The sequence below is a fragment of the Acanthochromis polyacanthus genome, chromosome 11 (assembly GCF_021347895.1).
Source record: "Acanthochromis polyacanthus isolate Apoly-LR-REF ecotype Palm Island chromosome 11, KAUST_Apoly_ChrSc, whole genome shotgun sequence".
Classification (NCBI taxonomy): domain Eukaryota; kingdom Metazoa; phylum Chordata; class Actinopteri; family Pomacentridae; genus Acanthochromis; species Acanthochromis polyacanthus.
In genome coordinates, this window is record NC_067123.1 from 24,420,368 (window position 1) to 24,471,338 (window position 50,971).

The window sequence follows — 50,971 nt, forward strand, 5'->3', positions numbered from 1 at the left end:
GTAAATCAGCGTTCGACCTCGCATCTATAGTGTGTCTGCATGAGAACATAGAGCAGCCTGGGCCAGATTACACACACACACACACACACACACACACACCCATCAGCACTGATTGACAAGCAGTTGTTACTCAGCTGCTCCTTTTCTTTCTTCTGTGACTTTTATTGCATTCTTGGTAGAAATCAATTCTGGAGGAACAGGCTGTCAGCACAGACTGTACCCTGGAGAGGCACACAGAAAGAGAGAGAGAGAGAGGTATAGAGAGAGGGAGTGAGTGTGAAAGGAAGAGGGGTATATGTGTGTGTCAGAAAGCGAGGGAATAACAAGTGTCTGCAGGAGGAGAAGGAGAGAAGAAGAGGAGGAAGAGGAGAAGGGAATGCAGGAGAAAGATGCTGTGCAAAATAATGAAATTGAGGAAGGAGGGAGGGATGTTGACACAAGGGATGGGTGGAAGAGTATTATCCATCAAGGGAGTAAGAGTTGGGGGGAGGAGGGGGGAGGGGGGAACAGGGTGAGGGGAGAGAAAATGGAGATTTAGGGAGGTGAGGAGATATCAGTTCACAGGAACAGACTTGAAGAAAATGATGCAATTACATAACTGATATTTGGCAGGGCAGTGTTTCTGAGCATTCTTGAAGCATTGCTCACGGTGACACACACACACACACACACACACACACACACACACACACACACACACACACACACACACACACACTGGCAGATACATAACTCTCACACTCAGTCAACACATATAATCCCACATATATGCATACAAAACGGAGTAAACAAACAGAAGTGAATGGTAGTCCCCCCGTATCTCTCCTGATAAATCGCCTCCTGTTTTTCACGTTTATGTTACATAACTGTTGTCTGGGAAATGATGGAAGCATGTGTGAGTGTCTCTTTGGGTTATCATCAGGCCAGCTGATTGTTTTGAACGTGTCCGTCATTCTATCACTGTTGTGTCCGTCCACCTCGTTACAACTTCATATTACGCTCAGCTGGAAGGGAAAGTGTTTCCCATAGATCATTACAACTCCCGGCTTCTTGTAACTGCAGCAGTTATTCGTGATGCTGTAATCGAGATAAAAAGCTGGAACATGTGGGCTGCAACTGGTGTCGATCAATGTAAACAGATGTGATCATGCACTTGAGATGAAACGTAAAGGTTTATAGCATGCCTACTTACCCGAACCAGGAGCTGAAGTCTCATCCTTAGGTTCAATTCGGTTCAAACATTTTATGAGCCCAGATGTGAAACTTGGCTTGCAGTCATGGAGGCAAAAGACAAAAAAAAAAAAACACATCACAAATACAATAGCAAACATAAAATAACTGAAAAGACTAAACGTTTTTACTCCAAAACAATCTCTAAAACGTTAAAATGAAGCAGGGTTCATGCAGATACTGAGCAACATTCATTAGGAGTTGTGTTTGTGTTTACCTGATAAAGGAAAGTCCAATATTTGCTCACATTTAGCAGTGTATTTTGGTCTCCAATCAGCTCCTGGGGGAAATATCTGGCTCTTTAGCCGCTAAATGCTCAAAGCTGCAATTTAAAATAACGCAATTAGCAAAGTGAAGAGGGTAGAATTTAGTGAGGTGTGACTAATATTAGGATTTTATTTTATTTTGTTTGAGGAGATTGAAACGTTCAAGGGTTATGTTGCCCATTAACAAGTGCATTAAATGCGGTTCTGTCTCATTATCTAATAGTCACACTTCATAGATTTTGTAGCAAATCTGTCATGTCATTTCATTCCTGCTTTTTATTTGGCAGCATCTAAAATGGTAAAACTCAGTCACATGTCTTAAATCTATTCTACAGTGAACATTAGACTGAATTTCAAAAATTATTGAAAGAATCTAATGGTAATTGCAATATCTGTCTGGAAATTAGCAATTGCGTATTTTCTCCTAATCTAACTTTGTCTGTTCAGCATTTATACACAGCATACAATGGGTTTATGTGAGGTTTTTATTTTTTATTTTAATTATTTATGTGGTTGGAAACAGCTGCTTGTTGCTCAATTAAAAAGCATGAAAGATTATGAGAATGAACCGAAACACGGGTTGGAATAAAACACAGAGAGTTTTAAAACTTTATTTATTGAGCTGATGGCAATTATATAGTCAGATGATAATTACTTGTGGGCGCATTTAACAAGCACTGACGTAGTACTAGGGGTATTTTAGACCACAGTTTGTTTAAAAATATTGATTTGAGCAGCTTTAAGTAGAAGTAATAAATTTGAAGATGGGTAAAGTAAGTTTATGTTAAAATGCATCAAACTAAATACAGCATCTTTGTGTCTTTGGTTCAGTTTTTGGTTTCATTGCATGAATCCCTCCCTGTCCTCTCTGCAGCACTTTCACAGCACTCTGCTCAGTAGTGAGACATCTAGTGGTGAGAACAAACACTCTGACTACCTGACTGGTGCACTGGCCTTGAAGCTGAAAATGCAGAGAGACAGCTGTTCTGTTTTGTCTGCACGTTTTTCCTCTTTCTCCATGCATTCCTGTGCACCATTTAGTCAGATTGTGTTGCTCCGCGTTGCGTACGCGACATACAGAATGAGAATAGCACTAATCACGGGAGGGCAAATGTTTTAAGGCAGCAACACATAAAGTGAATTTTTTCTCTGTATGCGTTGCAGCAAGATTGGCATACTCATTCATCCAAGAATTTGCAGACAAAGAGGTATGCATATGTGTGTTACCAGCAGCCCTGAATCCCTTTTGACAAGAATGTGGACCTCACTTGACTTTTAAACACAATGAATATGTGGCCTTGACAAGCTGATAGGAACAGAGTTTGGAGCTCCACAGGGACATCTTGGCACTTTGATGTAGAGCAGATGTCAAAACAACAGACTGGACAAAAATAATAATAAACATGATAAAAATGCAATACTTAAATGTCTGTTGTTTTTTCTTTTTAATTCCCTTTCATAGTGTGCGAACCAAATGTCACTCAGATAACGGCCGAATAAGATGCTTTGAATTTTACCAGTTTTACAAGTTAGAGAAACTCATTCAAGTCCAAGGATGTCCTTCAAAGTCTTATCAGCTTCAAGATCTTTTTTTTTTTTAATCTTTCATCATTAGCAGCATCAGGTCCATTCAGTCCATCAACTATAGGCGCTGTTCCAATGTACAGTCCACCGGACCTGCACAGGTTTTTGAGTGTTTCAGTTTGTGAGGATGTCGTGGTTTCTCTCTGATGTCCGTGATGTGCAGGTGAAGGAGAAATGTCCGTGACACTGACTTGCTTAATAATAAGTTTATTATAAGGAAGAACAGCATCGATCAGACAGAGAGACTGTCTGGGAGGATCCGGCCAAATGAATCTCCCCGAACAGCAAACGGAGGTCACTTTTATATATTTTAAACAAGTGGAACCATTGTCACAACATGTGATTTGTATCAGAAGACCAAAAAACAAGAGCCTCATTGATAAACCCTGTGGCGAAATCCATAGGATAATTCCCTAGACACAGGAACTACTAATACAACACTGAGTTCTTTCAACATGTCTAACAGCACATCTGGTCAGATACCACAAGGACTCAAAATAGCATAAAAGAGGAAGGGGACATACTGTTGTGACAGCATGTGCTGCTTGGAAACAATGTATTGCTATTTTAAAAAAGGAGAATTTGGGCTCGTAGTAAATTTGGACTTGTAGTTTGATCAGCTGCTCTGTTGATTCCTTACTGTTTGGGACGTTGCAGTGTTTACACATTCAACTCAGGAAAGCCGTGAACATCTGTAAATCCTGTGCAAATGTTTCCTTGCAGATTTCCTCCCTGCACCACTCACGCTTAGTTTGTGTACATTTTGTGGGAGGACATCCTCATTCGCGTCCTCATGCACTTGATGTTTGACAGTGGGACAACCTAAAGCACTCATGGACTTGGCGGGAACGTGCTCCAAAGTCTGTGAGTCTGTATGCTGGGAATGGACTCTGTGCTCATTTCATTCTTTGTTGTTTTGGGAGGAAGTTGGCAGTGGGCGAGACGCCGGTATACCCTGGACAAGTCACCATGCATGCTCACACAGCTTTGGCCAAATTGGATACACCAGCTACCCTACCGTGCATGCATTTTGACTGTGGAAGGAAGCCAGAGCACCTGAACACAACCCTCACAAACAGAACAAGAAAAACATTCAGAGAGCGCAGTACTCCACCAAGGCTGTTCATTCCCCTATTGTCAGAAATGCAGCATATTTTTGTAGAAATACAGCATTTTTTAGTTATTGATGATCAGAAATGATGGCAACATAGAATGTGGCCATTTAATACAGAAGTATCCACCAACAAAATGACCTTACTGTGATGTACGGAAACGGGCGACTGGAATTGATGGGACTCAGAAACACCCCCATAATTTAATCAATTGTTCCTTGTATCATTTCCGACGGATACGTCCCAATGAGTCTGCAGCGGTCGATTTGCACAAGAATTGCAATGATGTGATGGTCAGCAGGCAGTTGACGTGGCGTTCAATCGTCCTAGTTACAGTGACGCCGTGGCATCTCGCAATGATACGAAAATTTTAACAAATCCCAGACTAGAAGCCGTATCACTGCAAAATATTATCACTTGGTTCTTTTTTCCGTTTTTGTGTAATGTTGTGCACAGACAGACAAAGGTACACCAATTGTCACATAACTCTGATGCGTTCCTTGGTGGAGTAACGAGCAGGTTTAAGCGATAAAGCTTCTTGTTGTGAGGCGACTACTAAAAACTGCACCGCCACGGTCAACGTCTCGCTGTTGCTCATCTTTTTACGTTTGGACAACTCTGCCTCTCCACTGACCTGCAAAATCCATTCACATCCTTCTTGCTGTGTAGTGACAAGTGATATATAAAATGGGACAAAATGCTGACATGAAGTGTGAACGGAGACTCCTTGAAACAAACCAACAGAGTCAAAACCCTGCCTCTACAGATTTTGGGCTCATAGCTTGTGGTTTGTGTCACTGATTTTTGCATTTTTATGGCCGAAGCAAGCATCTTTAATTATTTAGCAAAAAAAATCTCATCTCTAATAAACCTGTTGTTCACATACTTTGTCAGAACCAGCTGGTGAGCATTTAGCAGCTGAAAAGCCAGAAACTTCCCTCAAGAGTTGGTGCAGTCGTCACCATATCCAGAAGAGTAGAAATGGGGGCTTTCGTTTGTCATGCAGCCATAAACACCACATCAAATGGATACAAACTTTGCTCTGTAGCAGCAGGATGTGTAACCAGGCAACTGCTAACACACACACACACACACTCCATACCACCTGTACATGGTAATAATATATCAGTGTTTACAGCGTTTAGCAGAGCTTCGTGGAATGGAAATGGATTTTTGGCTCCTCCAGATAGTGGGAGATGTTCAGGGTTCCACGGACAGCTAAATAATTAAACTTCTTAGTCAATACTAGTAGGATTCGACAAAGCAGCTGGGGGATGCAGATGGTAAGCAGACATGGCCTTTGTTGGTGAGGCAAGATACAGAATTTTAGCATGTGTACATAATTAACAACAATAAAAAACAATGTAGTCATACTTGAGCCAAAAAGGGCCATTCTGAGACACCTCATTCTCAATCTTTGGATCTAAGGTAATAAATATTGGTTTATTTTTTCTTTAAAAACAAAAGTTTACCTCCTGCATCCGTATACAAAGGGAGTGTTAAATGTTCCAGAGTCCTGAATACTGGACATGAGCTGGTCTTACACACTCACACGCACACACACACACACACAGATCAGAACACAAAGTGTGACTCTGGCTTGACGACAGTAAAGACTGACAGACAGAGGCATCTGTGTTGTGAATGGAAGAAGTTGAGTGCAGGAAGATCTGTGTATTGTCTTTTGAAATCATTGTCACTATATGCAAAAATCTGGGTTTGTGAGGAAAATTTGGAAGGACGGGCGAACGTCAGCACATTTGTGTTGCTTCTTGTGTCGGCACAACTTTGAGACATGCTTCTCAGAGGAACGAACCGTGCTGTTGTAATATTAATACCAAACTGTATTTGTACACTTTCCTAAACAAAGTTACAAATTGCTTTACAGTGAGATGAAAACTGAAAACCTCTTCCTGTGTTTTTCTTCTGCTCGCAAATGTACAAACGGAGTTGTTTCCACATCACATCAGAGCAAGACAAGTGAACCAGGAGAAACAACCTGGCTTCATAATTATCCCTAATTAAGATAAATTGCCATTTGGAGAGCTGGGGTAGTTCCTATTGGCCCTGTGGGTGTAATTTCCCGCACAAGGATGACTCAAAGCAAAACAGCACCGTCCACACTGATCTCGTCTGTAGTTAGCATAGTCTCATAGGACAGTGCCTGATTTATTTCAGTGTAGCGATACATTAATCTCAGCATTACTTAAGACCCTTTCATCAGCTCCCCCCTGTTGGAGGCATGTTTGCAGAGTGATGGCACAGCTCATTTATTTAAAGCTGTACTAATCAATATTCTGAAATGATCAATGAATCACATGACTACGAGTTTGTCAAAGGCTTTGCTCAGCAATTCTCCTGAGCTGTTCAGAGTTTCAATTAACTGAAAACCTACATTATCAAATTAAAGATTCACCCGTCAAACAGCTGTAATGAAAAAGAGCTCAAAACCTTTTTTCTGTACCAGCCTGTAAGCAAATTTCTGCTGTAAAGTTGGACATTTTAACACAGAGGTCAGTAAGGGTTCACTCTTTTGGAGGGATCTTCAAGTGGCCACTTGAGGAACTGCAGTTTTTGAGCCCTGGAGGTTGCTGCTTGGAAGAGATCAAAAACGGAGCTAATGTTGGACAACGTCATGCTTATGTTGACCAGGTAGAGAGAAACATGCTTCCAAATGGATGCTACCTCAACCCTGTGTCAGCTGGATGTGTACAGTTCTGCTTCTTAAATTTGCCATGTTTAAAGCTGCAGTAGTCAGTAATCACTTGTGGCTTCTTCTGTTCAGAAGCTGCTCTCCTGAGTGAAAGTCCTCCGTTTAAAGCTTTGATTATGCTCCAGTGCAGATGCGCACACGAACATCTGTAGACACCCGCGGATGCGTGGTTGGTGTTATTATAGTACTTTTCTCGTCAACGGGAGTCCACTTGCAAGACTCGTATGTATATATTCTGTGCATGCACATGACTGCTGAACATGTGTACTACTGCTCCTGAAGAAAAGTTGGTGCTGCCAGAGATTTTGTCACGTCTGTGAACAGGTCTGTATTAACTTTTGTAGACTTGTTAAGTCAAGTCCAGTCAAGTCAAGTCAAAGTTCTTTACTTGTCTTCTCCCATGGGAGAAATCTGGCTCGGGCTGAGAGAGGTTACTGCTGTACAAACAATAAAAACATTCAGGGCATAAGAACAACAAGACAAGCACAGAATAAAAGTATGCAGACAATACAAACTAACCAAGACAGTAAAAATAGAGTAGAACACATTAATTGTAAAAAAAGTCAATGGGCAAAGAAAATATTAGCTTATAAAATGTCATGAAGTGCGAAACAGCGATTGCCATCAGTCTTTCATGTTTGTTCATTGATGAGCTTGACAGACAGAGGTACAAATGAGGGTTTGTATCCATTATATTTACAGAGAGGGACCCGATATTTCCTCCCTGAGTTCAATGGTGTGTGTTCTGTATATAGAATATGGGAGGTGTCTGTTAAAATGGCTTTCACCTGTGAAATGACGGCCTGGTTGAAAGGTTCCAGGGGGTTTAGAGGAATGTGACCCATAATCTTACCTGCTGTTTTTTATTAAATTGTGTATCTGAGTTTTAGATTTGACAGTAAGATTGTCAAAGCAGCTGGTGATGTCAAACCGAATAATGGATTCAAGTGTTGCTCTGTAGAAGATTACCATTATGTTATTGTAAACCCCCAAAAAACAGAGTCTTCACAGGAAGTGAACTCCAAGGTATCTAATGAAGTGAAAGTCAAATAGTTAGAGTTCTGCAGACGATTGAATTAATGTCATGTTCACCCTAGTGGACTATTGCGTTCTTGTACATGTGTTAAGTAGAACATTGGCCAAACTTGTTGTGCTACCACATCATATTCTAGTTATGGACTTTGTTGCCATTTAAACTGTCTCACCTGCTTGTACATTTTCTAAAGCCTGAAAACAGACCTAGACCTAAGTGCAAACATGTAGTTTCCTCTCATACCGCTTAAATTACAATATGCTGAGAAGTACGTAGGGGATTTTTGCTGACTGTTGCCAAAGAAAAAAATACAGCCTACCCCAGCTTTAAGTATATGATTACATGACTCAGGTTTAACCCTGCAGACAGCGTCATCATCAGGGTTGTTTTCTCAGTGTGAAAGCTTCTTCCAGAGCATATGACACTGTGAAACCCTTTTCACAGATGGAGTTATCTTCTCTGTGTAAACTACGTGTTGGTAAACTCTGTAAAAAAAGTCCTGGATGTTCCGACAGTGGTTGTCATAATGTGCCTTCACTGGTGCCAGAGAGATGGCTTACAACTGATGACTAACTTGCCTGGTGTTCTTTTCTCAAACATGAAACAATCCGGAGAAGAAGTCAGAATGGATACCACACTCTCACTCTCTGTTATTAAGTATGATCATGCTCCCTGGAAATGATGACTCTTGTACCGACATGTTTCAAGTATGCGAGTGAAGCATCCCTGCAGTGAAGATGGTGTTCAGGTTTTTCATGCTGAGGACGACAGAACACCTCAAATCAAAAATCCAATCTCTTGCACGGAGGAACCAGAGAAAAATCCAATTTTCTTTTTGTGTAATGGCAGGTGATCAGCGAGAGGAGAACACTTTTCGCTCTTTCTCCCAGACAAAATAACAGTGATGTGAGTCTGATGATACCACACCAGTTAGTCAGAGAAGACGTGCAGACGGAGAGAACATTGTGATGTGGAAATAGTTGCATATATATGATGCTTTTACCAAAAATGTGGCTGCAATGCCCCTGCTAAAATCACTGAACTTCCAGGGATGGCACAGAGGAATTGTGGGAGTTTCTCTTTTATAGTCCTCCGTTAGACTTAAGATGTCTTCCAAATGTCGCCCTGAATGTTCAGCACCCACACACAATCTGCTGTTTATATTAATTGGGGCTGTTAGTTTGGGTCCTCACCTCGCTACAAAGCGTTACTGCTCTCCCTTCACCCCTGACAAACTCCTTAACTCCCCCCTCCGCAACCGCAGAAATACCCGGCAATTGTCTCTGGCCATCTCCTGCTGAGGAAGACACAATGGTTGATGTTAACAATACCTCGTCCAGCTCCTGTGTGTCGGTGTGAATGTGGTTGTATCTTTTTCTTGTTGTGTGTGTGGAGCATATGGCCTCCTGACACCACAGGCACAGGGTCAGTGACTAAAGGAATTCAAGTCATTTTGGGAATCTCCCTTTCTCCGTTTCTCTTTAACAAATTTACTCACAAAGCTCTCATGTGTTACAAGTGCAGACACATATGGCCACACATGCACACACACACACACACACACACATTTGCCCGAATGCTCTATACGCACATAATATATTGACCACATATTGTTTGTCATGTCATTCTTTTTGATATCGGACCTGTTTTGTTTGATACACTTTGTTCTGCCACCAGATCAGCTCATGCATTTTGCATTATCAATAACAGAATGCAGCTAAATACGTTTTCTATCTCAATACTGAACTTAAACCGGCATTACCTGACTTCTTGGCCAGTTAGAAGTAGATGAAATAAGCGGTTTAAACTGAAACATGTTTAACACACAGTTGTCTGTTAAAGTGTCTCCAAAAGCACTGATTAAACCCCCACAACTGATCTCTGTATATTAAAGTTAAATATTTAAGGTTGTTTTCTTTCAAATAATTCCATCCTTCTGTAAAATGGCTTAGCTCTCTATATAGCTCTATAAACTCCCAGCTTCTCTCTTTGCCCACCCTCTCCGTTCTCTGCAGCTTGACCACACCAGCTAGTACTTTGATCAAACACTGTAAAACTACTCTACACTACTCAGCTGGTAATACTGAAGTAATTCTGCCATACAACCTCAAACCCTAAGCCTGATACAGAAAGCTCCACTATGCAGGTTGACAGAATTGGTTCTTTATGTTTGTTACATATCGACACCCTCTGAATTTTTTTTTTTAAATGTTTTTCAGGAAACACAAAAAACTGAACCCTACCACACTGAGCCTTGACCTAGGCCATTGTACTACCAGGGCAGAACTGCATGATCTGTTCAAATGAGGATGTAGGCCATTTTACTAGAGGCGGCCATTCATTATGAGGGCTTGATTTAGGCAAAAAAAAAGGCAAAAAATTACTTGGGCCATTATTTTAGGAATGTGAATATATGAAACTCTGTATATCTGAATCCAGGTTTTTGAGACTGCAGTAAAAGCATGGAAATGCTCGGCCGTTTCTCTTTATTTCACTCATGATGTATCTCCCAGCATTTAAACACACCGTATAGCCCCGGTATGAAGGTGAACAACTTCATTTTTACTCAAGAGGATCTTTAACACAGCCTTTGAAGCAACTTCAGCATTCATCTAGCGTTGTTGCTCTGCTACATTATTCATCTCCTTGTAGCTCTGTTTTGTTCTCCACTACATTCAAAACAAATGTCCACTGCTGTTTTTGTCAGTCTGCCTTTTGGTGTTTTGGGCACAAAATGCAACCTGGGCTTTTAGAGCATTTTCACAAGAAAGAACTACCTGATTCATGTAGCTGATGGGACATAAATCTTTAAATCTTCTGATACTTTGCTTGGTTAGATTACATAAGTACTGTACATTGTTCTATATTAAATCAGTTACATTATAACACAGCTTAAAAGATTAAATAATCCACTAATATACTATAAACACTCTACACTTTAAGAAAATGATGAACACAGTGATTATATACTAACATGAAATGTACACTTACTTTTTTTTTACTAAAAGGAGACCAAAACTTTTCCATTTCCTGTTCATAGAACAGAAACAAAGGATTTTAGATTTTCTTTTGAGAAGTATTATGATTTCCTAGTCAGGGATAATATGAAAACATCCAGTTGTACATATGTGTGTGTATATACATGTATGTTCATAACATACACTGTCACAGCAGGATTCCTAACTGTTTTTACTGAAGTGTGTATTTTTGCATCCTTAACACAGACAATGCAGAAAAGAAAACTGGCCAGATGTTATCAATGGGGAGCATCTTGTTTCATCTTAAATGGGGAGGGTGGGATTTACTGAATACACAGTACCACTACTGTAATACGCCTATCTTTGGGGGAAGGGACGAGAGGTAAAACGGGGGTGGAATGAAGATAAAGAAATGCAAATGTTTCTTTAATCTTGGCCTGTTGTATGTCTATGGAAAAACAAAAGAACGGAGGGAGGGAAGAGCCCCGAAAGAGAGCAGCAGGGAGTTAAAAAAAACAAGAAAAGAAACAGGAGACACCATAGTGGGGGTTAAATATGATGGAGATGCTCGGTTTGAGTAAAGAGATGCTATCTGTGGGGGGAGAAGTCACCAGACCCCAGGGACAGGCTCTGATGGTGGGCTTTTGGCCTCTCAGTTGGCGGCCTCTTGCCTCGGGGGCTCTGAGTGGGCTTCCATGTGTCAGTCCTGGCTAGTGGCAGATGTCTCTCTCAGCAAAAAAAAAAAAAGCACCACTAATCAGCAGATGATACTGTAACAGAGCAGGATGGGGGTTAAGAAAGGATGGACAGAAAGAGGGAGGAAGGGTGGTCGGAGCGTGTTAAATTCCTTTCCAAAATAAAGAGTGATAGGGTTTTTTTTTTCCTCTCCTGCACATGTCTGCACGTGGCAGCATTAAATCTCGCACTGTACTGTATATCTTTGCCCTTCGGTGCTGCCCCTTTCCCCTCCACTCCCCTCCTCGCAAGATGCAACAACCATGATGAGAATGTGCTGCTGACATGGATAGATGGTGACGATCACAGACTGTGTGCGCGTGTGTCCTACTCATAGCAGTAAATCCATCTGTACACAGGCTGTTATTATCCAATCTGTTCCTGGATGTATTTCACCCATCTTGACACATTCTTCAAGAGAGGATGGGGGAGAGAACCAGCACTCATCGGTGGAATGTGCCATGATGGTGAGTTTGTCTGTTCATGTGTACTTTCTCATGTTTTTTTTTCCGTTTGTAATTTTGCTGTTAATGCAGCTATATGAAGACGTGTGTCCAGCTGTGGGTGGAACTGTCTGCTTGCATGCTTTTGCCCTGCATCTGACTGTGGCGATGCAGCATCCCCCAGGGAAGCTGATCCTTGGATCGAGCCTGTCAATCATCAAGATTGATCAGTCCCGGGCCCCTCCTGCCCTCATTCCAATCCGATCCCCCTCGCCCTCTCCTCCCACTCCAAGCCCCCTGGTGATTAATCACTCGGCCAGTCAGACAGGTAGCAGTGACATCATCCAATACTTCCCCCTCCAGCCTGTTTAAAGAGGCACACTGATGCCTGGTGGCCAGCCAAGTGATGAAACCAGATCAGCCCAAATCATCCACTGCGATCATTTCCTTACATTCTCACTGTCATATGAGAGCACAACGGCGGTTGCGAAGGCATCATTTGCTTTGGAAAGAGCTCATTTGTGTTGTGTTATCAGCATTTTGCATGAATTCTTTATACTGTCACAGCTAAACCTAACATAGAAGGTAAGTGAACAAGGAGAGCAGTCACAGTTTATACAGTGCACGTGTTTGCAGCATCCCTCAGGTGCGTTAGTAATACTTTTGAGGAAGTGAAGCTACAACAATCAACACATCAGCCCTGTGGAAGCAGAGATGTAGTGGTCAGAGGGTGCACAGAGGTCAGGCCATTTGCATTTTTACAGGGAATTTTGGAGGATTAGTGAACCCACATGATGCGTAAATTAAATTGATGTACTACATTATCTTCAAAATTGATGTTCACACAGTTTCTCATCTGAAAGTGCCTCATACACCAGAGTTGACAAACAGCTTCCAGTGTGAACATCTGCTACATCGCCTCTTGGTTGTTGCTGCAGCTGTCTGGTAGAGTGCAGTGATGTGCAGATCGATAACAAAATACAGATGTTTCTATTCTAGGATCGATACTAATATGAAATGCCTGGTATCTAAACTCAGTAATTTGCTGTAAATGTGTATTTTATCATGGGACACAGGAGAACTTAGAGGTACTATCACCAGAATCCAGCCTAAATGAGTAATACCTAGTTGATGAGAACTCGTTTTCCTTCCTTCTCTGTCACTTTGTAAGAAAAGAGCTGCCAGTGCAAGACACACTGAGTCCTTTGGCAGCAGCAGGCAACATCCAGATACAGAGAGAGCGTAGCTATGGCGACATTTACAACCGTCTGTGAAAACGTGATTCCTGTCGACTTCACTTTGTATTCTGATGTTCAAACGAGAGGAGATTCTTCAAACTATGGAGTTTTATTCAAACTGATATATAACTATATCAGTAATATACCAGGAAAATAATTAAATATGATGATGAAATAAATATTGAAATGAATAAGTGTCACAAGCTGTATGTAGCCCAGGGCTGTAACTTCTGAGTTCAGCTTAAAATGAGAATTGTGTCCCTGAAATCACCTCACATTAACAGTAATATCATTCTAAAAACCTGCGATGCTGAAATGTCTGTTTTCCTGTCAATGGAGTATACTTTAATAAAACTTACACTAGCATTTTTTTTCAATGAAGATAACATTAAATGAATAAGAAATACACTCTGGGTATTGTTAATGTGGTAAATGACTGTTCTAGCTGGAAATGACTGATTTTTAATGGAATGTTTACATAGGGGTACAGAGGAACATTTTCAGCAACCATCACTCCTGTTCTAATGCTACATTGTGTTAGCTAATGGTGTTGAAAGGCTAACTGATGATTAGAAAAGCCTTGTGCAATTATGTTAGCAAATGAATAAAAGTGGAAAACATGAAATTGTCTGGATGACCCCAAACTTTTCAACGGTTGTGTATGTGTTCATTTAAAATAATTTACAAGCAACAAGCCTTACCTGATGTTTTCTGACTAGATCTCTTATTGACTCATCATACATTTGTTATTGCTTTTAGTTATTTAATTATGTAAGCAAATGAGATTGTATAACAAGCTGATTCCTCCTCTACGGTAGCTTGTATAGTTTGAGAGGCTGCGTACATTACTAAAGCTGAATAAGGTTCAGCAGGAGGTGGTGGAGCTAAATCAGTCCGTTTCCATCCATCCATCCATCTATTATCTGTACACCGTTTTATCTTCTGTATAGTCACAGCTGACTTAGAGTGAAGAAAGGGGACACTCTGGACAGGTCACCAGTCCATCACAGGGCTACATACATATACAGACAAACAATCACACTGACATTCACACCTACAGACAATTTAGAATCACCAATTAACCTCAGCATGTTTTTGGACTAGCGGAGAAAGCTGGAGAACATGGTGAAAACCCATCCATGCACAGAGAGAACATGCAAACTCCATGCAGAAAGATCTCAGGCCGAGATTCAAACCCAGTATCTTCTAGCTGTGAGGCAGCAGTGCTAACCACTGACCACTGTGCCACGATCAGTCAGTTTGCCCCTGTTTATTTGTATAGCCTTGAGATGATTTTTCAGTTGCAAAAAGAACCAAAAGATGCCTATTTCCCTTCTCTGAACCCATTAAAGATGCTATATGTAAGAATGGGATTTTGAAAGTTCAGTTAATGCTAAGCAGCTAGCCACAGCCGGTTAGTCTAATGTTTGTTTGTTTTTACCTTATTTTTCCCTCCCTGCAGGCTAGAAGCTTCACTGTTGTGGCAGTTTGATGTCATTCCGCTGCCTCTCCAGTGGGTTTCCCTAAAGAAATGCTCCACTCTCTTGGACTGGATCTAGCATCAGTCTTTGAATAGATGTAATGGTGTCCTTGTTCTCCCCTTCAGTCTGGGTGACCTTCATGAAGCAGTTCTCCACCTGCTGCTGGTCGTGGTTGGAGTGGTCCTCCGGCCAGCAGCAGATGTCTCAGAGAGCAGAACAAGGACTACTGTCACAAGCTGCAGTGAAAGACAGAGTTAGAGCCCATCTGTGTGACAAAACACGTACTGGAGAAACAGCTGAACGGACATGCAGGACCGTCAAAGCAGTGATCTCATCAGCCTGGTCAGAATTTTAAGAACACAGTGCTAACATATTTCACCTTTAAATATAATACAGTGGTGGAAAAACTTAGATCGCCATTGTTTTGTTGTTCACTTTAATCATTTTAGTGCTTGGTAAAAATAACAGTGTGTTTGTTTGGACAAATATACTGATAACAAAAGTAGCTGATAAGAGTTTAATTTAAGAGCTGATATCTAGCCATTTTCCAAGATTTTCTCTTTAAAAAAACTTAAGTTCTTACATCAATAGCTATTTCATTGTACTGCCAAAAACAGTGCTTTTAGACATTCCATGTTTTCTTTTCTGTCTGTTTTAGTCACATGATACACACAGGAGTTAGCACTTGATTGCAAAACCATTGTTTCTGATGACAAAGGTGGTTTAATAATTTTTTCCATGACTGTAAGTATCCCTATTAATATGAGTATCTTGAAAACCAGCCTGGATTTAATTGGTATCAGTTCAGAGAGCAACTAAGTGGTTTCACACATTACTTTTGAAACTAATTATCATTGATTGTAGCATAGTGTCACTGTATTAGTTATTTTATTTATGTCTATATCTTGGATCCTCAGCCAGGAATATATGAGGTGAGTGTCTCTACTTTCACATTTTTCCAATTCCACAGCTGTAAGTGAACTAGTAGCTTTTTTCAAGCTGTTAGCAATAGAAATGACAACAAACATGCCATTATTCACAAGGCATTATGTTAAATAACTGATATATTAGAAATCTAAAGAAACGATGACCAATATTTTACACCATGTAAGAACCTGCTTAGATACTGAATATCTGTATTTTTCCCAGTTGCATATCAGAATAGGTTGTTGAGATGCTGCAGTGTCACTCTATGCAAATATTGGTGAGACAGCAGCAGCAAGCAGAATGATGCTTCAACAGGAACGACTTACAACCGTCTCATAACCTTGATAAGTCGCTTTCACTCTCTGGCTCTGCTACAGTCATAAATATAATGTTTCAAGTCAAGGAACAGAGAAAGGCGTTCTCTGTGAGATGTGCAGGCTTCAAGGTCCTGTGAGAGAAGATGCCTGTTATTATCATTGTACACGAGGACTACGTGTCCTGTTCAACCAAACACCGATCCCCTTAGAGGATTCTGTTTGGTAATATTACTAACCTCTGCACAAACTCAGTGCTGATGCTTCTGTTTGTGCTATAATTGCTTTGCCGTAATGATTGCTCAGTAAAGGTCAGTGTCCCGGGGGCTTCTGTTACCTGCTGCTTTCAGTTTATACCATCTGCTCGGGGTTGTCCACAATACCATTTAAAACTAAACCTTTGCGCAAATTTAACTGTATTTATTCCGTGTACTAAACATTTCCTTGACTAACCACAGAATCCCCACAGACAGACTTTTACTGCTCCCTGCTGGGTTTGTATATTTACTACACACAGCATCTATTAAATGTCATTTTATTGTCTAGTGAGTGAGAAATGTGTTTTTGCTTTTTCAGGTGTATGTAAATGCAAGTGTTAAAAGGGCATAGAAACATTTAGAGTAGTGCGTAAAATTGTAAAAATGCTAAATTAACTGCAGATACACTGAGTTTATGTGATTCATGAGTTTGAATGAGAAAACAGATCTCTGAATGTTGCAATTTTTTTTGGTGAAATCAATGAAATTTTTTAATAGTTTAGTTCATATTGTAATGATATAATGTGCACTTTTGGTTCTATGTTGGATTTAAGTGTCACAGATGCTGTACGTTAAAAAGTCTCCAGTAGATGGCAGCAATGTTCCAAAAATGGAAGGACAGAGAAGAAAATAGCCTCTCTTTTTCTCAGTAACAGTGTATGTACTGTAGCTCTATAGTATTTAGCTGATTTTTTAACACTGGATAAAAACTTTAGGGGAGTTATTACATTCACATGGCCATAAATTCCCCTCTGCTGCCTCCATAGTGTCTCTGGAGCAGGGGTGAAAGTAATTAATTACAAATACTGAAATTACTGTAATTAAGTAGTTTTTTGGGGTACTTGTACTTTTATGAGTAGATTTTCAAGTGTGTACTTTTACTTGTACTTCAGTATTCATTATGCCATGTAATCTACTTAGTTACTTTTAAAATCATAGTAGAGTACTGAGTACAATTGTCATTAATATCCAGAGCTTTTCTCTGCATTTTTGTAGCCAGTAAGGTGATTTGATAGCAAACAAGCCTATGAAAACCAGGACAAAACAAAAAAAGCATGTTCATTATTGATCTTTATTTGATTTTGTGCTAAGAATTGAACCAGCTCAAAATGTATTCATGGATATTTAATCAATAGTCGTGGCAGCAACTGCACCTCATCTACTTTTGTTTTTTGTCTGCCTGAGACATTTGCTGAACAGAGAAATAAAAACATCAAATGAGAAAAAAAGACAAAAAAAAAACAACCAACCAAAATGAGGGAAAAAAAGACTTGTTTTGTATCTTATCAGTTATTAATGATTAATTGATAGCATTTTAACTATTGGCAATGCAAAATACACAAAATTTAGAGCCCTAGTCTGGAAAGGTGACGGTGACATCACCGCTTTAAAGTAACTAATACTCTGAGTAGTTTTTTTGATGAATAATCTGTACTTTTACTCAAGTATTTTTCAAACACCAGTACTTTTACTTGTAATTGAGTAATATTTTAGCAATGTAACAATACTTATACTTGAGTACAGATTTACAGTACTCTTTCCACCTCTACTCTGGAGTGAGCTCACATTTACGTAGCAGCTTTACGCCTCTGTGTGACAAGTCAAGCAGCACTGAAGAATGATTCCATTGTGTCCAGCAACTACACTATTTTATAGAGTTTTTATACCATCTCTTAACTGGAGCAAATAAAATTTACTTTCAACTTTTCTAACTGAAATCCTGTCCTGCAATGATGCTAGCTGTAGAAAAACTAGGTGAGAGGAGATAAAAAGAGGTGTTCAAGAGCAACAAGCAGGAAGTAATGAGTGAAAAACAGTAATTCTGAAGAAGTAATAAAGATAAAGGGTAATGACTTTAGATAATGGCTGACTTGTGGAGATAAGAAATCCAAGGGCAGATCCATGCACTGTTATAGAAATTCCTTTATGGGTGTTAGAGATGGTATCATTTCGAATGCTATCTAAATTAGCCTGTAAAGAATTTATATTAGCTTTTCGGCCTTTTTTTTTTTTTTTTTTTTACAAGAGCTCAAACCCTGCTTGCACTCTTAATGCTGCTGCAAATGTTTCTGTTCAATATCAATTAACAAACTGGAGAGTATTTGGCATAAATAAAGCAAGAGCAGCACAGATGATGCACAGAGTTAATCATGGGCCTCACAGATACTTGTAAACTCCAGTTACCTTTGACTGTCCTTGTCTATTTTCTCCTGAGGGACAGAGGCTGGCATGCCAATGGGTGGCTGCACCACACACACACACACACACACACACACACACACACACACACACACACACACACACACACACACACACACACACACACACACACACACACACACACAGAGAGAGAGAGAGAGAGAGGGGGTAACATGGTCACAGTTTCCATCCTAATCATAAATAAACCCTCCTCCTGGCAGCATAGCCATACACAGTCAGCTGTATGAAGTCTGTTATGACGCCCCAGCTGCTCTTGTTTGCATGTTGTCCAGCATCACATGATAGACAGAGTAGCTGAACACTTCACTGACGTGCTTCTAACATCAACGTGGCTTCTGATGGATCACCAGACACAATCCTGAGCCTGCCCATTCACCTACAAATCAATGTGTTGGGTGATAGTGACCAATATCGCACCGATGTCCAAGTTCTGACCTGATAGAGGGAAGTATTCAAGAGTACAAATGACCTTGGGCAGCCCGAGAAAAAGCTCCAGCTAAATCATTACACAGTCACACCACAATCACCTCTCATGTGGCACTGAGCACATGATCTACTGTGAATACAAGACAGCAAAAATAGAACACAGGGCTGTGGTTTGTGTCATCATCAAGTTGGTGTTTATAGATGTAATGGCCTCATTTTGTTGCATGTGATGACTATAATAAAATGTAAAGTAATAATAGGCCTGGCTTACTGTGCAAACTGGGTTTTAGGCCGAGGCCACAGTTGAACTCTCCATCTCACACCTACGCAGCTGGACTTTGGCTTATTGCTTCTTGTGTGTGTGTGTGTGTGTGTGTGTGTGTGTGTGTGTGTGTGTGTGTACGTGCGTGTGTGCATGTGTACTTATAGCATTTGAATGTGCTGCAGCAGTATTTGTTTGCTTATGGATTTATGATGTGTCTGTGTTTTTGTGCCAGAGATGAAAAAATAAAAAAGATTAATCAAAAAACAAACACTATAGTTTTCCCCTGATTGCAGTCTTTGTGTGAAGCAGAGAAAACAGAACGCATTTAATCTGAGTTGAAACTAGCACCGCTTTTCTCTTCTAACCGCGGATCTGAAGCCAGACTGCTCATTTGCTATACAAAAGTAGCTCTACATTTTAGGAAATACACTAATTTGCTCTCTCGCTGAGAGCTAAATGAGAAGATTGGTACCACTCCCACATCTTTACGCATGTGTGAAGCTACAACCAGCAGCTAGTTAGTCTAGCTTCGACCTAAGAGCGAAGGCACAGTAGCTCTGTTTCTTATTTACCCTGTAAAATAAACCTAATGATTTTATAGGCTGTTATAGTTTCCTGGAGCCTTCACTGTTTCCCAGTAGATACAGATTTTGCTATCTTCGGAAGAAGACAGGTTTCTGTTTCCCAATGACTCCACTCTTTATGCTACGTTAAGCTAACTGGCTTCTAGCTGTGACTTCATAACTTGCAGACAAACATGAGAGTGGTATCAATCTGCTAATTTAAGCATCAGCAAGCAAACAAATGTCCCAAAGTATTACCTACACCTTTAAACCTTTAAACCTGTTGTCTTTGGTCATCAGCTTTGCAAGTCAGAGTGTGGTAGCCAGCTTTTCTTTATTTATAGTCATGTCACTGTGCTCTTCAGGTCATTCTAGTTCTGATATGATTAGGCTCAAGCCGAGTATGACACTTTACAGGAAATGTTTGTCTTTTCCTACAGTCATCACTGAATATTCTTGTCTGTCATAGAATCACATACATAAATATATAAACTGATCAGCCACCATAATAAAACCACCTGCCTAGTGTTTAGCTCCATGTTGTGCTTTCACTCAATCCCTCTAAAGGTGTCCTGTGGTATCAGTGACCAAGACGTCAGTGGGAGGTCCTTCAAGTCCTAGAAGTTGTGAGGTAAGGCCTCCAAAGATCAGACTTCCAGTAATCTCATGAATGCTCGATTACATTGCGATTTGGCAAATTTGGAGGCCACGATAATGCCTTGAATGCTTCATTATGGTTCTCAAACCATTCCTAATCCATGTTTGCAGTGTGGCAGGGAGTATGATCCTGCTGAAAGAGAACACTGCCATAACGGAATACTGTTGTCATGAAGAGGTGTACGTGGTCTACAAGAACATTTATGTAGGTGGTAAAGTAACATCCACATGAATGCGGACGCTGGTTGCATTAGCTGGCCTTCTTTCCTTAGTGCATCCTGCTTTCATCACTTCATCAGATAAACAACGACACACACGCACATCCGGTCATCCACTCGAAGTAAATTAACGTGATTCATCAGACCGGACCATCTTCTTCCATTGCTCTATGCTCCAGTTCTAACTCTCTCATGAACCTTGTAGATGGTTTTCCAACAGCTACAGTCTCCTTTCTGAGGTATGTGAACAAACTGACCAGCGTTTGCTCCCCACACTTCTCCAGTCAACCTTGGGCAACCATGAACACTGTTTCTGGCTAGTCAGTTGTCCTTCCTTGGTCTGTGTTACTAACCACTGCATACCGGGAACAGCCCATGAGACCTGCTGTTTTGGAGATGCTCTGATCACAGCCATCACTATCTCATCAAAGTCACTCAGACCCTCAAGCTACAGATTTTTCCTGCTTCCAAAAGATCCACTTCAACAACTGGCTATTTGCTAGATACCTATTACGGGTATCAGCTGTTGTAAATCCTACTGTTGAACAGGTTCCATTGTTACAATACGATTAGTTATACTCACTTCACCTGTCAGTGGGTTTAATGTTGTGCCAGATTAGTACATGTGCTTTATATACTTAAGATGTAATGTGGTTTACAAATAATTTTATCTGCTCAAGACAGAATAGAATAGAATAGAATAGAATAGCATAGAATAGAATAGAATAGAATATGCGTTATTGTCATTATACAGTGTAAAACAAGATTGGAGATCTGACTTGATGTATTTACACTGAAGTGTAATGAGAACAAAGAATAACAAACGGCTGATGAGCACATTTATGCCATAATATAAGTTTAAAAAAACAGAAAAATGATAAGGCAAAAGTTAATATTCTGAAAGGACAGGCCACCATCTAACTGTAGGGTCTGAGCAAATGTTTTGAATTTAATTCTAGGCTGTATGAATTAGACTCACTGGATTTAACTGGCATTTGCATCTCACACAAGACAACAAGAGAAAGTCATCAATGCTCCTGTTAAAGCAATATAATTCGATTTTTTTTACTCCAGTGAGCTAACAAAAGGCAGATTTTATTAAATCTGCTGTTCCACTCTTATATAAAAATGATCATGCCTTTACTGTAATCGAGGACTTTAACCAGACAAACCTGAAGCTGTTTTATGCTGAGGTGAGGTTAAGTAATTAGGGTGGGGTACAGCGGTAAGGAATTTGCATGGGTAGTGATCAACCCAGCCACACTCTGGCATGCAGGCACACCGGCAGTTATTATATTTCTACATGTGTCTACATGATATCCGCACTGCTGTTGTTGTTTTCTTCCTGTTTTTATTCCTAAGCCAACTTAGTGATTCCAGGTGAGCTTGTTTTCTCTGTGCATGTCAAGCACTGCTTTCTTTTCTTTCTCACGAATCTCCTCTTATCATACCTTCCCCTCAGAGGAGCTTGAAATTCCCTGGAGCTTCTCTGATATCTGCATCATTTTATCAAGATACTGTCTGCAGACACGCCGCGCTGTTGACATTAAAAACACAGCTCGATATCACCCAGTATGAGGTTTTTATATTCCTCTATAGTCTTTTGGAACATCTTCATTTGTTCTTTCTTCCCTGAGTACCCATTGCTGTCTTGCTGTGCAGAAAATGCACTTGAAAATATATAAATTCTCCAATCACAGACCACTATTGAAGTGGGATGAGATGCTTTGGCCACTCTTGACCCTTTGAACCTTGAACTTTTCTCTTAAGCTTATGTCGTTTGCATTTATAGCTGCAAAGTGAATACAGTATGTAGGCTCAAGCAGTCCCCAAGTTCTTAACATCCTCTATATTCCCCTTATTTACTGCCCCCCAGTGGCTTTAAGTGGCACAAATTAAGTTTAATAGCATGGGGCCTGAACTACAGAGCAGTTTGAGCCTGTTGGTATGTGAATGCACCCAGCACAGCTTAGTTGTTTATGGAACAAACTCATGTTCGCCTGTATGATCTGGAGCTGGGCAAGTACACAGACAGACAGCACAAACACGCTGACATCACCTCACTGGGTTAAATGTCACCATGCCAACACGGTCAGTCCATCCTGATAGCAGTGAAGTTCAATGTTCTGTCACTCTGAGCCACATTAGCAAGAAATACGGACTTTGAAACAATCTCCTCAGTACTGTCAACAGAGTGTCTGTTTGTGTACTGTGGCTTCACCGTATTTGTTGTGTCTGCAGCTGAGGTGAGACAGTGACAGATGATAGTGACATCATACACTGATAAATATCATTTTTTTAACCCACTTTCTCCTAGGGCTTCCTTGTTCATGTTGCATTTTTGGCCAAATGGCAAAGCTTACTCTCTGTTTTACTTTATGCATCCACACATGATCTACACCTGCTTTATCCCATAGAGGGTCTGGAGTCTACCCCAGCTGACACTGGGCCTGAGCAACACCCTGGATAAGGCATCAAAGAGCAATTACAAAGGGACTGGAAAACATGCATGCTGAATGTCACACCTATGGCCTATTAATCTACTATAATTAGGAGCAACGTAAGAAGCTACAGTGCCTACATAAAATACTCAACCCCCTTGGAGGTTTTCCTCTTTAATTACTTTACAACATCGAATCACAGTCAGTGCAGTTAGAAAAAAGGCTCTTTCATGTCAAAATGAAAATAGATTTCCACAAAGCAATGCCATTTTTTTAAATATACAATTTTACAAGTCACCAACTATCCCTTGGATTACAGGTAAATTCATCAAAAAGAGATAAAAAATGAATATCCGCATATATAAATCTCAAAAACTGAGCGACTGAGTATTAAATAAATGAGTGAGGGAGGCCACCAAGACACCTATGACTCCTCTGAAAGGCTTACAAGCTTCAGTAGCTGAGATGAGCGAGACTGTGTGACTGTAAGCAGTTCTTCATCTGTCAAAGCTTTGTGGGAGTGTGGCAAAGTTCAGATTATATTCACCATGAGTCAGTGCTGAAAAGCAATAAAAGGGGAAGACTTTCATGGAGGTGAATACATTTTATAAGAACTATGTGTATTAAAACATGCTGTGTGGCTGCAGAGCACTGTAGTTCACTGCAGTTTATCAGTTCATCATTAGAAATAACTTGATGCAACTTTCTATTTCACTTTTTGCAGAATTAAAAATGGCATTTTAATAAACATGCAGACGCCTGTCTAAACTAGTTTACACACGTTAGGATGACACATTAGTAGCCCTCACCAATGCTTTAAGTCCAGCGTGATGCTTCTTTTCTGTGTATTTTTTTCGATATTAACAAAAATAACAAAACTTTGTTTCACACAGTAATGACCTGAATAAGGTCAGCCCCTTCTTCTTTGTGAAATCAAGACAATAAAGTTCTAAAGAGGGAGAAAAAAGCAACATGATGCAAGCAGTAAAAGCAAACCAAAACGCAGGAAATTAGCAAAAACTACTGTCATATTTAAATCAAATTTAATATGTAAAACAAATATATATATTTTATATCTGTGACTTTAGGCAGACCTTGATTTCTTCAAGCAAACCAGACTTTATGAGTAGAAAAATGATTCTTTGATTGCATTTCTTTAGTAGGTCTAAGCTTTTGTAGCTCTTATTATATATAAAACCATCATTTGTTTCACAGCCATCCAGCCACATAGAAGGAGGATTAATTTAACAAAAACTGTTATTCTGCAGCTGGTAATACTGACATTGCCTAATATTGTAAACTACTGAAAGGTATTATTTAGCCCATACAGAGCCTTTAAAAGTAGGCAGTCAGATCCCAAGCAAGAAAAATCAATGCAAACTCTTAACATCTCGTCTTCTCTGAATACAAATCCAGTTGTCAAAGTGCAACTCAGACCACTTCAAGCTATTATTTGTTCATCCTCCATCAAGCTGCTAAACTCCAATACACCAATAGAGTTTCTTTTTTTTTTATGTTGATTAAATTCCCTTTTCTAACACTGATTAAACTCACCTCTGTGTTTCAAGGCTTCATATTTGGAATGTTTTACATGAAAAATTTGTCTTGAATGTAACGATTGTTTCCTTTAGAATTCACAGATCTTTACAGTTCCTGTCTGTTTCTCCAACCCACTCCTTCCTCACCAGCTGCAGCTGGGGCACCGCAGCTCACCCACAACTAAGTTCAAACACTTTTAAATTATTTGCAGAACTACAAAATGATGAATAAACTGAAGTGATTCAACCTTACATGTTTGAACCACAAACTCATTTTGAAGAAAAACCATCATTGCTACATTGCAGTTTAGAGGTGGAGCCATGGTGTCAATGTTTATGGACATGATAACAAGTTAAATAAAAACAGGATTTTTAATTTTTTTTTTTTTTGTATAGTTAAGTGTCATATTTTTGTTATGTTTCCTTTATGCCTATAACCAACAGACTCCAGCAAGTTTGGTTCCTAGGACAATGAATTTTACTCGACTGTACTCTCCTCTCCTCTACCGTTTGCCACTTAAATAGCATAAACCACAATCTCATTTAGGCAATTCCACAATACAGAGATCAATGTTTTATCCCCATCCAAACTAGCAAAAATGCAAGACTTTATCTTTTTATTCGGTTAAAGTAGCCCATATGAGCTCATATGCTGTAAAGAACAGTCACCCTCTCATAAAAATAAAACAATCTCAGTTTTTCTTCTGTTATATAATCTATAAGGATATATGCAGTGACATAAACACAGATTCGGTCCATCCATTTCAGCCAAACTCTCTGCACTGACACACAGCTAGTGTCCATGGAGAGAGTAATCCTTCCAGAGCCTGGTTGGCAGGACCAATCATGCTCTGGTGTGCATTAAGGATGTGGCTTTTATGCTTAAAACAATTCATGACCACTCACGCCCTGAAGATGAGTGCACTGTCAGACCATAAGTATTCAGAGGAGATGAAACTGGCTAAGTGAGATGTACAGTGGTGAGTCAGGATGTGACTGCTGGTTATGCACTTTCCAGTTTAATGAAAACCAAGTATCTGAGCTGTTTTTTAGGGTGGATGCAACTTACAAAACTAAAAATGACGACATGAAGCTCTCATTTTGTGCAAATTCAAGTATTACTACGGCATCAAAAAACAACCTGCCAATTATTATGCAAGTCCCTCATGACACAGAATTAGCTCTGACTCATTGGGTTATAGACACAGGCCTCTGCAGGTATCTGTTGTCTGTGGAACCTGGCAGAAAATCATTCGGGTCCCTACAGGTTTTAAGTTGGGGAAATACTCAATTGGATTGGGATCTTGGGTGTTTGGAGGCTGGATCAATGCCTTGGGTTCTTTCTCATGTTAGTTGAGCCGTTCCTGAGCAGTTTATGGCGGTTTGGTGGCGGGTACCATTGCTATGAGGGTCAGTGTTTGGTCCGTAACGTCTGTAACATCCACACAAATGCCTACACCCAAGGTTTCCCAGCATAACATTGTATTGTGACAAGATTGCCAATGTCTTTCACTGGAGCTGTCTGTGCCTTTAAAGCTCGTGTCCGGAGTTTGAATCGCAGCGTCTCCCAAAACACTGTTGGTCCCTCCCTCCCTCTGATTTCGCCCCTTTATTTGTGCACGCACGCAGTACCTGAGAGGAGTGCCCGGAGTGCTGCAGCATCTCGCCTGTTTTGCTGTTTTCCACTCTTCTACATTTAGTACATTTAGTAAATAATTTAGGGATTACGTTAGAATGCTGTATTGAGTCTAACTTGTCCTAATACCAAAATAACATGAATCTGCTAGGACGAACGAGTAAAGTTTCAATATGTGATTACACTCGTGTATCCCTCTCGATGACGTTGTTTATCAAACTTAGTGCATTTACGCGTGTATATGTGTCACATTGTTTATTTATTTCTATCTAGAGTTCAGAATTGCATGACTCCTCTGACGAAGAGTATGTCCCAGACGCCCCAACATCTTCCTCCAGAGGTCGGGCATCTAAACGAAGCCGTCAGGCGGGCTATGGAGGCAGTGGTCGGGGAGCGACGTGAGCACCCCGAGCCAAAAAACGTCCTGCAGTCTCTTGGCCTGACAAGCTGTGGGACTGGTAACTTTTCTGGAAGTTGCTGATCCCTGATGCTCTCTCCTCCACAAGCAAAACAAATGTGCGCGCGGTTGCGTAGTGCGTAGCTCGCCCACCTCTGCATGGGCTTGCTTGCTGTGCACGTAACCGTTGATTGACAGCATGACAAAGCGGAAGCTCGAACTTGATTGGCTGGCTGCCGACCGGCGCTTTTTGGAATAACATGGGGTTCTATGAGAGGAAGGCGGAGCTCATGAATAAATTTTCATATTGCGTCATACTAACATTATATTATAGTATCGAACTAGACTAACACATTTAAGCTTTGTTAAACAATGATACATAAATTGAAAACAAACGGAAACTCCGGACATGAGCTTTAATGTTGTGGCTGATCTGTGTCTCAGTAGTGCTAAATTAAACTCAGCTTGGATCTACATAGAAACAGTTTTGTAGGTGCTTTTTCAGAAATACAATGAAAATGTGAGAATGTAAGGCAGGAATAAAGTCCACCCTTCATCAGTGGATGCCATATGCAGAAGTGTTCCTTATATCTATGCAGCTGCATGCAGTGCAAATGAAGGAGGGATTGCACATCTGTATGCGAGTTTAAATGTCTTGGAAAATTCCTGCATCAGTTTACTCCAATACAACAAGCGAATATAATAAACTGCAAGTGGTGTTGCATCGAGACGAACCCACACACGGAGGAATGTAAGGGTGGAGACAAGATGAGGAAAGTAGCTTTAGATGCAAGTCACAACAGGTTTAGGGCATAATCAAAGACAAGTCTTGTACATTTTCATTGGCAAGATCTTCCTAATGTCCTGGAGGGTTAACTGTGATCAAAACCACAAAGTTATTTTAAGTCAGGACTGCCACTTAGAGCTCACACACGTCCATAGAAACCAGGCCACAATACATAGCTCGGAGATACATTACTGCACATGTGGACATTTTTGGAAATCTCACAATGCATTGTTTTATTTTTTGAAATAAAATTTGATAAACAAAATCACATCTCACAGAGATAATAAAAAAGCATGTTATCCAAGCTTGTTTGCTACAAAGTGACACAGGACGGGACTGACTGCTGCCCACTCGATTGGTCTTCTTTGAAATCTGCTTCATGGGAAAATGCTGAACTCCCGAACATAAAGCACATGACAGCACCCCCTTCCCCTGACTCTCTCCTCACACGATCCTCTTGTCTTTGTGTTTCCCTCCTCCCTCCCGAGTTTCCATCCCACCTGTAGCTATGTATACCCTGCTGCTTGGTTGACGCACGCAGAGTTCCACCTACTGGACCACCTTCTGCATTCACTGCACTGCACTGCACTGGACTCGCAGGCACTCGCACAGGTTGGTGACAAACACATGCAGTCATGAGGCCTTGCTCACACACACACATTGCACATATACACACACACTTCATAAATATATCCACCCATAAACATTATGGTCATCACAATTCCCACGGTGATGTCAATCAACAAGCATCGCAACTTTAACAACGTAACTGTCGCTGGATAGGTGGAGGTTGTACACAGTTGCCCTCAAACACACATGTAAACTGATGCCAAACCATCTGTTGTACCCATGTTGGATCAAGTTTTTCCAGTGTGGCTATGTCTCTGCTTGTACTACCTTTCCTATAGCTTACAGTCAAACTACCTCTAACAAAATCTAAGGTACCCGTTTAACACTTGAAATGTCTCATCCAAGGTAGAAACGGTGCCACGGTAGCTCCTTTGGGGATGCACATGTAACCACTCTGTTTGCTTGTCACTTGCCATGAAAATGAGAAAATGGGACAGGTAAGGCGATCCATGGGAAAGTACCTTGACGGATTAGGATTCGGTCTCTCTGGACGCAAAGTGCAGAGTGTAGTCTTTGTCTTGCTGCACAAAAAAATGCTCAAGGTTTGATTTCTAATCAGCGAGGACAAGTCCCTTTTGGTTTCGAGTCAATGCACTTCATTTATTATCAAAATGAAAGCAGTAAGACACTTGCAGAGATGCTTGATGCACTGAAATAAACTTTCGAATATGTGCTTGAACCACAAGAGCAGCATGACATTATGGAGATGATTACAGTATGATGGTGAAGGTTAAAATACGTCACAGTTGCATAAATAGAAAAAAAATTAAAGTCAACGAACTGACTGGCAAATGTCTGCCCTAAAGAAATATTTATCTGTGAGCAAACATGAGTTTCCATAAGCTGCAGGTCATAATCAGACCAAGGTAGTCTGTGTCTGCTGAATGCCAGAGTGTAGAGAGCTGAGCAAGTGTGTACTTTATTGCAAATGGATTCAACTTGTCATTTGCAATAGTAATCTTTAATATTTTAGGAGTTACACAGTTCATTTTCATAGTAGGAAGTTTTAAAAAATGAGTCCAATTTACGCTTCCCTCTTTGGTTTTATTTGATTTTTTGTCCATCAGTCTTACCATATCAGCATCAACAATCAATTTAGGTCTTCCTTTCTCCTTCACTTTATCAACAGATGATAATGTTATTGCCAAACAGTCGTATTTCAATATGTGTACAACACTCTGCAATAACTCTTCACTCCCGAGTGATTGCACCCAATCTATAAATAATACTGAAACAAGAACAAAGGGCAGCAGAGAAGTGGCAGAATGTAGCGGGAGGAGTGACAATTTTGAACACCAACAAAATATTTTTGTGTGTGGCTGCAGAGGGCAGAATAAACCCCTTTAAAACATGAACATTTACCGTGCATTATACAGCACAGTGCAGGTATCTGGGCTGACTGAATTTACCAACACAGCTTCAGTTTGGTTATACTCCTTATCTAAATCTGCAGCATAGTTGACTGACATTGATTTGTCTGTACTATTACAGATTCACCACCACGTGTGCAAATGGTCTGAACTTGACTGTACAGTTGGCAAGGTCAGAGGTCAAATATCAGAAGTCTAAAAACGTAGTTGGGAGAGTCCCTATTAGAGGTGTGTGGGCAAACAAATAGGTGTGGGTTAAGAGATAAAGCTGCATTGTAAATATATGTTTAAGCTATGGCGATTGAGGTGGCAGGATTGTGCCTCCGTACTTGCATGAGGTGTGTTAAAATGTGTGTGAGTGAGGAGAGATGTGTTTGTGCAATGGCAAAAGTAAATAGTGCAAATGTTGTACGTCTCCCGTAATCCAGAGGTTCCAACCAGACACACAGATTTGAGTATTCAAGTATTCAAGCCATGGTGGTGTATGTATACGACATCTGTATACTGTAGGCTTCTTTGTGAATGTGTGCTCAGCTAACTGGGAACATATATACTGCCAGAGCAGGAATCGCTTTGCAAATGAAGCCTGAGTCAGACAACTTGAGAACCCTCAGGCAGTGAGCAGGCAATCTCCCAGCCAGCCAAATAAGAAAAGGCTTTTCTTTCCCTACCACCCATGAGGAATGTTGTGTTGTGCTTCCATTTAGCAGTCAGGCTATATGTGTATCCAAGTTAAAAAGGAGCTAAAACGGTGGCTTTGACCTGTCCTCACTGTTGGTCAGTACAGAGGAAGGCCAGTCCTCTCTAAATTGACATCAAATGTGCTGGACTTGTGAAGGTTGCAATAGGAGTGTATCCGATCAGAGATAGCCCGGTGGCAAACACACGCATTTGCCAAAATACACAACGACTGCAAAAGAAGTGTTTGCATACGCGGGAGGAGATCATCTGAACTTCAGCTGTACACTGCTGTAAAGGAGTAGAAGTTGTGGGCTATATTCTTATTACATGCAAGTATTTGCTAAATATAATTTAACAAGCCATAAACATAGATTTAGGGCAGATTTTCGATGACTGAAAGTAGACCTTTAATATTAATGTAGTCTTTGCACCTTTGTGTATTTTATATAGGTCACTACAACTTTCATAATACTAAGCAAATATGATGAGATATAAGTACACTTCTGTGAAGTATTACTATCTTTTATGGAATATTTCTTGGAACTATTCGAAATTTGCTTTTATGTATGATTTTGTTTGATTCTACACACAAAATTGTCAAGAAAATTCATAGATTCTCATTTAGCAAAGCATCAACCACAATCAAATTATTGAGTGAAGCCTTTAAGATTTTAAATACATTTTTTAAAAAGATATTTGTGAAAAATCAGGATGATTGAAGACTTCCCGCAAACAAACTAAAAAAATTAAAAATCAATAAATGCAGGAAGAAATGTAACTCATTTGAAAACACTATCCATGAAAAAAAAGTTAAAATCCTTTATAAAGTGAAAATCTTGCAGTAAATGTGCTAGAAAAAGATAATAAAAATGCTAGAGTACTGTGACACTGAAAACTGTAAAAACAAACAAACAAACAAACAAACAAAAACACTTGAAAGTATAGCGGCAAAGGTGTCCTAAAAATATTTTGAAGATTGCCCATTAGAAACAGAACTCCCTTTTATAAAAAAAAAGATGAATTCTGTCATTTATTCCAACAACAAAAAATTCAAAAATAATGACCACCTTTTGTACTGAAAAACTACACATTATCACTTGAAGAATAAGAGAAAAATAATTGCTCATGTACTGTAATTTGTATTTAAAAAAGAGAAACATTCTGTAACTTAGCATGATAAAAGTCAATCTAATGTGTTCATTGTATAAATGCAAAGTGAATGAGTTTTGTTTTTGAAAAAATATAACAATTAACATTGCAATGAGGCAGGCAAAAAAAAGAAGCTATAATCAAAGACTTCTTTTCTTGTAAATGCCTATTTGGATTCTGAAATGAAACTGTTTAGTTAAAATTTCTGTATTTTTTCTGAATATTAAATCCATTGTATTTCTTTTGTTGCTGCTTTTGGTGAGCCAAATTAAATAAAAACTGGAACTAGTCTATTATAACGGTTACATTTTATTGGCCGACTCTCCTAAATTCCCATTAAAAAGAAAGACGTCATGAATTCAGAGTCCTGACTGGAAGTCCAGCCCTGACATTAGAATACAATAGAAATATCCTGTATTAGTCCCACAAGGGGGGAAACTACAACATCACAGCAGCAAAATGACAGTAGGAAAAAGCAAGAAAGCACAACTAGAACTTATAGAGGTGAAGTATACACACTATATATACCAGGGGTTTCAAACATGCGACACATGGACCAGAACCAGTCCACCAGAGGGTTCAGTTTGGCCCACAGGACGACTTTGTAAAGTGTAAAAATCACAGAGAAGACATTAACTGCAAATTGCAAACTTGTAAAACTATAAATTTTAAACCATTTCTAGACCATGACAAGTTATTTTGATCATAAAATAAATACTATATTGTTCATTGTTCTTTTGTCGTTTTGTGTCTTATATTTTTGGCTTTTTATTTTTGGCTTTTTTTTTGCCTGATTTTTTCAGTTGTACTCATGTTTTGTGTTTTGTTCTCATTTTGCGGTTTTGTGTTACTTTTTGTCTCACTTGGAATTTTTTGTCTTATTTGTCATGTTGTGTTTTGCCTTATTCCTTGCTTTGTGCGTCATTTTTTCCTTTTCTGTTCTTTTAGTCTGCTTGTGTGTTAATGCATTTTTGCATTTGTTTCTTGCTTTGTCATTATTGTCTCGTTTGCGTCATTTGTGCAATTTTTTGTCTCATTTTTGTCGTTTTGTGTCTGTTTTTTGTCTCACTTTTGTCATATTTGCGTCATTTTTTGTCTTGTTTTTCTCGTTTTGTGTGTCATGTGATTTGCCTCATTTTTTGTGGCTTTGTAATTTTTCTGTCAAATCTTTTTGTCCCTTCTTTTGTTTTGTTTCGTGTCGTTTGTCTCATTTTTGTCATTTTGTTTCTTGTTTTTGCCATTTTGTCTGTCATTGTTGCTACATTTTGTCTTGTTTTGATTGTTTTTTTTTTGTCTGACTTTTGTTATTTTGATCATAATTTAAGTAAAATACTACATTCAGTTCAGTTCAGTTTGCTCAGTTGCAGATACCTGTGACTAAATGTTTTGTGCCTTTGTAGATAAATTATGATCTGGAAGTTGAAATGTGTAAAAGAAAAACTGAGGCATAATATTGTTGAAATGGAATTTACTCTTTAGAGTAAATTTCAGGATGATGTTTTGTAAAAAGAATGTACTTTTTGCAGTAAAACAGAGGAAAGATTTGGAGTTATTTATAGGTTATTATGCTGTGATTTTACTGCTTTGGCTCACTTGAAATCAAATTGGGCTGAATGTGGCCCCTGAATTAAAATGAGTTTGACACACTTGATAAATAAGAAAAAAAACAGAAGAACACAAGGATACTAAGAACATAAGTTTAAGAATATTTACATGAATGAAGTGCATTTTATGAGGAGAGTATATTTGTTAATGAGGCTGGAATAGAGTCATACTTCTTATATCGACCGTGAAGAACGTAAACAATCTTTGAAGAGGCCCGGAGTGGATTTGTGAGGAAGTGAGCTCAGTGAGAGTCTTCGAACGTGAGCCGGGCTGACCCGGCAGAGGGGCGGGGTGTAGACATGGGGTGAATGGGGCGGGGAGCTCTAAAAATTACTACATCTACCCTGCTGCCACCGCATCTCTCCTCAGTTTCCAAACCACGGTGATATCACAGGACGTGTTGCTTCAAACCTTATCGGGAAGACTTGTTTGAGATTTTGTTTTTTGTTTTATTAGCCGAATTTGTATTTTTTTTGTGTGTGTGCCAAGTTCAACTGAGAAAGCAGCTCATCTGCGATGGCAAAGGGAGAAGGAGCTGAACAATACTCCAACGCCAGTTGTTAAATAAACCGGACGGCATCAAGCTCGCCAAGAAGGTGAGTCCATTCATTAAATTTGACTTTAGCGATTGTTTCTGGTTTGAATGTTCTCGCCAGAAGGTACAAAGAGAGGTCGAAAGCAGGTTTGTCGGGGAGCAAAAACTGAACATGTGAATGAATGAAGCGGCTCACCGGCTAACTGACATTTCAAACCACTGACTCACGTACGTTAGCCAACTTAGGCGCGCGTCACCGGTTGTGATATTAGACAGCGACCTATGTCTCATTATTCATTAAAAACAATTTAAAATGAAATAACTAGTCGTTAAAAATGGTAAGTAAAATCAAATATAAGCCATTTAACTCGCATAAATCATGCTGCTTTACTTTCCCGAACACTCCCTCCTCACGCTCATCTAGAAATTGTTCAAATTTTTAGCTAAAGACGTTTAACTCCACGGAAGCTACGAAAGACCGTTAAGTTAAATACTTTAAGTCATAATTGTAGTTCAAAGGCTGTAGTATTCGTGGTTTTCTGTGCACTCATTCCCCTCTCCTCAGCCACACGGCTAAATTTAAACCCCGAAAATGCTACTTGTGTCTCTCAACAGCTGCCTTTTAATCATAGCCACGTTCGTCGTCTTTGGCCGTTCACTGGCTCCTCTAATTAGCCACTGGAATTTGCTCATTTGCATAGCAGTGTTTCAAATCAAAGGGGTAGTTGATTCGATGAAAAACGTGCAGTCAGGTTGGAAATGTGAGTCTCCATTTTGGAAACAAAAACGCTATAGGGTGTTGTCGGCTATACCAACATGCGATATCTCAGGCTTCTGCCCTCGTATCAGTTTATATGATAATCTTCGCCTGATAGGTGTGGTTCCGCGCTGCATTCACTGACTCACCTAAAGCGACCCTAAACAGAGGGGATTTGAATATTATAACTTGTCGGTGTGTTTTTGAATTGTGTAATAAAAATCCAAACGAAGCACATGTAGAATTTTTGTGTTTCTGCTTCACGAATAATACGAAAATGATTCGCGTTGTCGTGGCAAAAAACGAGGAGGAGGAAATTTGCATCTTCTTGTAAATTCTGGCACGAATTGTAATGGAACAGCATACTGCTATAATTTTGAAATGTCAGTTATTCATGCGTTCTTTATCCACTAAAGTTGCCAAACGAAATCCCTATTAAATTTGAGATTTAAACTGCATTTCTAGGGCTAGATATAATTTCTCCGATAGTAGTGAACGCACCAGGGAACACCCGTCAAGGCTACGTGTCAAACAGAGGCTGCAGGCAGGAGGACGTTTCCTAAAATTTCATCCAGAAGGCACCTTTCACTTTCATGTCTTAGCCATTTAAAATATTTCACATGAACTTGAAGCATCTCTACTACCTTTGAGTATCAGAAAACCCACCTGTTCCATGACATGCCTCTGCTCTAAGCATGTTATCAGTTTACAGTAGTAACATGTCATTACTGGTAGCACAGATTGCAGCTGTTGTAGCTTTATAGAAGCAGCAATCAGGGTCTTCATATCATGTTTGCAAAACGGAGCTGCACGGCTTCACTGAATTATTTTTATTTTTCTCATTGACACATTCCTCTTCCACTCGTGCAGTTAGCATGCATAATGCAAAGGTAATTGTGTTAGTGCACCGCTTTGAAGCTGTGTGAAGAGGGTGACGTTAAGAGACTGTCACACTGACACATTCCTGCGGTGCATGTAAATGTCAGTACAGTGTATTTATAAGACTGGGAGGGGCAGAAATGTATGTAATCTTATGTATATGTAATCTTATGTATACAGGTAGAACGGGTGTGGGGCAATTACATAAGGTGGCAAAAGAGCAACACTTTACGGGGACATGTGCATCCCATGGCGGGGTTAATTTTGAGCCTTGCCATTCACAACCATGGAGACATAATTTAAAACACAAAGTACTCCAGCTGCTGTAATGCCAGCCAGTGTTCATAATTACTCCCATGTTTTGATGGGGCCGGTTTCTTATTTCAGTCAGAGAGTGTTTGGTCACCTAAACAAAGGCTGAGTTGAGTGTATCAACAATGCAGAGGCTTGTTTATACTGCAGGAGTCACAGTGAAGTTTTGTACTGTGGTCTAAGATCAGAGATGAGGCATTTTACTCCCTCATGCATATAATTGACAATGAACCCTGAAATGTGCTTGCAGCTCAAGGTGATTTTCATCTTGATCATGAAGCTGGTGATATGCTAACTCTATTTATGCTTTGAGGTTATGAACAGCAGCTCCAGTAATTGAAGAATTCCTGGAGGGACAGCAGCACCAACTGTAACTTTTTGATTGGTTGGGATGAGGGTGTGTTTCTGCCTCTCTTTGGGCAACAGTAGTCAAAACACTGATCGCACTGGCAGTTGTCCCTGAGGGTATTTAGCTGGCTCAGACTGCTACCAAGGTGCTGTCACCCTGGCTTTTGGTGTGAGTGACGCTGTGATGTTGTCATGCCCTGGCACTAATCGACACAGAGTTGTGTTGCAATTCGAAGAGCTGTTTAGAGTCTGTCTGTTGAGGAAATTATTACATCTACAGTGGAGAAAATGAGGAAGAATGAGTGCTTGTTAGAGAACCAAGGGGTTCTTTTTTCCCCAGTAGCTGTTCCTGACTTCTGCCAAATACACTGCACCATGCTTAGCTTTTTGCCAGCTGAACTCTTGGGCTGTTACAACTCTCACTCTGGCGATTAAGAATTTAGGCCACATTCCTCCTGAGGCGCTGAAAAATGGGTTCTTATCTTAATCAGACTAGTGAAGGTCTAAATGTTCAGACAGAAATTGAGAAAGTTACCTATTTGTAAACTGAGAGAATTAAACTGCATACTGCTGTATTGCAGTCACCCCGTTGAACTGCAGTCGTCGACTCTGGAGAATTGACCCCTCCTATAATTATAAGGGCCTGACACTGCCAAAGTCTGAGAAAGTTTACAGACAGCTGCAAATAATTATGGACACTTTCTCCAAAAGTTGGTTAATGTTGAATTTTGTAATTTGACTGAAGTAAATTTGTATATTTAAGCATTATCTTTGTAGTAGATAAACCACGATCTCATGACTGGCTACTATGTTTACACTTTTGCTCAATTTCTAATCCCGATTTTCAGTTTTACAATCAATGTATTTGATCATTTTGCATGACTAACAATGTCTATTTGTTATCTTTTTCTAGCGTGACAACAGGAATGGCATTGTCAGTCTGCAAACAAGATATGCTACGCCATCGGTGGAGCGCCCTACCAGATCACAGGGTGTGCCTTGGGCTTCTTTCTGCAGATCTATCTTCTGGATGTAGCTCAGGTGGGTAATACACACACCTGTCCAGACATTATGGGCCCCTTTCATAACACACGGCCAAATGTAGCCACCGTGCTGTCTTTAAATGACGCTTTTACTGAGAATAGGAACGTGGTGGCACATCCTCGAATGCCCTTGCCAGAGCTCTGTCCTGTCTAAATTAGCAAAACGTGCACATTGTATTTACAGGACCTAAGGTCAAGTGCTGTGCTTCAGAGTATCCCCGTCATCAGGGCACATACAGGACATTGTTGATATTAAAGCTCATCAACAAAAGGAGAGAAGTATCCTGGAAAATTGAAGCGGTGGATAAAGTTTCTCCCTTGTTCCATTATTGATCCCTGATGGCGCTCTGCTGTATCCAAAGGCTTACAGGGGCTTGTTTCTGACAAAAGTTTGTGTAAGGGACGATGGCAGCCACGATGAGGAGGAGCTCGCTTTAATGAGCTCTGACACTAATCTGATGGTTAAAGCTGCGATAGCATGTAAGTCGAAGGCTTCCCAGGGTTTAGCTTTGTTCAGCTTCTAACATTGTTGATTAAGAGTCCATTGGTTGACACAGCATGGCGCAGATTGTCGTTACAGTCAGGAGTCGGCCATTCATCGTGCCTGGCGTCCAGTCAAGCTTGGTCTGCTCCCAGCACAAGGTGAACAGCAGACAGACTGAGCTCCCAAGTGGCTCCTTCACTGTTTGGCTTCATCCTTGTAGGGGTTGCCCTTTGGCTACTGATTTTTAAAAAGTTGCTAACTAAACAATATAATGTCAAGTTTATGTCCAGTTTTAGAGCTTCACTGCTTACTGTTTAACTAGACAACCCCAAGTTACGTATACTTTGTCACCTTTTACATGTGACATCTAGTGTGGATGTTGTACTGGTTATACATGGACAATAACTCTATTTGCAGTATTCTGTGCAGAATGTTCTAATTTTTGTCTTTTCCTTTCATAGTTGGATCCCTTCTATGCCTCCATCATCTTGTTCGTTGCCGAGCATGGGACGCTGTAACAGACCCTACAGTGGCTTTCTGGTCTCCCGGAGCCCATGGACACGTATTGGACGCATGATGCCCTGGTAGGTCTCATTCCCAGCCACATTCACTGAGCTGCAGTCTGCATGATACAGTTTAGACTTGATATATGGCAGCTAGATCAACAGTTTAGAGCTTTTCTTGTAAATCTGGGTTATTTATTCCACTCCTAACTGTAATTGTCAGGTTGTTGATAAATCCAGTTGTTCGTTAAATCAACGTGTCTCATATTTGTTGTTTGAAATGCTCAATGCGGGGGGTGGGCTTCCATCATCCTTGGTGAGTCAGAGCTCAGAGTGGAAGTTCCGAGCATCACGTGTTACATGTGTCAGTGTTTGGGGCGGGGCTTGTGCTCTGACTGTGCAGGAAAAGCCAGCATCATCCCAAGGAAGGTTACTATGGGTCATGCTGATGCAATCACTGCTGTATCAAATCCACTCATACGTCCTATCTCACTCTCACACTCACACGCCTACTATCAGCTGCTGCGATGCATTAGAGGCCATAGAATAACTTACCTTTTAGTTCGAATTATTCAGATTGGACTGCTGAAACCAAACACAAATACAGGGAATTCCTGCAGGTGTTTGTCTTGCATATTTCCCACAGTAAGGCCTTCAACATGGCACTGACAAATGCAACACCTGCCTGCTTCCAAGGCTTCCTCTTTCAGGGAGCACCCAAGCCACTTTTCAGGAGGACTTCTTATTCAGTTACTTCAATCTCTGTATGTGTGACTACAGAGCTCATTTCAGCAATTTGATATTATGCTCATTTGTACAAATAGACCTTTAAGATAATGTGACTTAATTAAAAAATGAAAACCAAACCTAAAAATGAGACTTTGTATTTTGATTTGCTTTCAGCTTGCATCTTTGTCTGTGTGACGGCAGGCAGAGGAAGTTGGAGGCTTGTGATGCTTCAGGCCTATTTCATGGAAAAGCCTACTGACCCTTTTCTTTTTCTGTATCCACTCCCCCACATTGTTCAATCTTTGAGCATGCTGCATGGGTTTATTTCACAGTCTAATCATGAATAATGTGCTCACTTAAACTGTCTTTCCTGCATTGTCAAAAAGTGCAGACCATCACGACCCATGTCTGAGGGATTGGAATTCATACTGTTACGTGAGCGACTTCTGGTGTAGGGTGTCAGCAGAGCTGCTGGTTATAGAAGTGATGGCCAGGCTCTTGTCAGCACAGAAGATGTTTTAGAGCTACTGTCCTGTCAGTACATTGAGTACCTGATGGCATGATTAGGATGGAAATGGTCCAGTGGCGTAAAAGGGTGTCAAAGAGAAAGAGAATGACACTTGAGATATTTAAGCTGAATGCCTCAGCAGGGTGAGGCATCTTTATAATGAGGACCACAGGGAGATGTAGGGCTAGGTGCTACACCAGCACATCTACTCACTTGCTGTTTGATTGAAAATATATTCTCCCAAGTTGCTTCTGAAACATGGGGACACAAATGGGAGATGAAGGTCCTGTGTGATCTCCTCCTCAGTTTCCAATGTTAATGTTCCCTTAGGTGTGCATACCACAAGAACGCTTGCATAATTAATTTAGAACACACAGGATACATCCTGTTCAGATGGTGGTTAGCAAATCCTGAGAATACTGGAGATATTCCTCTGTGCAGTTACAGAAAAATAGCAGTTTTTACAACAAAGGAGTAAATGTACACAGTGTAGTCACTGTGCACATCGGTGTGCGATATATATCATTACATGCATACTTGTAAAATATACTTATTCATAAAATCACGTTGACTAACAACAATTGAACTATGTGCTGGAGGGTAATGGTCTGGATCTCATTATTGTAATTTGCAGTCAAGATGATGATGTTTGAATTTCAAAAGTGGGTCATGCAGGAGGCTGCTTGTGCTAAGTGAGATATATCTCCTGCATTTGTCGAGGGAGATGGGATGTGTGTGGGGACTGTAGGAAGAGGAACGGAATGCATGTTCAGTCACATTATTCAGCCATAAAGATGTGAGCAGATGAGTGTTGCACATGAGGGCAGGGAGGAAGCTGGACAAAGGCGGGCGCTCCATCTTAAAAGCTCTGTGTTTAGTTAATGGGGGAGGGTGACTGCAGGCATGCTTGCTTCTCATTGGTCTAGCCCACAACACACCACCTGTCTTAGCCAATGGCGTCTCAGCTGAGCAGGGCCCTGTGAGATTTTAAAGAATGACTGAGGAATCCAGGAGGTTACTACAGTTCAAGTTCACTGTCACGGCATAGCCACAAGTGACAGACTTTGGGTTTTCTCTTAATTCCTAAAATTACAAAACAAATACTGAAAATAGATTTTTTTTTTGTAGTATACATTTAAATATAGGTGTTGCACCTGATTCAGTGATTTCAAAGAGTTATATGTAGAGTGTGATTCAGTTTTAAATATTACTGATTTCTTTTTTGTCAAAACATTAAAACATCAAGTCAAGGCTTGAGAATCAAAGTGCGATGCCAAATTCTTCTTTTATTAACAGCTGTGTTCACTGACCCAGCCCAGTATTGTCTGCAAGACAAAAAATACTTTACATAGAAAAAGTTTTCACAGTTAATAGATGCCAGACTAAAAGCTGACACCTGTTAAGTTAACTTGTATAGATACAGTCAGATCTCCTGAGTCAGCACAGCTATTTCAGAGGAGATTTAAATATAATTCCAGGAGGGGGTTTCAGGTCAGTGCTTATATGGCCTGTTGTCACTGCAGCTCTGCAAGGGTAGTGCAAGTCTTGGTTTAGCCTCCAAACACGGAAAAGATTTGACTACTCGGGAGGTCTATATAAAAAAAGATAAAAATAAAAGCAGGAGAACATGTAGAGATTCAGCTGCTATGCTTTTTTCTAATTCTTATTGTTCCATGTGTGTTGTGAGATGTGTTGATAAAAATTAAAATCACATTGAAGGCATTTTTACTGAAGCGCAATGATGTCATGCTGAAACTACTACGTGTTCAGAGTATATTTGCACTTTAAAAAAAAAAGCACTCCTAAGTGTACTGTCATCTCCAAATAAAACATCTGCTTTAACTTGCCCACCACTCCCACAGTGACTTCATACAAGTGTACAGTTAATCACGTCATATGCGTCAGAGAGCAGCCTAAATGCCACTCCTTCAGTTCTCTTTAAAGCACATCAGCATTTCATTAGAAATCGGTCCAGGGTGATTAGCAGTGAGTTTCAAGTGAAGCTGTTAAGTTGCTGAACAGTTTGTTTGGATATTGTGGGGAGAAATTGCGTCTCTGTGCAACAATTGCATGCTTTTCCTTGTCATTGTGATGTGTACATGACTTCATATCCTGGAAGATAAGGCTTAAACAGTTCCCGTCAAGCATAGATGGAAGAAGCAGGATTCTCCGACCTTTTTCCGCTTCCACAAGCCAGACAATTTTATTTTCCAGCATATCAAGGGTGTGGCTGAACTCACAATCTCACATCTCATTGGAGAGTGTTGATCTGACCATCGGAAGAATGACGTACAGAGGAAGAGCAGTGACTAAAGGAAGTTTCTGAATTTTTTCCTCATGGTATGACTTTACAGGATGTTAGACTTGCGTTCAGTCACCTGATCATGCATCATTTGCGTTCAATTAGTCATCTCTACAATGAAGCAAGTTTGTCTGGCAAAATTCCTGAGTTTTCTATCTACCTATAGCCCTCAGATCAGGCCATACTTGAAGCACAACCTGTTTCTTGTGTGGGAACACAAAGAACCCGGTGTCCCTATTAATGGTAGTCATTGTCAGATGGTCCAAATAAAACACAGCCGATAAGCAGTTGGCACAGCTGACTGAAAGACACAGTTTGTTATGTAATGAGGGCCCCCTATAGCTGTGAAGACTGGTGATTGTTTAGAGTGAGAGAGAATTTCACGCCTAAATAGATCACGTTTTCGTCCGCTGATGTTGTTGTCCCTCTTCATTCCTCTTCCCCTCGTGTCCATCTGCAGGATTCTGCTCTCAACCCCTCTGGCTGTGCTTTCTTATTTCCTCATATGGTACGTCCCTCCCTTTGAGAATGGCAAAGTCGTCTGGTACCTTTTCTTCTACTGCCTCTTCCAGTCGCTTCAAACTGTGAGTACTGCACAAAAACACTCTAAGTGAACCCTCACTTGTTCCACAAATGCAATACAGGGTCACGGCAAAGCATTAGTATTGTCCTACTAGCTATTTACACTCCCCCAGTGGAGTTGTGTAATACCTGCAGAGGTCAATGTGGGGTGAACTTAAATTGTGATTCATGTTTTTTGCATTAAGCAATATTCCCAAAATATACATAATTTTACAAGAACCTAAAATAAGCATTACTAACAGGCAGGAGGAGGTCACTTTAAAGACTGAAAATGTGAGGTGTCAGCACCTTTACCCAGATATTAGTAATAACATTTTCTGTAATCCCCACAAAAGTGTGAAAACACCATTTTTGTCCTCCTTACGAAGCATCATTTAGTCAATTCTTTCCTGGCTGGGAACAGTTAACTTCCTCGTGTTCCTGCTGGTTTACTGGCAACAGCTTTTGCACAGAGTAAACAGAGGAGAGTGTTAATTAGTGAGTTTTAGGGATGGTGGTAAATGGACTGTTACCCCTGGACAGAGCAAGCCTTGCCCTTTCCCCCTGTTTCCTTTCTTTCTGCTAAGCTAAGCTGACCAGCCAATAATGATAGCCTCATATTTACTGTAAAGAAATGAGAGTAAAATCTTCTCCCCTACCTCTACGAAAGAGCCCAATTAGATTTGCCAGAATGTTGATCATGTGTTGTAGTTTGTCTTTAGCTGTCTACATGACCTAAAAGTGGAAGATTTTTCTCACATTGTTACTCGTTTTCTTTACCATCAGTGCTTCCATGTGCCATATTCTGCCCTCACCATGTTCATCAGCTCGGAGCAGAAGGAGAGAGACTCTGCCACTGCGTATAGTAAGTATCAGAGAACAAGCCTTGTGTCTCCTACATTAATCTGCTAGCAGACAGATATCGAGTGTGTCACTTCTTTGCTAAACCTCTCCGATCGGTCCTCCCATCAGGGATGACGGTGGAGGTTTTGGGCACTCTGCTCGGTACAGCTATCCAGGGCCAGATAGTAGGCATGGCGAACGCTCCCTGCCTCCCAGGACCTGGCGACATCGTGGCAAACCTGAGCAACTCCTCCATGTCTGTTGGACTCAATGCGTCCGAACCCGCCATCTCCCTAGAGCACACGGTAAACAAGTTTATATATTAGTCCTGTGTTTGACAAGTAAAAGCTAATGGCAATATCTGGTAGAGTTGATGAGAGAAAATGAGATTTAGAAAACAAATGATGTTTGCTAACTGACCTTCTCTTCCTCCCTAACAGAGAACGGCCTACATGATCGCCTCTGGTGTCATCTGCTTGATCTACATCCTCTGTGCTGTCGTTTTATTCTTCGGTGTGAGGGAACAAAAAGGTGAGACTTTTATCTTTCAGCCAAACTGGCTCCATCCTTGAAGTACCTCATTTAAGCTTCATTTCCAAAGCAAGACCCAGAAACTTAAGTTACTCAATTTTTTCTTCCTGATTGGTCGCAGATAAACAAATGTCTTTCATGTGACAGAGCTGTGAGTGACGTTTCTACTCTCGTCCAATGGGGCTGCACAGTTGTAGCTGTGCACTATAGTGTGATTGTGGGCTGACGGTCTGTGTGAGAGCAAACAGGCTTTGGTTCAATTAGAAGCCCTTGTGACCGGTGATTGGACTGATCAGGCACTTCTTGTTCTGCAAAGGATGAGCCTACAAAGCAGTTACTCATGAAAAATAAAGCAGTAGAGGGGACATCAAAAGATTCTGAAATGTATTCAAGTGGATCTAATTCAGCATTTTTCTTCATTCTTGCCATGTTTCCTCTTTCCAGAGTCCTGTCGTCTCAGGTCAGAGCCCATGTCCTTCTTCCAGGGGATTAAGCTGGTGATGGGGCATGGACCATACACCAAACTGGTCATGGGGTTCCTCTTTACCTCACTAGCTTTCATGGTGCGTATAAGAGACACACATGCTGTTTATTGTGTACTCTGGATTAGTTTATGTGCAGTATGTTTTTTTTGTTGTTTTTTGGTTACTAAAAGCCCCTCTCAGACAAGCTTCTTTCAGCTTGTGAACATGTCTGCTTCACCCTTATATAGAAGTAGAAATCTTACTAGGTTGAAACAACACCAGTCTGAACTGCATGTATTCCCATTCACAGATTGCCAGTAAATATGGCAACATAATTTTGGTAGTTACTTTAGTTAGTATCCAGGCGTTGTTCTTTATTTTGTAATGGGAACACATCCACGTGTACCGTAATTGGTCTACTGCAACAGATATCCTCTTGAGATTGTGCAATGGAATAATCTCTGCAATAAAACACTTGATACAACAGAAAAATAATTAGACTTTGATAAAAGGATCAGGCCTTATAAACCATCTTGTCTCCATGTTGAAAAGCTTTCTATTGGTTTAGGTTTTATCTTTTGTTTATAAGTGGCTCCTTGAACCTTATTGTACGGTTAATTATTGTTCCAGAACACTCGCACTTTACTACTGTGGCTGTATCTGAGGATTATTAATGTAGAAGTGATGTCTTAAAGACTGAATGCTGTCACTTGAAGCCAGGAAAGTTGTGTAGCCAAAGTCTGAGAAGGGCTTAAGTTCAACCGGTTCTTCTTATGTTTAATGTTGGGAGTATGTCGCCAGAATTTACTTGGCACCTCCAAACTTGGCCCGAAGTGTTTGTATTTGTGTGTTTAGGCAGTAAAATATGACTGAGTGAGCCTCTTTGTTTCGTCCTGCAGCTCCTGGAGGGAAACTTCGCTCTGTTCTGCAGCTCCACGCTGGGTTTCAGGAACGACTTCCAGAATATTCTGCTTGTCATCATGGTGAGCACGCCCACACACATACACAGGTGGCGCTTCCAAACAAACACAGATAGGTGCACCGTTCCCACAGCAAAACACCGCATTTCTGTCAGCGTATGAAGTCTTGAGACGCCCGTTTGTGCGGAATAAGTTACGGCTTCGGAGTGCAGACAAAGGCCTTCTCTCCCAAGGCGAACACATAAATTGTCCTCAATTACAAGGCTGCTCTGTACTCTGTTATAAAGCAAGGCTCCTGGGTGACTCCTTCCATGATGTGTGTCCACTCTAACTGGTCAGCCTGAATGCCATCCCATTCCCACAGACAGTAGTGGAGCCACGTTCGCTTCTCCTTTCATGTCTCAGCCTCTCTTTTATATCAACCTGTACACAAAAAAAATCAAATCAAAGACTCCCTCTGCCCTCCGATCCTGACAGGTATTAAAGCCAATTAATCCATAGATGTGCTTGGCTCTCACACAGTACAAGTGTGCCGACTGAGAAAGCACAGGTTAGTGAGGTTGAAAAGATTACATGCTTTGAGCCTTTACTTTATGGAAAGGATTATAGAGGCAAGGCAGTGACCTTTTTTGAAGTGCATTTATTTTGTGAAATGATTTTATTTTTTTTTTTAAGAGAAAAAGCCCCTTTATGAAGTATCCAATAATGAGCAGGAATGAAATCCTAATCCTCACCTTCAGTAATACGATGCGATGTCACACTAATCTAACCCGTTCAGATCTTATTCGAGCTCAGATAAGTCAAATCAAATTACAGGCATTATATAAGGAGCTGTGTCTCAAACCTGTTGTCAGATACTGAATGAAAACCGTAAAGGTCAAATGTAATGAAATGTTGTATGAGAGCAGTGGGGAGTTCATTAATAAGGGACAAACAAAAAGAACCTTGTGTGTCCATTTAGCTTCTGTGAGGCATGTTGCAGGAAGCATGCTGTACAGGACAATGTTCTCCAGCCGTGATGCGCAACAAAATGAACTCGTTTTGAAGGGCTGGGCAGTGTTTGTAGCAGAAGTAGCCGTGTTGTCCTCCTCAGTTTCATTTAGAAACGCAATGAGCTCAACATGCTTTATGAGGTGCATTTAAAAGATAAAACCTTATTAAACGATAATAATGTTTGATTTCTTCGGAAACGGCTGATAAGGCTCATAGGATTGAGGGATGTTCTGTGCAGGAGAGTTCCATGGACTTTGGATTTCAAAGATGAACTGATTTTAAGTGCACGCACACTGCTGCTGCAAGATAATATATGTAAAACAAAAAGTGTCCACGTGCAAGTAGAAAGGAAATGAAATTCAAATGGAATGCGTGTTTACTCACAGTGAGACACCACATGAAGGCGCTTTGAAAGCCACAGAACAGTGTGGTTGCAACACAGATGACTGTGCAGTGATGTGTAGGCGGTGTATCTTTCAGCTGAGTGTTTCGCTTGTATCCATAAGCAAATGTGGAAAAATACTGTTGCACAATGGCTTTGTGTTATTCCCACCTTTAGTCAAATATGCAGAGGTCAGAGGCCAAACTGATCTGAGCGTAACCTCTGCTCCCCCCTGCAGAGTCAGACGCTTACCTCTGTGGAATTCTGCATTACATTGAGCTCAGATTTGTTTTGGGAAGAGCTGAAGAAGCCATATTGTCTTCCATAGTCACTGTTGCGTTTGGCAAATAAGAGAGGTCAAAGCGCTCCGACATCGTAACATTTCAAGTCCAGTCAAAGTCAGTCGGAAGCTGAAGCACTTTGTTTCTGATATTGTGCTTCTTTCTTACCTGTTATGTAATAGAGACGCTTCATTGACCTGTTTATAGAGGGCCTTTTGTCAAATTTACAGGAACTCATTTGAGTTTTGGCAAAACAGCTGATTAACTAGACTGGGAATGTTTTTTTTCTTCCTCCTCTCAGCTCTCCGCTACTCTGGCCATCCCCTTCTGGCAGTGGTTTCTGACTCGCTTTGGGAAAAAGACGGCAGTTTACACTGGAACCTCGGTAAGGCTCACAATCTGGTCCAGATCGCATGAAGCCTGTAGCTTTGGCAGGAATGAAGTGTTATTTTAGGAGTTATGGAAAACTGCTGTGGTGCCATTAAGAGACCTGTTTTGGGAAATGAATCTTTCAATGTGTTGATGTCTGAATGTGTTCCCTCCAGTCCGTGGTTCCCTTCATGATCCTGGTGGTGTGTATAAAGAGTAACCTGATTGTCACCTACATCGTTTCCTTCTTTGCTGGGGTTGGAGTGGCTGCAGCCTTCTTGCTGCCCTGGTAAGAGCCCTGCCGACTCTTCATCTGAATTGCTTTTTTCTCTTAACATGTACGACTTATTCTGACGAGCATTTTGTTATTTCAGGTCTATGCTGCCAGATGTCGTTGATGATTTCCAAGTGCAAAACCCTGAGTCCACCGGCCACGAAGCTCTCTTCTATTCCTTCTATGTCTTCTTCACCAAGTTTGCCTCTGGAGTCTCCCTGGGCATCTCCACCCTCAGTTTAGAGTAAGAGCTCACACAAACACAAACGATACTTTAAACTGATAAAAATGATTCAGTCCAAATATTACAGGCTACGTAAGGCTAAGTCAAACCTCCCTGCACCCAAATCCCACATCAAAGCAAGGAATTCCTTTCACTTTCATTAGATTTAATACAATAAGGCTGTTGTGTGTGTGTGTGTGTGTGCGCATCACATGACTGCACCAGGGTTTGCCTTTTGAGTGATTTTTTTTATTTTATTTTTTTTCCCCCCACATCAGCTTGTCAGTTGCACTAAAAACTTACTGAATGCAAGATCTCTAAACAGTGCTTTGCAATATGTTAAAGTACTTCATGCACATTGGTCTCTAAGTCTGTTTTCTGTTTAATAATTAAGTTTTTTTTTTTTCTTTTAGCTTTGCAGGCTACATCAGTAGAGGCTGCTCTCAGCCAGAGGAAGTGCACTTAACTCTGAAAGTGTTGGTTTCAGCCGCCCCCGTCGCTCTCATCATCGTCGGCCTCTGCATATTGTACTCGTATCCCATCAATGAGGAGAGGAGGCAAGGCAACCGCAAACTGCTCCAAGAACAGAGGTAAGGCTGTGGAAGAGGAAAGCACTTGTGTCGGTGTGTGTCCGTGAAGCAGAACTTCGACTGACGTCTCTCGTTTTCTCACAGGGACAACGAGGTGGATTCAGAAACGGACTCGACAGAACTGGCCAACACGGTGTAGCACATTGTAGAAGACAGATCCACGGAGCAGTCGGGTGATCCACTGGGATTTTGCACTGGACTGGACCAACGGACCTGAGCCAGTGGCATCGTGCAGACACTGCCTTGTCCAGTCACACTGCTGCTGCTCCACATACTGAACTTAAGTGACTCAAAAGTGTAAATGTTTCGGCCACGCTGAGGCATTTCTAAAGACAAACAACCTACCCTCCGTTTTTTTTTCCTGGCATGACAGTCTCTCTTTTCTTTTGTTCAGTCCGATCTCAAAAGCCTTACTTTTTGTAGAACATACTTTTGAGCACTGTGGAATAGTTGTTTTTTTTTTTTTTTTTTTTTTTTACAGATTGGTCTCGTTCTCAGTTGAAATTGCACAAAACCATAAAATGTATTGTGAGCTTGTGGGCATATTATTGGTGTTACTCGCTGAAACTGAGCAGTTTCCATCCTTGCATATACCACGTGGAACATTAACGACCTTGAGCACTGCGTCGAAAACAATTTTATACTTCTGACATATACACATTGTGAGAAACTTGAACAGTGATAACGCCTTAACTTGTGCCCCATTTTTGGGTTTAAAAATCCAAAATGGACAAACTGACTTGTCAGGCACTTGCTCTGAAGTCATTGACTTGGTGTGTGATTTGAACACATTTAAATGTGTTGTCATTTTACAGTTTCTACTTGTAGTTTACAGAAACCTGCCAGCCAATCTGTTTGGATCTCATTCCCCACTGGCTTTTTGTTTGTTTAGGAAGAAGCCGTAATAATGTGATGTTGGAACTAGTAGCCAAACCGTATCAGCCGAAGGGCTTGATTTAGTTCCTTACCATAGTACTAAAACCACTACAATAGTCACAACCGCTAGTTTGCACACATCACCGCAGTGTTTATCGAACACTTGCATTATTTACAATATTATTATTTGTAGGACAGCTACTACAAGAAAAGCGTCTCTTCGCTAAATGCTTTACTTCCCAATAGTGAACAAAATGCTGGCCAAAGCCGGTACTAATTTAGTAATTACAATATTTAAATATTTATTAGTTTTGATTTGACTACAAATCATGCGTGCCAGAAAGTTGAGCTTCTTGCAGTATTTAAATTTATTTAAGGCCTGTAAGGTTTCTCTAACTGACCGAGGAAGGTTCTAAGTGAGGGAAATGGGGTGGAAGTCAAATTTTAAAACATTCACGTGCCTTTTAATGCATGGTGCCATTGCTACTGTCTTTGTTCTATATGGATTTAAAAAAAAAAAAAAAAAAGGGAAGCACAGACTAGTAAAAAAAAAAAAGATTGGAATACAGAGAACTTGTTGTAGTTGGGTGTTTATTTTCCTTTGTACATATTTGTGTTTATTGAAGACACAACCAGGATACTTTGACCATCTCAATCCATCGTATGAATGAGGATTGACATATTTTATATCTGTTGATATGGAAACGTGTACATGCAGTGTCGTATGTTACACATACTGTTACACCTCTGACATGTTGACATTTTCACTAACTCAACCTGTAATAATTGTACATCCTGTAAATCTCCTTCTTTTATTTGGTCATTTGTATATCGTCTTTTATAGATTTATTTGTGAACTTCCTCGTGACTCTGAGGCTGTAGCCAAATGTGTGAGCTTTAACCCCACAGGGACACACAGAAGCCTCCTGTGCAAATGTATATATTGTACATGTGAACCTGTAAATATCTTTGATATTTGTGGCTGCATTTGAAATGAACGTATGTACACTGTACTGTAGTTATTTAAGAAAAATGTGATGAGAAAAGACGTTAATAAATACTAATTGGTAAGTGTACTGTGAACAAGTTGCCAACACTTCTTTCCTTCCAACTACTTTATAATGTGCAGTAAAGTCATTGTGTAACTCTCACATGAACAGTAAAACAACAGTTTGCTCAGAGCGGATCCAGAGAATCCTTATGTTGCTAGGTTTTTATGTCTATTTTTTTGCAGAATCATAACTTCAGTTCTAAGTTAGTCTGATTAATCTATATAACTAATGTTATTGCAGGTAAAGTTGTATTTTGTCTCATTTTTTGGTGTGGTGTTAATCTTCAACATTGTAGTTGCTGAGGTAAATCCACACCATAAATACCACTGTAGGGTGTTTACCTCAATATTTAACCTCATTTGAACTTAAACTATTGCAACACTTTGACTTGCTTCATAAATACTGGTAATTGTATCAGACGTGCATCATGGATGAAAAACCTAATGCTTACAGAAGAGATATTAATGCATTATATATAGATATTGGAGGAGATTTATGCAAGCATTGGCTGCAAAACATTCTAAACTATCTAGACCAGATTGTTAGAGCAGCACAAGTACAAATAAATAGACCTACAAATGTATAATCTTACACAGCATTGAAAAATTTGCAAAATAATGAATAGAAACCTGATGTCTGTCTTACTATATCTACTAGTCAAACTGTCAGTTGGTACTTTGCTGGACAGTTTGCAAATTCTCCATTTACTAAGTATTATTCATAGTAAACTGCTGCCATCTAGTGTTGAGGACATCATTACAGGTATAACCTGTACTGTGAAGACAATGGAACAAAAAGAGCTTTAAATAATAGAATAATAGATGTAATGGAGTGGAAGTACAAAGTGGCATCATTTTAGATATTTGAATCTTTGATCTTGCTATACTTATTGGGTCTGTCTGTGTCGTTTCAGATTAATGGTGTTGCTCCACTGACTCAGATTTTGTTCAGAGTTTACTTATTTGATATTTAGAACCCAAAACTAAGTACTGTAAAAATATTTTTGGCTGAATTTTGCATCGTGGAATTTTTTTTTTCAATTCATTCTTCAAAAAGCAGAACTTCTTACCTAGAAAGTCAATTTAAGAGTTCAACATCAGCAGACCGACAACTCTCACAGAACGACATTAGGTGAAGACACTGACAAAACTGCTCCCAGCAGATCCAGATGATCAAATGGATCCAGGAGAGGCCACATTTTTATTATTGGCTCTTGGAAATGGATAAAAGTGCAAAATTTTAAAACAAGACTGGTATTGGGACCCCAGAAAATTCCCATGTGTGTATAAATGGATGTATCTACAGTATATTTCCCACT

At 40.3% G+C, this 50,971-nt stretch overlaps 1 protein-coding gene across 1 annotated transcript; it reads left to right on the forward strand.

Moving 5' to 3' along the window:
• The first annotated feature begins 36,656 nt into the window (after positions 1 to 36,656).
• Positions 36,657 to 49,687, forward strand: mfsd2ab (MFSD2 lysolipid transporter A, lysophospholipid b). The gene is made up of 13 exons (XM_051955863.1): positions 36,657 to 36,766; positions 37,714 to 37,836; positions 41,755 to 41,878; positions 42,642 to 42,720; positions 42,828 to 43,003; positions 43,139 to 43,229; positions 43,674 to 43,792; positions 44,593 to 44,676; positions 46,571 to 46,654; positions 46,815 to 46,927; positions 47,013 to 47,156; positions 47,549 to 47,725; positions 47,810 to 49,687. Exons 2-13 carry the CDS (start codon positions 37,727 to 37,729, stop codon positions 47,862 to 47,864), a joined length of 1,356 nt encoding a protein of 451 aa, XP_051811823.1. The 5' UTR covers positions 36,657 to 36,766; positions 37,714 to 37,726; the 3' UTR covers positions 47,865 to 49,687.
• The last annotated feature ends 1,284 nt before the right edge of the window (positions 49,688 to 50,971 follow it).

Coding starts and splice junctions, on each gene's coding strand:
- mfsd2ab (XM_051955863.1), top strand. CDS start 37,727: ATGCCTCCATCATCTTGTTCGTTGCCGAGCATGGGACGCTGTAACAGA. Junction 46,928..47,012: donor GCAGCCTTCTTGCTGCCCTG/GTAAGAGCCCTG, acceptor TTGTTATTTCAG/GTCTATGCTGCCAGATGTCG. Junction 47,157..47,548: donor ATCTCCACCCTCAGTTTAGA/GTAAGAGCTCAC, acceptor TTTTTCTTTTAG/CTTTGCAGGCTACATCAGTA.